The sequence below is a fragment of the Colias philodice genome, chromosome 15 (genome assembly GCF_061535455.1).
Source record: "Colias philodice isolate Cphi_HAF_F1 chromosome 15, ilColPhil1 Martin Lab GWU primary, whole genome shotgun sequence".
Lineage (NCBI taxonomy): Eukaryota > Metazoa > Arthropoda > Insecta > Lepidoptera > Pieridae > Colias > Colias philodice.
The window spans coordinates 7070688-7142776 of NC_143100.1; the positions used below are offsets into that span (position 1 = coordinate 7070688).

At 34.8% G+C, this 72089-nt stretch overlaps 1 protein-coding gene across 1 annotated transcript; it reads right to left on the bottom strand.

The window, feature by feature from the left end:
* Positions 1 to 10762: 10762 nt before the first annotated feature.
* On the bottom strand, positions 10763 to 44361 carry CARPB (Carbonic anhydrase-related protein B). Its single transcript, XM_089703894.1, has 11 exons — positions 44160 to 44361; positions 38968 to 39172; positions 31227 to 31277; positions 28274 to 28410; positions 27809 to 28000; positions 25733 to 25828; positions 23311 to 23377; positions 23035 to 23189; positions 19746 to 19877; positions 11870 to 11918; positions 10763 to 11547 (listed from the first exon to the last, which is right to left on the bottom strand). The coding sequence occupies exons 2-11, from the start codon at positions 39029 to 39031 to the stop codon at positions 11525 to 11527; spliced, it is 966 nt and encodes a 321-aa protein (XP_089560020.1). The 5' UTR covers positions 39032 to 39172; positions 44160 to 44361; the 3' UTR covers positions 10763 to 11524.
* Positions 44362 to 72089: the final 27728 nt, after the last annotated feature.

Here is a 72089-nt window from a genome sequence, read left to right on the forward strand (position 1 = left end):
TGTTGCTACAAATTCAATTGAAACATAGAATAAAAACAATTCGGAATCTATACATTACGTAGGTACTCAAATAATACATTGATAGTTTTAGTTTTATGTCAAAGTAAAATATAATAGATACTAAAATATGTAGAGCTTGGTATTACAGAAAAATGGGTACGAAATACGAATCTTAGATTTATTTTACCAATAGGTAGGTAGTACCAACTGCTTCTGCATTTAGTTTTGCAATATTTAACGCCACCCTTATTGTTATCATGCATAAAATAACAGAAAAAGGTTACCTTAATGATGTGGATTATTGAGGTGAAAAAATCGGGTGCAATTCGAAAAAAAAAGGTGCAGGAAATGATTTTTCAGCTGGGAAACTATTGGCAAAGGTCGCGCGTTGTCAACCGTACATATTTGTTCACACAAAGCAACGCATGCATGAAATCCTATTTTACGGCCCGTATCCTTTCAGAGCGCCTTTTGAATGGCCCGTCTAAGCTCAGGAGAATATCTTGCCCAATGCCTTCGAGCTGCCGTCACGTTTAAAGTCGACATGTGTAACATTATTATTTCTTTTCATGCGTTTAGTGCACGTCTCGATTTTACGGATAATTTTACTGCTATTGTAGTTTTCATTTTATGTGTTTTCTTTGTGTAGGAGTTCTTGAGGACTGTAGGAACAATACACACAGAGAGACATAGATTTTTTGCGAATATTATGTACCTAGACGAAGTTGCGGGCTAGAGCTTATTTCGCAAAAAACTTAGTTTGAATTAAAATAATACTTATATTTACGTATTATTTTTCACCAACAAGTAAATTTATTAACCGTGAGCTATATGGTAATAGTAATCATGATATGAAAATTTAAATACTGAAAACAGGGCTTGGGCGTCACACTGGCCTGTAAATGGCTGTAAGCTTTTCTTGTTTCAGTGAAAATACACCTTCATGGGCCTTTAATTTATAGTAACTTTGAAATTTTATTGTCATACTATATTTTATAGATACAAATAAGGGTTATAACGGTGCATTTTCTTAGAAATAAAATTTGACAAATGCAGACAATATTACTTGGCTAAATAAAAGTTTATTTCCGAAAAAATTAACATTGTAAGTTGACACTCATGTAATTATGGCTAAATTTTGAATAATTTATCTGAAGTATTGCACGCCTCATAAGCGAAGCGTTGAGGTAGGTACTACTGTCACTTCGCGCAAAACATCAGATTTTTCAAACTTAAAATGTCTTTATGTATCATACATTGCACTTGTAAGATAATACATACACACACATATTAAGAAAAAACACTATTTTTAACATTCATGATATTTTTGATTTCATTTTTGTTATTTAAACTAGTTAAAAAACAGTGCGGAGGATTTTCTTGTAACACGATAGCGACCGAAATACTTTACTAATCGAGTCTTTTTTTTTTCTCTTACGCTTGAGTATGCTCAGGAATAGAAGAACCCTTTAATTTTTCAGGGTCTGATTCGATGTGGTTTAATTGTTATTAAATAAACAAAAATAATAATTAATAAATAATTATTTAAAAAAATTATGAGGCGTGCACTTTTGGATTTTCCAAATTATATTGGAAATTATTTTCTTCTTAAGCGTTTAACAAGTCGGTTATTCTATTTAAGTTCAAAAAAATCCTTTCATATACCTATTAAAAATATCATTGAATACCAATTACCAACCGCCAATCACGTGAATAATATATAATTCGGCTTTAGTAATGGCAATTAATACGTGAAAATAACGAGTAACAGATTGAAACGCGGTTGAAACTCGGCGCTGGTCCCGGGGGCCCGGCGTTTATTGTTCGTCGAATTTTAATGAACCTTCCATGTCGCGATGAATACCGATCGAGGGCTGCGATTCACTAAACAACGCACGTACTATAACAATGTGTATATTTCTGCCTCTATCATTGATACCGTGAAGTGTCTATTTATGGATGGACACATGTGAATGGCGCTGTCGTGAATAAATATTACGGTTCATTAATTATCTTTATTAGGCACGACATTTGGATTACGATGTATACCTGCTTCATTAGTTTGCTGGTTTACAATTGAATAGAGATTATTAAACCTAAATGTATTAATTAATAGAATCAGAACATGACGTCATGAAATTTGACGAGGTAGAGTGCTGAATCAAATAACTTGAACTAAATCTATGATAAGCAATATACGTTTTCAATTAAAATATATTTTATATAATGAAATTAAAATATTACTCTTAAATCAGCTCAATAGACCATAAATCAAAGCTTTCTCTGAAATTCTTGAAGCAATATCCATATTATAGCCAGGCGTGTAACAGCGAAGGCTTGCATATTTAAATAAAGCGCTGAAGGAAAAACAGTGGCATACAATGAGGTGTAATTAAAAGTAATAAATCTCTCAGCAGGTAACAAAAACTGAAAGAGCTTAATAAACGTCTCATGTCTGTGGCGCGCCGTGGGAACTCGCACGCGGCACCTTCCCGAATCTTGCTTTACATGAGATTAGAATGGACACCGGGCACCGGCCATACCATCCCCATCCTTAATTATCTTTTAATTACATTCCTTTGTTTCCTTAAATTCAATTCAAATATTAGCAATTAATACAATTTTAAAATTCGCAACTTGGAAATATTTTTAAAGTGCAAATGGATTTGTATAAATATAGAGGTTTAATATGTTTATAACTTCGCACTCGTATAAATTCAATAGATAACTAGGAGCTAAATATGCAACCTAATGCTGGTCGTCTGTGAAGATGTAGCACCTTCCTCGGTACAAGCGTGACTCGATTCGTAACCAAAAATAGCATACATTTGTATGTTACGTAGCTGTAGGTGTAAGGTGTTTCATGAAAAGTAAAAATAACTTTTACAAGATTTTATGATAGAATTTTTGTATATTATATTATACTATTTCATGATATTTTTATTACATGCATCAATTATTACGATTACAGTGATCATATTTTTAAATTCGTAATTTTCAAAAAAAGTAATACGAAGCTCTTTGTTGAGGTATACGTACGTTCTCAACAACGAGCTTGTTGTTGTTTATAATAAATTTTTTCCAAATGAAAAAGAGGTTGTACTATGTAACAAAAGCGTGGTTACAGTTGATATTTATGGCCACGACGGATAAAATTATGTAGCGTCGTGTTAATATATCCGGGATAAACTCCGCACGTGTGCCGGTTCTCACGCCTCGAACCATCCAGAAGCTTTGCGCTATCGCCGATATTGTAGCGTGAATCTTGAATGCAATGCTATTAGCCTTTGTGAAATGCACTTTTCTGTACATTGAGAATGATGCTGCAACTTCAAATAGGTAGTCCAATTGGAGTATCCGTTCCAGCTATTACTTTATTTTCGAATTGACCGTTGCTCCGGTCGGTTCGAAATTAAACTGTGGGGAAGAAAACGATCCTTGTTGTGTTTTGCAATCTTGTTATGTTTAAAGAAAATTACTTCACTATCTATATAAAAAATATGAGACAAAATATGATATTTTTTTTTATTGTGAAAACGACTGGTGAAGATGTAATTTGTGTACGTATGTATTTCAGCTTCTTGATTTAAATAATATACGGTATATGTAAAAGCAGGGTAGCGTCACCCCCTTCTGTAATTCACTGCATAATTACAATTCAAAGTACAAGGCGAAAACGGAGTTTCAAAAATCACGTTACATGAACCCCAGTTGTATACGACAAGTATACATGTAAGAGGGGCTGAATAATTTACGAGTGCACTAACTTCGGCCACGACGGGCCTCTGCTACAGATGGCCGAAGTACATATATCAAACGGGCCCAAAGTTACAACTTCAATAAAACTTTAGCGAAACTTATTCAAACGCGTCGGCCGGTGAAAGCTGTTTTTAACTTCTTCCCTGAGGGATCACCCGCACAAATAAAGAGTTAGGTGAGGTAAAAGTCGATTCTGTTCGAGAATATTTTTTAAGTTAGCAACTCTTGGTGCCAACATCAGACCTCTTTTTGTTATTCATGTGAAATATTGCCCAGCGAAATTGTTTATTCACGAAGTGATCTGCTCTTTTTATGGATAGAAATGAGAAATGTTTGTTTTACATACTTACGAAGTTGTTATACTTTTCAAATAATTTATTATGTAGCCATTACACATACATATTTTATATGATAATTTAGATTTTAAGTATTTAAAAATAAAAGTAATAGATATGAACAAAATAAGTCCTTATTAACAAGCAAGGAGGTGTTAGGTAACACTAACACGATTGAGGAATGAAAGTACCTAATCTAAAATATAGGTACACTACCTACGTTACAAATATTGTCAGATCAGGGCAAAAAAATCTGTTCACCAGCGTGAAAAATCTGTACTGTTGAATCATAACAGCGAAATAAAATCGAAATCGTCAGCCCCTATGATTACACATTACAATTTAACATCTTTGAAGCTATATTGATCTAACTTTGACTATATAAATTCGATCAAAATATAATATATGTATATGTATCGGATTACATATTATATCAATAATAAAATCAATTATGATATTCCAGAGTTGTTATTTTAGAGTATGTAGTAGTAATACATACTCTAAGGTTGTTATTGTAGTACAATAGACCATTCAAATCTTATAAGAATATATTATGTATATTTTGAATATAAGAAAATAAGTATATTTTTTGATAATAATATAATGAAAGGCAACGAGCAGGCGCGTCACGGCATGTGTCACTTAACGACACAATTAAGGCCCGTGTTGCTAACCTCAAATAAGATTTACAAATTACAATCTTAATACTTACCGGCCACCCCAGCTCCGTTGGCTGGGGTAAAAACCTTAAAATAAAGCCTACTTCTTGGCAAAAACGTATTGGTAAAATAATTTGTAAAATCGGAAATTTAGTTTTTGAGTTTAAATCCATTACCAACATACAGTTCAATCTTATCTCTTAATATTATATTATGACTAATTAACTACAGAATATTTTCGGGGTTTCTAATGAAAATAAAAATCAAGACATTTAGGGCAAGTTAATATAATTTATCAACTGTGTGAAACGTATTGCTCTTCTCCTCTCAGATTTCAGCCTAAAGGCCTATAGCGTTATTGATTGATGATTGATAATAATATCTATGTATTAAGTACATTTGAACTTAAAATCAAAAACAATATTCAATATATTAACTGATAGATAATAATAATAATCAACCAGTAATAAGACCTCATATTGTTATATTCAATCTCTTTCATCATTCGTACAGAAAAAATATATTTATTTTCAGGTAAATAATGATCCCTTCAATGGTTTTTGATACTTGAGTGAAATATTAAGTACTTACAGCTCGTGAAGTGTAGGCATCTCTTTTTCTCAAATTTTGGCATTAATTAATGAAAAGGTAATACCAAGGGCGGATCCAGCTTTAGTGCCAGGGGGGGTCACATAGACGTGGTCAATTTTCAAAAGCTATATTTTGGTAATTTAATTGATACGTAGATTTAAAAAAAATGGTCAAGTGCGAGTCGGATTGGCGAACCAAGAGTTCCGTACAAACATTTTTATATGTTTTAATATTAAATTTATGCTTTTTGCGATTTTTCCTTTATCTGTGCTATAAGACGTAAGTTTCTATTAAATAAAGATTAAATATCAAGATTCTGTGTTCACGGGAAGTACCCTGTAGGTTTTGATTCCTGGCAACACTTGCGAATGTTGATATTAAGCATGAAATGTATGTTTTAACAATTTTTCCTCCATCTGTACTGACATTGCTTTTAACCAAATTTCAGAACTCTGTATTCACAGGAAGTAGTACAATACCTATAGATTTTGATTCCCTTGCGATACTGTCGAAATTTGCGATAATTTACGGCATAAATGGCTGTATCTTTTGATTGCGTTGGCTTATAAGTTTGATTTTTTCACAGCTATAAGGAACCGTAGATTTGAGTATTCGGTATGAATTTCAGATTGATACCTCCACGCGTTCCTGAGAAAAAGGGTCTTCACAGGCAGACAAACTTGAAAAATATATATATTTTTTGCAATTATTCCTGTATCTGTACTATAAGATGTTGCTTTGTACCGAATTTCATGATTCTGAGTTTACGGAAAGTACCCTGTAGGTTTTGAGTTTTGAATCCCTTGCGAATGTCGAAATTTGCGAAATTTTTCGGCATTTACGGCTGTATCTTCTGATTGGTTGACATAGAAGTTTGATTTTATTATAGCGTAAAGGTATTTTAGACTTGAGTTTTTGGTATGAATATCAAGTTAATACATGTCAGCGTTCATGAGTAACAGGGTTGTAAGTTAAATTTTTTTTTAATATTTTTTTATATTATAATCTAAGGAAAAATTCATGCTTTTCGCAATTAGTAAACAAAGTCGTTGTCTCTGTGCCTATGTCCCTATGTATGATTAAATCTTTAAAACTACGCAACGAATTTCGATGCAGTTTTTTTAAAGATGTGATTCAAGAGGAATAGTAGGTATATAATTTATAAGGTTTTAGGGAAAGCGGGCGAAGCCGCGGGTGGTAAGCTAGTCTGCGGTATAAGACGTTTGATTGTACTAAATTTCATGACTCTGTGTACTCGGGAACAGCTCGGGAAGAGCAATTACAGCTGCATCTTTTGATTGCGTTGGCTAAAACGTTTGAATTTTTCACAGCATCAAGGGACCGTAGACCGTAGGATTTTGACATTAGCAAGGGAATCAATACCTGCAGGGAGCACCCTGTCCCGTAAACATAGTCTTGAAATTGAGTAAAAAGTATCGTGTTATAGCACAGATGTAGTAATAACTGCGAAAACCCAAATTATTTAATTAAATGAAATAAAAAAATATTTTTAAATAATTTTAAACTTACAATCCCTTTACTCATGAACGTGTAAGTACATGTATTTAATTGATATTCACATCAGAGCTCAGGTCTATAATAACTTAAATCTGTTATTTAATTCAAATTCTATGTCAACGCAATCTGAAGAAAAAGCAATTAGAGCCGCATATTCTGTAATTCGCAACTACTTGCAAGGGAATCATCAATCAAAACCTACAAGGTACTTTCCGTGAACACAGTCTTGAAATTTGGTTAAAAAGCACTTACAAGCACAAATAAAGAAAAAAATCCTTTAAACAAAATTGTAAGATACAACATAATGAAAAAATATGTTTGCTCGGAGTCCTCGGTGCGCGAGTCCGACGCGCACTTGGCCGATTTTTTGTTGTAATTTGACTGTATTTTATAGTGTTCATTTGAAAAAAAATTTTGCTATTTTATGTCTTATCCACGAACTGGGATATTTCGATATTTGAGGTTTTGTGTGAAAAGTGTAACAGCAAAAGTTGTAGAAAAAAAATTAATTACATACAACTTTACCATTACACTTTATACCGCAGTTATGGTTTTTTTTAATCGAAAAACCTGTTATTTGTCCTTAAATTACGACCACAGGTCGACCCTAATAAACTTTTTCTATAATTTTTGTTATATTCTCTTCCGTTACCGTTTGTAATTGATTTCATTGTTCTATATTACTTTTATGTCTCAAAATTCAATAAAAACATCATATTGAACAGTATTAATTTGTTAATTTAAAAAAGTTAATATTAAATTAGTGGTCCACTTAGGTCGTGGACCTAGCCCAGGGGGGGGTCATGACCCCGTGACCCCCCCCTGGATCCGCGCTTGGGTAATACTGTATTGTAATGCTTGGATGGAATTTTAAGAAGTTAGAGAAAAATCACGTCGAAAATATTTCACCCGCGTGGCTCAGCTTTTGTCGGTCTTAGCGTGATGATATATTAACTATATCCCTTATATTCAGGCCTTATAGCCTTTCTCGATGGATGGGCAATCAAACACCGAAAAAAATTTTCAAATCGGACCAGTAGTTCCTGAGATTAGCGCGTTCAAACAAACAAACAAACTGTTCAGCTTTATAATATTATTAGTATAGATAATGTAGTAACCAGGAACAAAACCTCTACCTACATTTTCAACATACAAAATTAATAGGTAGGTACGTCTTGTAGTTTAGATCTTACTTTTACATAGTTTGAAGTATCTATTCTATTATTTGATTGTAAATTCTGTAGTACTTCATAATATACATAATTCATCAAAACACTTTTTTTATAATTTAATTAGCCATGTATGGAGTAGAAGTGCATACAACGTCACCTGTGTGACGCTAAATCTCTGACACTAGATGAATATAAAGCAAATAAACTCGACACTCAAGTACAGTGAAGCTCATACTCGTCTTCAAGTGAGCACTCAAGTCGCGCCCCACTTCACAAGTGTTTAGCAGACTTTGTAAACATCTTTGCTCATCGTATTCGTGTAGGTGAATTGGTTTGTCGAGTTGTAATATTTGATTTGCGATTTCTTATATTCATTTTAATATTGAATTATTATTTTTTATTATACCTGTGTACAGGTACAATGTTTATTGTATATGTAAGTAGAGTGAGTCGGGGTATGTCCCGACTCACTACGTAGTATGCTGCGTAATCTTTGAAAACTATAACAATATGTATATTGTATTACGTTTTCACAGATGTTTAGGAATAGTAATTTCATAACAAGTAACAAGTAAAGTAGGTAGTAATTATTTCTTGTTCGTTCTCATTTGATAAATCATTTCGTTCATTAAAGACGTATATATTCCTCTTATAAGCAACTACCTTCATCTTTATTTTTTAATAATTAATTCCTAGATAATTACCTACATCTTGCATCAATGACTTTTATTAGCTAAAAACTTACAGACTCGAATAGTTTGAATAGTACAACTAATTGTCGAGCTAAAATCAAATTTAAAATTCTATGTGAGTAATTAAAATATTAAAATCCATAAAAGTGATGCTCTATTAAACTTTCGATTAGCTTCATCCGTTCTGCAACAACTTTTAAACATAATAAACGTGGCTAGATAAAATAATTTTTAATGAACTCAATTTGTGTAAGTCTATTAAGGTAGATCGAACGGAAACTTTTCCAATAACGCGGGTTCAGTCGGGATCCGGCGCGGAAAATCGAGCGATTTATAGATCTTAATTAGAAGTTTATTACGTTAGTTTTTACTATAAACAGCTGTTTTAATCTCATTGTAGGAACTTTGTTAGGAGCTAAAGTTTTTTTAGATTGAATTTATTCACGTACTTAACGTTTACGAATTGCCGTGCGTGGATTTGTTACCTGATTTAAGTGTAAATTAATTCGTAAATTTGTATCTTATTTATTTGAAATAATTACGTAGATGATACAGAGATCTTTGTTAGTAGATGACTTATAAATTAATGTTAGTAAATTATCATTATCAACAGGGCATAAATACATTCAAAGCGAATTTTCGAAGCTGAAAAATTGCAGATATGTTAATCAATGTTATATTTTCAATTGTGTAGTTATCTTCATATAATTTTGTTTATAGGTACCTAATAGCAGAAACCTAGTCATTTATAACAAGAATACCTACGAGTATAAGATTTCTTAGTATTAAACACCTTTCTTAAATTAATTATCGTTGCTATAATCATGTTACCGTATTCTAGACAACGGCGATGAAGAGCGTTATTAATATTCATTATCTAGAGACTTAGTTACATGACTTGAAGAAAATAATAATATATATTTAAATTTAATTATGTTAAAGAAAACATCAGTTCGTACTCTTTGGAACAGCTCCATTTTTATTCCTAGTATCAGCGCCTAGATAACTACCGGACATTGAAAATTCCATGTTCCCGCGCTCGGAATGTACCTACCGGTAAAAGAATTGGCAGCATAGCATCTATCAGATAAACCTATTTTCAGCTATATACTATTAGCAAAACTTGTAACTTAATATTTCGTTATGATTAGAATAATATTAATAAGCTTTTGATATGTGATATTTTTTATATTAAGATTTCTAATTTATAGGTGTTTCTAAGAGTTATTGTTATTGGTAATTACAATGTTACTAGTATCTAACGCATTCTTTCACTCGTGAAATAGACCTCTTACCTTCTGCTTATCTCTATCTGGAATATGTCTGTGACGTTGTAGGCACTGTAAAGTTCCCTATTTCTTTTCCTTGCGATAAGTGATATTTTTTGAAACAGGAGCTTTCGATCTCTTATATTACCTACTGTTAGAAATTTGATGTTAGCAGTAAGTAGTTTATCATGGTTACCGTTATGATCTATAACGGTAACTGATGTGTCAGAAAGAACTTTATTCTTATTCAATTCTGCATTTTAAAATTGTGTAGCAATATTTTATCAGAAGAACTATATCAATAACGAGCAATTGAATGTGTTTCAAATGTAATCAAAAGTTCAAAAAACCACATGCAAAGCTCACCTCTGGTAATAAGTGACATTTTTTCCATTCACGCTAAGCACTAATATTCAAGTATCTAATCTAAAAGACATGATAGAACTCGATTAAATTAAGTTACTACGGCGAAAAGGGGAGCAATTTCGATTCTCATAGAATTCAAATGAGCTTTTTATTCAAACACAGAAGTGGAAGAACACTAAAACAGACTGTTCCGCTCCATTGCGACGAAAAAACGTAGAGGTGTATTCTTTAAGCTTGTGATCGCTGACTTTGTGATCTGGTAAAAGGTCGTTCAATGAAACCGAAGTGGGTTTCGTACTAATAATTCTTCCAACATTTACTTCTAAAGGGACTCTTTGTATTCAAAGCAAATGAGGAAAGGCGTCGGGAGTTATCATTTAATCAAATAAAACCCTTACAATATCAGACCTTTAGAAGCCGGAGTATTTAATATATTAACAATATTTTATAAATGACATAAATAAAATTTCATTAAAGCCGTAGATACCTTACAGCATGGCTCTATAAAGAAATACAATTTTCATAATTTACATACAATAACATGATATGATTTTCTAAATTCATTTTAATTCGCTCTAAAATAATTAAATTATAAAAGTTCTTATATTTTAAAAGTTTAACAAGATGTTAGCGAAATAATATTATATATATTTAAATAGGTATTATTATCAATACAAAGTTGGTTGTGAAAAGGATTACCTATTTTAGATTACCTACTTGCATAAAGGATACAAAACCGTTTATATAATGCAAGATACGTATATTTGAACTATTTAGTTACTTAACACGCGCAATCTGAATAATCTATCCGAAAATATGAATCCTATATTAAGAGGCCGTTACATCATTTTATTTAATATAACACTAATGGAATATTTATTATATATATTTTTTCTATTTTAATATCCTAATACATCTACATGCTATATCATAATTGAATTCCAGCGCTCTTATAAATAACATTTTAGTTAAGTTTTAGTATAATAAGTCTATAATACAATTTATTACAAATACAAGTCTATCATAAGCAGAATGTTTCAGTGAGACTGTACAAAAAGTATATATATACAAAGGCTTATGTTCGTAGTAGGTTTACAGAATATTATTCTTCTAAAAAATTTAAATACTTATTTCAATACAAATGCCTACCGGGTATTTTTCATTTCAATACTGTGTCCACGTTTTTGCTGAAACAAACAAATTATTTATTAATTTTTTGAAGAGATAAAAAATGTAAAGTGGGTTTATTATATTAATTAGGAACTGTTAAATTCATTATTCAATTCAAGATAATAAAATTACCTACTTGATATAATATAAGTTAAATTACGAGTTATGACCCTCTACCAAAGAAGTTGAACTTCATTTACTTGAAAAATAATTTGCAGTAGCAGTTTTTAATTATTATTACCAAAGATGTGTTAAGTATGATATTTTTATTAATACAACATAACCATTATAATCTAATAGGTAAGTTTGGTAGCCAGAAAATTATACTTTAATACATACCTTTATAATGCATATTTCTTTGCATACTTGGACAAGTTTTTCCAGGATACTATAACAAAACAATGAAAAAATTAATAATTGTGTGAGCAAAAGACAATCCTACTTAATAAAATTCATATCATATACACAATATAAGGAGAATGCTTAACTTTATTAGATACGTCTTAAAAAGTTGCTGATCTATCTACTTATATATAAATAAAACCGGCCAAGTGCGAGTCGGGCTCGCGCACAAAGGGTTCCGTAGCAGCAAATATAATAAATTACAGTTAAATCAACCTATCTCAAAAACTATAAGAGATACTTTGATCAAACCAAAAATCGTTGAAAGAGTTAATTAGCATGCATCACCTCTATTTTTTTTAGAATTTTATACCCCGTAGTTATAAAAATAGAGGGGGGGGGACATACTTTTTACGACTTTGAGAGCTGATATCTCAAAAACCGTTCACTTTAAGAAAAATGTTTTTTAGAAAACTTTATATCATTTTAAAAGACCTTTCCATTGATACCCCACACGGGTATGTACATCGAAAAAAAAAATTTCATCCCTCAGTTACATGTATGGGGGGCCCCACCCCCAATTCTTTTTTTTACTATTTAGTGTCATATTTTTGTAGCGGTTCATACAACACATATTCCCATCAAATTTCATCACTGTAGTACTTATAGTTTCCGAGTAAATCGGCTGTGACAGACGGACAGACGGACAGACGGACAGACGGACATGACGAAACTATAAGGGTTCCGTTTTTGCCATTTTGGCTACGGAACCCTAAAAAAATGAATCGCAAAATGTGTTGGTAAGCGCATAACTCGAGAACGGCTGAACCGATTTCGATAATTCTTTTTTTATTATATTCCTTGAAGTACGAGGATGGTTTTTACGTAGAGAAAACGTAAATATGTACCACGGGCGAAGCCGGGGCGGACCGCTAGTACATATAATAAATCTGTAGAAGGGTCAATTCTGTACATTGAAAATATTGAAAAAATAACTAGCAGGGGGTGTTACTGGGTCAATACCAAACCCAAATATGTGATTAAAAAAATTTTTGTCTGTCTGTCTGTCTGTCTGTCTGTCTGTCTGTCTGTATGTGAAGACATCACGTGAAAACTAACGGTTCGATTTCGATGAAAGTTGGTATAATTATACTTTATTATCCTGGGCGTAAAATAGGATACTTTTTATGCTGGAAAAATACGTAGAAAAAAATTAATTTTAATTTTTCAGTTTTATCCATAGACGTTGTTCTGTAGATCCGCGAACACACGTTGCTTAATAGCCAGCTGTATTTGGGTCCAATAGATATAAGATGTCATTGTCAGAGTTACTCAAAATGGAGAAATAAACCATCCACGCGAAGACCGACATCCGCGCGGACGGAGTCGCGGGCGGAAGCTAGTACTGAATAAATATCATTAAATGTGTAATTTTATTAGGTACTTACGTACTTACTTGAATAAGTATCATGTCTAGTCAGCTTTTTTATTATAATTGATATTGGTAACGCCAATATAATTAAAATAGTAAATGTAGAAATTAAACGTTTATTGTTTGTGGTGTGTTCCTTCATCCTTCCCTACATACGAGCACAACCAATCACCGCGTGGTCACTAACCACGTGACACGTCCAATAAGACGTGAACGCGACGTTCGTGTCGCTGCAGTCAGTCGAGTTCGCTCCGTTCCTTCGCGAGGTTCGGGACTCGGCCACCGCCGGAGAGCTTCCACGAGGCTCTCTAGATCATCAGGCATTGTGCCCTTGTAACACCACCGGGGTATCCCGTGCCCCGGCCCTTGGTCGCGCTCACCGCCGCGTGTGTGTTTGTGTGGAGTGTGGGACTGGACGCCGTTCTTGCCCGCCGCGAGCTGGAGGACCCTGACCGCGTGGCGGCGCGTGTGTTCTGGACGCTACTCCCTCCGACGAGGTACGTGCCGTGTGTATCCTGTCTATCCCTCTTTGCTAACACCACGTAGATCTAAAAACAGTCCACTTTCATATCGAGAAATATATTTACGTATATTTTTATATTGGCGCGACCATTGAGTGGTACCTTCGACCCGGATAGTAACCATTGAGTGGTACCTTCGACCCGGATAGTAACCATAGAGTGGTCACTTCGAGCAGGATAATACCTGATGATTCCACCGCCCTTATTAGGATACTCATTGTGTAGGCCCTAATAAGCGATTAGTAGTATCTTCAATGCGAAATACTATTTAATATACCGCATATAATATAACGACAATGCGTCTTCTACTATTCATATAAAATATATTTTAAACCCGCCCTTATTAGGATACTCATTGTAGGCCCTAATAAGCGATTTAATAGTACATTCATTGTGAAATAACTATAATATACCGCATAGATCGACATTGCGTCATCTATTATTTTTTGCTTAAAATATATTTTATTCCGCCCGTAACATTAAGTTACGCGTATATTATTATTAAAATAGTTAATTAAAACTATATTCATATCGTTTATCCGCAGTTATAACGCTAAAATCATTATAAATCGAACATATTTCATCATATTTATTTACCCGCTACCCGCGCTCGAAATTTATAACGTTATCTAGGTCATTCCGCGATCCGCTGTTATAATCCGACCATATTGAAAATTCATACTCGGTTCATATTACGCTTGCGTCGCTGACCTACTTTATTTAGTCGTATTACTTGTTATTGTAACTTGTATTGTAACATTCTCTGTTTGAATATATACTTTTGTTATTAAAAATGCCGCCTAAGAAAATGACTAAGTTACCTGATAGTGACGCTTCGGATGTTAATGATTCGGAAGATATAAATGATTCGCAGTTATCCATGTTATTAGCTAAACGCGAAGTTATATTCGAAATGGTGCAACAAATGTATGATTTGTCTTTAAACGTTCATAACAACGCCTCGCTTATGGAAAGTTTCCTTGACGAGTCCGCGCAGATAGAATCATTACGTGAAAGATTTGAAAAGTGTTTAGACGAATACAATACTCGCTTATTATTATTAACACCTACCGCGAAACCTGATTATAAAAGCCTCGTTGCATTCGAGTCTTTATATAGCAGAGTTATAAGAATTAAATCGCAATATTCGCAACCAAGTCCGTCACACGGAGATATTAATAATTTGCATAAAAATAGGCCTAAATTACCGCCTATCGAATTAGTACCATTTTCGGGTGATATTCGCTCATTTCCGCTGTTTCTTTCGAATTTTGAATCAGTTGTTCATAACAATCCCGGCCTTACAGATGCCGAGCGTTTATATTATTTACTAGGTAAATTAACGGGGAAGGCCACAACTGTTATAGCTGGTATAACCCCCTCCGCTGAAAATTATAATTTAATTTTACAAACTTTAAAAGATAAATATGATGATAAACGTATGTTGGTCTCCGCGTATTTAAATCAAATGTTTGATTTTAAACCTTTGCATTCTCCGTCCGCAACAAACTTTGATTTATTTACTGATAACTTTATTAGCGCAGTGCGCGCCTTACAGAATATAAAGTTAGATAATATTACAGATTTAATGATTGTTCATATCGCGTTGAAGAAGTTAGATTCAGATACTGTTCGCGCTTTCGAGACTAAGTTTGGTAGTGAAATGCCTACTTTTGATAACTTAGTTCAATTTATTCAAACTCGTGCGAAGGTATTAGAACGCATTCATCCTTCCACAAATTCGGGAATAAATAAACCGCCTCGAAAGTATAATAATTATAACCGCAGTTTAAATAATACTTCTTCCGCACCGCCTAAGACGTATCAGTCTTACGTAACAACCGCTGATTCCGCATATAGTTGTCTTTGTACAAATATTACGCATCAACATTTATATAAATGTTCGAGTTTTCAAAAAATGAGTCCGCAGGAACGTTTGAAATACGTAAAGGATAGAAACGCGTGTATAAATTGTCTCAGTATTAAACATCGAGTTTCTAGTTGTTCGTCTAATTTTAATTGCCGCATTTGTAAATTAAAACATCATACGATGTTACATTTGAAACGCGAATCTTCCATTCCCGCGCCTGCGTCTCACCCCCCGCCGCGCAGCACACCGCCGTTGCCTGCGCCGTCACCGCCGTCGGGCGAATGCCGCCCTGACGTAATTGCGCTATGTACCGCTAGCTATACAGCTGATACTGATAACGCATTTCAATGCAACGCGCCCGCGAATAAACAATGTACTATTTTATTATCAACCGCTGAAGTCGTATCTTATAATTGTAAAGGCGAACGGCTTATTATTCGCGCGCTTTTAGATTCCGCTTCGCAGAGTCACTTCATTACGAATGAATGTTGTGAACGTTTAGGTATTAAACCGCAGAAAACCGAACGTACTATTATTAAGGGGTTCGGTGGTTCAGAAAAAATTGTAAATAGTAATTCCGTAAATATAAAATTTTATTCACGCCTTGACAACAACATATCTTTTAATATTTCACCGCTAGTTGTTGATCATGTTACGGATTTACTACCTACCGCTGTTATAGACACTTCTGTCTTATCGCATATTTCGCATTTACCGCTCGCAGATGAGAGTTTTGGTACGCCAAATAAAATCGATTTATTAATCGGTGCTTCTCTGTTCCCTCATCTGCTTCTCCCCGACGTAGTTCATGCATCTCGTGACTCGTCGGCGCCCGCTGCATTGCGCACGGTGTTAGGCTATGTAATAATGGGTTCAGTACCCACCATACCTAACATACATAAACCGCCCTTGACGTGTTGTCACGTTCAAGAGACCGCCGCTATTGACTCATTAGTCAGGCGTTTCTGGGAGCTCGAGGAGCTTCCTACCGCACCGCCCGTTCAACATCCCGATGATGTTGAATGTGAAGAATATTATAAATTAACTACAACCCGCGACCCCGTGAGTGGCAGATATATCGTTTCGCTTCCATTTAAGGATGATTTCTACACTCTCGGTGACTCATTTAATATTGCCCGCAAAACGTTTCATGTGCCTCGAAAGAAAGCTTCAAGCTTCACCTAAATTAAGGTTGGCATATGATGACGTCATAAAAGATTATCTAACGAAAAATTATATTTCACCCGCGCCTCCGTATGATCCGCGTGACCCTACACCTATTTATATTATACCGCATCACGCTGTTCTGCGCGAGGATAAATCGTCGACTAAGCTGCGCATGGTTTTAGATGCTAGCATGCCAACTTCTGGAAGCCAGCGTTCGTTGAATGACCTTCTGCATGTTGGGCCGAATTTACAAGGCAATTTGTTTACAATAATTTTAGGTTTTCGTCTCCACGCGATTGCCATGACCGCCGATTGCCGCCAACAGTTTCTGCAGATATTCGTGCGTGAGTTTGATCGTCGTTTTCAATGTTTTTTATATCGTTTCAGCCCGCAGGATCCGCTGCTGCTTTATCAATTTAATCGAGTTTGCTTCGGCATCAAGTCTAGTCCTTATCATGCACTGCGCACGGTAAGACAGCTCGTAGAAGATGACGGCGCGAAATATCCGCTCGCGAGTGGCATTGCGTCTTCCTCGTTGTATATGGATGATATCGCCTTCTCTATTCCCACGGAATGTGAAGCAGTTTCCGCGTCGCAGCAGCTCAACGATTTGTTTAAGGGAGCTCAGTGGGATCTAGTTAAATGGAATAGTAATAGTAAGAATGTGTTAGATAATCTTCCCGCTTCGCACAAACTTTTACCCTCCGCGGTGGAGTTTGATAAGACCATGCAACATAAATTACTTGGTCTGCATTGGTCTACTGTTCATAATTATTTTTATTTTAAAATTACCGCTCCCGCCGATGTGATGTGCAATAAGCACTCCATTTTGTCAATTGCCGCCCGTCTGTGGGACATGATGGGCTTCGTTGCTCCCACAGTCGTGTATAACATCCCATCAAATAATTTCTACCATGTTTCTGGTATTGAAATTCCCGCTGACGTTCTTTCGCGTGGCATTATGCCACAAAATCTCGTCTCGCACCCTCTGTGGTTCCACGGAACCCAGTGGGCTCGTTCGGACCCATCTGAATGGCCTCTTAAGAGTCTCTATTCCCGAACGAAAATTATTAGCACACCCTGTGTGCCCGCCTATAAAGCATTGCGCTTTATACGATACCGCCCTTCGCGTCTCGTCGCGTCGTGTATTTTATATATTTATAGGTTCCTTATATTATTAACCCGCCGCGGTGTTATGATGACCGTAGAGGAACTTAATTTCGCTGAGAATAAAATTATTCCCGCCCTGCAAAATAAATATTTTGCAGAGGAGTATTATAATATGCTCTTTTATAAATTTCATTCGCAGGCTTTCAACCGCTTGAAGCCTTTTATTCGCAACAGACTTATCCTCATCGGACGTCTAAGCGATTCCGCCCTGGAATATGCACATAAGCTTCCAGTGATACTACCGCGCAATGATCACGCAATTATCATGATCATTGATTATTATCATATTAAACATATGAATATCATAACGCATTTGTTTCGTGTTATTTTAATTACCGCGCCTTTATTATCATTACCCGCGCCGCAAGTCAAATCTGATCACGTCAGTTTGCTTGATAGGCATTCGCTACTGGACAAGTTAGTTCAGTCGTTTTGGAAACGTTGGAGAATGGAATACTTACACGGTTTGCAGGTTAGGCAGAAATGGAATACGCCTTCCACACCTATTACTCCTGGAACGGTCATGGTTGTAATAAATGATAATGCACCGCCCCTAACCTGGCCTTTAGCCGTCGTAGAGAAAATACATCCTTCAAAGGACGACGTCGCGCGCGTTTGTACAGTTAGAACCGCCAAGGGAACTTACCTTCGCCCGGTCGTTCGTTTATGTCCGCTTCCAAGACAATAGTTATATCGCATTAGTATATTACCGCAGTTAGTTAAGTTTAATTTTAAGTTTTTGCACCGCTTTCGTTTATAATTTCTTAGTTATAATACCGCCGTGACTTTAGGAATTTTTTTACATCCCGCTCGCTTTACGCGATCCTAGAGTCATAGAATTTGTTAGTTGTAATACCGCCGTGACTTTAGGAATTTTTATACACCGCTCGCATTACGCGATCCTAGAGTCATAGAATTAGTTAGTTATATTTCCGCCGTGACTTTTAGGATTTTTTATTATCCCGCTTGCATTTTGCGCTCCTAGAGCCATAGAATTTGTTATTTATATTACCGCCGTGGCTCTTAGGACTTTTATTAACCCGCGCGCATTATGCGATCCTAGAGTCATAGTTTTTCGCTGTATCTTATGATTGGTTTTAAATGGTGACCCATTTAGGGCGGGTGGATATGGTAACGCCAATATAATTAAAATAGTAAATGTAGAAATTAAACGTTTATTGTTTGTGGTGTGTTCCTTCATCCTTCCCTACATACGAGCACAACCAATCACCGCGTGGTCACTAACCACGTGACACGTCCAATAAGACGTGAACGCGACGTTCGTGTCGCTGCAGTCAGTCGGGTTCGCTCCGTGCCTTCGCGAGGTTCGGGACTCGGCCACCGCCGGAGAGCTTCCACGAGGCTCTCTAGATCATCAGGCATTGTGCCCTTGTAACATCACCGGGGTATCCCGTGCCCCGGCCCTTGGTCGCGCTCACCGCCGCGTGTGTGTTTGTGTGGAGTGTGGGACTGGACGCCGTTCTTGCCCGCCGCGAGCTGGAGGACCCTGACCGCGTGGCGGCGCGTGCGTTCTGGACGCTACTCCCTCCGACGAGGTACGTGCCGTGTGTATCCTGTCTATCCCTCTTTGCTAACACCACGTAGATCTAAATACAGTCCACTTTCATATCGAGAATATATTTACGTATATTTTTATATTGGCGCGACCAGATATATAAATATTAAATATAATCACCATATTGAAACATTTACCTTGCTCAAGTCAAAGTCGATGTTAGTCCTCACAGCGCGGTGGTGCAGGGGTTGTGGAGGTCTGAAGTTGTTTCCCAGCGGGGCCTTCGGGTGACGAGCGTCGCCCTGCATGAGACGCCTTAGACCGTGCAACTGTACAAGTTCACTATGTTTAGTGCATTATAACAGTCAAAAGGAAATAACCACCTGAGTTTAACGATGGATAAAATAATATATATATTTTCACAAAAATTGAAAATACAACGCTATTGAATGAAAAGATTCAATTCAAACCAAAAATTTAACAGTAGAACTTAACCTAATGGTATCTAAATTTTATGTCTTCGAATGCAGAAGCTATACTTGATCAATAAAATAACATTAATTTAATGTTTTGTACTCTCACAATTCACGCCTTTCAATGTGTAACAAATTTTGTTTCCTACAGAAATACCGATTTGCGGTAAATTGAAAATTCTTCCATTTATGTTTTAGTAGAGTGTTAGTATAGCCGGCGAGATTAACGGGAGCGGGGCACGCGATCCGCCCTATCTCAGACCCATCGCTATTCACGCTGTATTAAACCGTTTGATTGTGATTATAGACACCACCTAAAAGCCAACAACTTTCAGATTGCCGTAAATGAGTAAAATCGTTACTTCGCTCACGGCCCGCTCGAAATTGTATTTCGAGTTAAGGCTCATTTTCACGATATTCAACTTTGTAACATTATTATCCGCTCCTGCAAACTCGCTACATAAAACTTTCGATAATAATTTCAAATTATTATTCACCTCCCAGATTGAAAGCGCAACGTACTGTTTACATGAAATTGAAAACATTCGTGAAAATGTAAGGGCTATCCTCGACACGACCTCAGGGTGTTGAAGTTCGAGATTGCAAGCAGTTTCTGCAGGCACTTAATTTCCCACCAACACAAACGGAAAACATAAACAATGATTTATAATAACAGCCATACAATGCGGCACTTTCAGTTTACTTTTAACACGTACATAATTCACGGCGGAGTCTTTGTCTGAAGGCGAGGGACGTGAGTTGTTTATTGTAGCGTGAGCACAAATGAAAATGTTATTAGGCTGGCGCTACACATGGGCTTCAAAGTTTGAGCAAACATTTGACCAAACTTTGAAGTGAAAACTTTGACGCAAACACGATTACAAATATGCCTGCTAGACTTGTTTTCAAATGTTTTACGGCACAGTTATTGCAAAGATGGCTGATAGATCGGAAGACGATTTTGTGGACGCCGACAATCTGTTTTATTTGAGTGCGTTCAATTTTTGGTTTCATTCTTTACATCAAAATGTAATTACATCAAAATGTAATTATTATATGTATATATCAAAATGTAATTATTATATATATAATAGATAAATTATTTTTTATTCGGACCCATGCGTCGTTTACAACGTTACGGTTTTTGTGGTCTTTGTTTTTTGGATCCCATATGGAGGGTTCCGCTTCAAGTAGCTGAAGAAATTCGATAACTACATCATTACTCCACTCCATTATGACACTCAAAATATACACACACAACTGCTCCGGTCAGCGGCGCGCGCGTTACTAAGCATTGCAACAAGTGTGGCAGGGCGCACAAACTTTGAAGCAACTTTGAAGTTTGATTACTTTGATGTTCGCAGAAAAACCGACTCGACTCGGCAAACTTCAAATATGTGTTCAAACTTTGAACAAATAGGCAAATGTCAGTGCCACACTTCGCGACTTTGTAGGTATTTGCGTATTTGATCACATGTCTAGCGCCTGCATTACGCTAGCCTCTGCCATGGCTCAATTCACAAACACGTTTCTCTGGAAGCGACCGCGAGGGTGCGTGCTATCTGTGACCTACGTCTCTATTCAAAGCACTACTTACAAACCTGTCCACATTGAGCTACAAAATCATATATGCATAAAATTGACTAATTGAAGTAACTAGGTTGGCACCAACTAACAAGGTATTCGTATGTTTATATGAGAATATAAAACAATACGCATGTATCATCTAGGTATATTAAACAAAAATATTATAAACACGATAATTAAAAAAGCTAACATCATAAACAGATTAAAAATAATTATAAAAATTAAATTTTTATACCGTAGTTCCAGTTTCCAAACTTGAAAACTTTTCGAAGCAACAACTTTCCGACTACTCAAAACTGTTTCATAATACTTAACTTCATGGAATATTTTATGTACTCAATGCATTTAAGTATTTCCTAGTACAGTTACTGTAATGATCACTATAGAATTCTGAAAATTTCATCTTTACACTATAGCCGTGGTAAATTGCTCATAGCGGTCATTGTTTCCAAGTATTATAGAAATGAAAATACAAAGGAATGTTAGACTATTTTGCTTCAGAATTTATATCTAATAACTCTGAAGTCGTATCATTAAGTTCTTGTTAACAACTCAAGAGATAATAACGGTTCCTTTTTTGATACATCTATTGAGTAACTAGTAGTATGTATTTAAGGGATATTAAATTTATAGATTCAGCGTGATAGGTTGCTAATTTCAAACAAAGACAAAAAACGTATCTATTAATTATAATTTTATAGCAGGAACCGTATAAAATTTAGCTCAGGTAAAAATGAATTTTTAACAAATTTCAAATCCGAATAACAGTACCTATATACAAACCAAATAAACACTATACCGAATTAAACTCACGGGAAATTCCGCAATTTTATAGTAGCATGTTACTGATTTATATGAGCAATGCACACGTTATTTTGCTATTCTTAATTTTAAATTAACTACTGAGTTCTTGTTTATGAATATTACCGCTACGGTGGGTACTCGTACGCGAATGTGCACATTGAAAAGCTTTTCAGTTTGATTTACAAGTGGCACCCGTTTGTGGGACTGAAATTTTCAGGTATTGTAGTTATGTGTGTTAAGGGCTGGAGCCTACGCCATGTTTGAAAGTATATTTTAATCAGTTGCTTGACTATACATTTTTTTATCACGCTACGCTGAATCGAAATATAATTGACTGAACTCTCAGGTTATCAGGTGTGGAATGTTTTAATGGTTTATTCTGTGAAGAGTTGTTAGTGTTGCTGATAATTTTTGAAACTTTTGGATTTATATGTATGTGAATATTTTTATGTATCAGTAGTTCTCAGAAAGCGGATATTCAATTATTTAAGAGGAACAATCAGCAAATTTACTGGGCGTGTACGGTGTACCTCAACAATGAGGAGAACAAACTCAACAATATTTTTGTTGAGCTATAGAAATATATTACGTCCAATTAACATATATGACTAAAATGACTCACCTGTTGTTTGGTGATATAAATAGGTTTATTGACGATGACCCACGTGACGGTCTCGTAGCAGGCGGGCGCGGTGGTGGAGCCGTCGTACGTCATATAGTAGTCCGTGTCTGGGAGTAGTCCTCGTACCGACAAACGGTTTACGGGCATCTCTGCACCTAAGATTTGCGTATATAGTAATAAAAAAGTAATAATAGATAATAACATTAACCAAAATTCAGAAAATGTCATTTGTAACCAAACACTTACTGAAGTATTTATTTGTTTCTTAGTTCTTACCTCCATATTTTATGTTTTCTAATTCTTCTGTTAAAATCCTTAGTTCTGGATTTGATAAATCGCCGAGCTGGAAAAAAATTTTTGATCAAAATTAAAAATACCTTATTATGATAACGGAAACATAATTTATTTTGCTTAGTAAACCTTCCATTGAAATATGATACGATACTTAAAACAACAACATTGTATAAATTTAATAATATCATTGTCGAAACCTCGATTCATATAAGTTTCGTAACTAAACAACTTTGCTATCTCGCAGCATACTAATTAATAGCAATTGTATGCATTAATATAACCCACAAAATGCACCCAACAGCAAATTAATTCTATAGGAATATGAAATTCTCCGCTATTTTGTTATAGAGGGAAACTTGCTTTCGCACGTCTCTTTATAGTGTAAGCTCACGGGCGAAATATGAACATTGAGCGTGGTGTAAACAAGGTCCCCTAGAGACAACACCGGACCCGCCTTCATTAGGGAGTCGTAAAACGATCGAATAGTTACTTCGGGAGAAAACCTGACTTATAAAGTAAACGTTAAAGCCTTTACTGATCTCGTTTCTTGGAACCGCTGTAAACATCCGAAGGAATGTTTGCGCATAATTGATGATTATTTGTCACGCTTTGTGTCGTATATTTATTGGCGTTGTTAATAATTCATGTTTTTATTACAGATAATATTATTATAAATTGTATTGGTACCTATATGATATACTAATAAATAAATAAACCATGTTTTAGGTACTTATAAACTCATAAGAACATATAATATTATCAATTCCTCGACATAGATTCTCTTGATATGTCTTAAAAAATATTTTAATTGCATGAATTATTAGGAAACTAATTGACTATTATTTTATTTATTAAGCTGATAATAAAGTATAAAAATTGTTGGTTCAAATGTATTGGAATAGGGAATGATTTTATAAACTCTACATTAATTAGGAATGTGGAAACGTCGGTTTCGTGTCTTTTCAAGAATCCCACCTTGCATTTTCAAATGACTAAAGCTAAATATAGTGCAAGTAAGAACAACACAGCAAAAACTTTACGAACCAAAAGTAAAGCTGCACCTTGTTTAGAATACAGATATTCTCTAACAAGTTAGTTCTCGAAACACGATTAACATTTCTAGAAATTCACGTTACATTTGTTAGTTGTGGAGAACTTGCACTTCTTGTTAATGCATTATAAATTATAATAGATACAATTAGAATTCGATGAATTTCTCAATATAAATTTGTTGTTTGTTTCAAACCTTAATAGTGGAGAAATACTCTATTATAATATGTTCTGTGTTAAGTGTCCATTGTCCAATTTGTCCTTTTTAACAAACACTGCCTTTCTTTAGGTTTACTTTTGTACAATTTTGAGAAGTTGAAAGTTGAGTAGAAATTATTATTAGAAACATTAGTCTTGATTGCATTTTTGATCTTAACAGAAAATGTATCGATACATTAAAAAAGAACAAGACAGGCTGAGATTATCAAATGGCAGATATAAAATCTAACAAAGCTAGATTATCTAAAACTAAAAAACAAATTAATGAAAACAGTAATTGATACAAAACGGCAATTACTTTGCAAGTTTAGTGTCGGCGAAAATAAAAACTTGCATTTCGTATTCAGACAGTTCTTAATTTTAACTAATAGCTTCGGCGGCTAATCCAATAGCGCACAGAAAATTCCAATTTCCTTAATTAACTACCCCCAGTTTGGGTGAAGCTATGAAAGGTGTGGCGCCGTGATAACACGCCGTCGATAACTCACATTACAGGAACCTATTTCATATATATTTCCAGATTATCTATGATTTATTGATTAACAACATAATACACAAACATAAACATTATATTCCTCCTCCACGTTATGAGATAGAATTCATCTCATAATAATAGTTTATTAAATGCACATTTAAATGTCAAATTTATTTATTTCAAGGGTAGTAGAGTAACACTTAAAATTGGTATGAAGTACATAATTAAATATTTTATCTAATAATTATTTTTTTATAAAAAAACTTATAAACAGCTTTTGAAATAGAAAAAAAAACTCACATCATCAAAATCGGTTCACCCAGTCAAAGTTCTGAGGTAGGTAAGGACTTATTAAAAATACAGTTGAATTGAGAACCTCCTTCTTTTTTAAGTTTATTGATAATTTAATAAGATGTTATATTCTAATAGGTAAAAAATTAAATACTTACCTATGTGACTATATTTTTAGATTTTAACTTATTCTACTACTAACTAAAGCATGATATTATTGGCAAACTGCCTTTAAATTAGGCATTCAACCAATCACGCAAAAATTGAATAAACACCTACACGTAGTGCAGATACTGGGGTCGAATGAAAGAGGTTCTCAAATTCGCAAACAAGCGTTGTTGTATAACACTAAGTAAATCACGTACGTACCTGTAATAGTAAAGAAATTGAAACAATCCCCTGGGCTTTATGTAAAGCCTCCGAAAAGTTTGAATACAGCTGTGAATTGAAACCAAATATTTGAATCTGTAACAAAAGGAAATCTTGAATGTCGAAAATCATATTTGTACGTTCCCAATTCGCATAATACAAAGCGAGTGCTTTGTTAAAAATGTTGAAATAAAGCTCGGGTCATTGGAATAAAATTTGATAATAAAGAGCAAGGTAAATTGCGCAGAGTTAAATCTACACGAGAATAAGCACATGATTTGGGATTTAACGTGACGGTGCAAGAATTTGTCACATAAATAAACAGTAGGCACGCTTCAGTTGGCCGAGAGTCGTTCGTCGGGATTACTTTGGGATCCGGCTCGGAGGGAGCGCGCGGCCCATGCGTGTAAAACATCTGTTACACTTTCTTTTGAACTTGCGAAAGAAATCCGCGACAACATTCTAATGTATTAGGTATGTTTATTTGCGGCTTAGCGACGAACAGATTTACGTGAAATGTTTGTCAACTTTATGGTTAATGTAATCATTTTGGGCTGCGTTGGCGGTATTACGCTTTATGCGTATGTGCGTTGAAGAACCTCCTAATTTTGTTATTTTTGTCACAATTGTATTTTATACGAGATATATTTTTGTTCTTATTTGTAGTTCTTTTAAAAGTCTATAATCATTTTCTTTGAGTAGGTACCCAATATAAATAGCAGCTTTTAGACTAATGCTTATGTGGGATGAATTGTTGGGCGACTGATTCAACTCATTTTCTCTTTTTATATAAAATTTATTGCAACAACGTCTGCTTATCGGGCAGAAAAAATCAATCAGAAATGAAAAATGGAATTTAAATAATTCAAGCTATTTGCTGTAACCGTACTGTTTCATACAGAAATCATACGCAAATTTATTTTTATCACGAAATATCTTATTATTACTTTTATTGCTGCGGGTAGTTCAGTATTTGATCAATATAAATAATGACTTTTTAATCCCAAATAACTCAGACAATCTTTACCTAGAAGTACATAAAATTGTTCAAAATATATCTACGTATAAGGCTACCACCCGCAAACTCTTAAACAAATTAATAAACACGCTGTCTACACTTGTCTAATTTCCTAAAGTGCATGCCGTTGAGTTACGCTTAATTAACGGAAGCGAAAGTATTAACAGTAACACGAGCTTAATTAGTGTTTAGAGAACACGTATTGCATCCTCAAGTTACGCCGAGTAAACACTCGGATTGATGCGCACTAATTGATTGCAGACTCATCTAGACGTGCTGACGTCTGTGTTTTGAATTTACTGATAAATAGGGCATATATATTTGCCTGTATATTATATTATGCTATATCCGCATTATACACAAACAAATCCTTCAAACGCGTCACTAAGATCGTATAATTAATAATACAAGGAATTAAATGGGTTGTGAACTAAACATATTTTTGGTATTGGAGGTAAATCTATTTATAACAAAGTAAGATTAACAGGGAAGTTCTCTTTGATGAAAATTTTCAAAGACTTTGGTCATGAAGTGAAGTCTACTGGATAGAAAACACAAATATGCGTGGTGTAGATATACATATAATGGTCTTTAAACATTGCTACACGTTTAAAACTTAAAATTGTAGGGAAAGAAAAATAGAAAATGCTCAATACTGAATTTATTATTATCGATAACGAGACAAATATAAATGTACTCATATAAAACGTGTAACAAAGCAAAGCACCTCAAGATTTTATTTTATTTCAATATAAATACGAGTTTTATAAATGAATTTATTAGGATCATTGTTACGTTTCTCGGTTAGACCATTTTAATAACACTTATTCAGTTTTCTTTGCCGAGTTCATGTTTTTCTTTATTATATAATGCCCGGACTTAAGAAATAAAATAAAACTACAAAATTATAACAGTCACGTATAGACCAAACAACAATATGATAAAATTGCAGATGCGAACTTCTTCTAGTGAACAATGAAATCGAATAAAAACGTATTATAAGAAAGTGGACCGTTACGGATAGTATCGTGGATAATAAGATGAAATAATTTGCTTACCTCAGCGGGGAAAGAATATCCGTTAATCGCATGTTCTGAGCCGAATTGATCGTGGAGGCCATAATGTATGTGTATCTCGTGAAACTGATACTTGTAGGAGAGCGGCCCGCCCGTTATATTGATGTGATGCCGAGTCTCATTTTCCACGGTGAATATTACCGAGTGACCCGTGTTGCTTATTAATCCATTTATCTGTCGAATACATTGTTATCTTCATCTATTTGGAATGCATAAAACAAATAGGTAAAACTTTCCTATATTCATTTGTTTTTTCTTTTCCTACATTCAGCAATTGAATTGCTTAAAATATCATTGTAGGTTGTTGTAGAATTCAATACTGTTTTTTTACAAACCACTTAAAATTATCTATACATTTATGTGGGTATAATAAACGTATTTAAGTACCCACATATACATTATACAAGCAATAAAAGCTCCCCCTCAATTATTTTTAATGTTTCATACCCTATGTTTATCTATGTGCAAAAATCGTAGGTTTGGATCGAAGAGCAACTTCTCTGGTTCGAGGTTGACTGGAGACTGTCGGCGACCCTTGTTGCATAGCGACCACTCTGGGTTGATTAGACCCCAGAAAGCTGGACCTAATGGAAAGTATTTTCGGGTTAACAATTTTATAAAATGACTATTGATATACCTTATCTTAAGAGAACAAACTTAACCTTCGTCTGAATAACAGAGGAAGTTGAATTTAGAACTATTATGAAATTCTACTTTAAATATAAAAAAAAATCATTAGTAGGTACCTAAGTAATGTATTAACATAATTCTGCTCTACAATTTACAATAGAACATCATTCCATAGTTAGTATGTACCTATGATGCTCATTGTTCATATAGTCATAAACACTAGAAACATTTGACACCGCATTATGTAGTGTATATTGATACTAATCAAAGCACTCAGCAACGTCTGAATCTGTTACACAATGTGTAATGTGTCCTGTATGCTATGATGTAGCGTTCAAATCGCGGCCGCCAGTACATGCCATTCCCTAATTACCTATTTATTAGGTCATCTCACAAGCACAATACCAATAAACAGTATTAGCAACTACATAACGCACACGATTTAAATTAATCCAGCTTTGAATATTCCTTCAAATTGAGCCATTAGATAGACTTTTGATTAGGACATTATAAATTCACATACCGACTGAATGTTCATTGTTCCGATTACGTCATAAATATCCACGAGCATTTTCGAATTATTTGTTGAAATTTCACGTGAAATGACATGGAATGTATGAAATGTGCATGAAATAATATTTTATGAATGCGCACGTGTTCATTATTATTGTCCACATACAAGCGCGATGTTCGCTTAATTATGATTCTTATAGAAAAAAAAATTGATTTATTTTACATACACTGCAATGGATATGGTATGAACATGTTATCAACTCGAATACATGTTCCCTCTTAATGAGAATGGAAGTCTAAAAGCGGTCGACGGTTTTTTCTACAAACTTTTATATATTATGTGACTTGAATGATTTACGAACTATTCATTAGAATGAAGAATGACTTTCTACTCTGAAAAAAGAGGTTTTTTTATAACTGAATAAAATCAGTCACTAGCTTTACCAAAAATCCACTAGGCATCTTTTCAATAAGTACCATGATATTATCATAAAACTAATTTAGTTTTAAAAATGTCAATTATTAAAATGCTCATTTGTTTATGCCGCATATTCTCTTTCAGAATATTCTTGTCTGGAGAAATAATAAAGGCATACACTAAGTTAAATTGGATTGTAAAATTAAATTTCATGCCGTAAAAAGTGTAAGTAGCGCCATCCAGAAACCGCTCACGTCTACGAGGTATTTCAATATGGGAGAAAACAGCAGAAAAGTGGCCAAAGTGCTTTGGATCGCGTTCACGGTTTTATTATTTATGACCTTGAAAATTGCATGAGTAAGCCGGCGCAGCGGTTGCGGTCACGCCTACTTTATAGCTATGCGTTAAGTGAACTTTCCTTGTATATACTTTTTGGCACACGGTTCATACGGGTCTTGTTGTGTGGATAAAAACTGCAATTACGTCAGCCGCAGGGTTCTAATTGCGCTATTCGTATTGCACTCCGCAAGTACCGTTTCTAAGCTTTTATCGGCTATAGTTATGGCCGGTTAGAATATCATCGGACGGTTTAAACGCTTTAATTAAAAAAATACGCTCCATTATGATTTTACTGCGGTTCCTGTAAGTGGCTATTTATTTATTTATAAATCCTTTAAAAACACGTGATAAAACTCAAAAAGAAGCGAGATCGAAGTTTGGGTAGTTAGCGTGATTACTAATGGGCTTGAATATTACAAGAGATCGGAGGGTGAGGGTCTCACGCAACATCACTTTACTAATACTGGATGTATCGAAAATGCTACTCTGATACATTTTTAACGAATGTCTACAGTACTTGATTAGCTAACCTTGTTGTAGTAAATATATAAATTTGTGTAGGTATTATAGTATTTTTCATTAGCTATTGTTTTTCCACATATAAAATTTTATAAATACATAAATTCTTATGTAATAGTAAAATTTATTTAAACATCACCATAAGCATAAACCACATTGTAAAGCTCGTACAGGAACGCATAAATCAAAATTTTATTACAGAAATATCATGTGCATATCATAAAATTGGAGAAAGACTGAAATTTCTGTTACGGAATGATATGATAACACACCTCACAATTTCGCGAGTAACGCAATATGAATGCAAGATAAATTGGCCGTATAAATTTCATGTCACGTAAACTGGCAAAAATGTTATCGGCACAGAAAAATTGATACGGGAAACGTTATATTTGCGGTGCGTTTGCGGTAGGTCAATGGATTGAGGTTTCACTTCATCCCCTCACATACGGATTTGCAGTTGACGTTACCGTGTGTTATGGTAGTCAGTCCAGTCAAGCCTTTATGTGTAATACGATAATAGAGCACGTATGTGAGCTGTTTAATCCCTATTGTAATGTTTATCAGCTTAATAAGTTGCTTATCTATAGATGCTGTCAGTATATGTATTTGTAATTCCAATATCCACATTTCGATTAAAAATATTCGATAAATATTTTGGCATGCTTGATTCAAGGAAATTTTAATACTGAAAAAAAAAATGGTGTGCGTTGGTATTAAATTATTGTATTTTATGTTGTGCTTCTCTAAAAAAATCTCTCAAATAGAATTTCCATTTTTGAAATATCTCTGAAAATTAAAAGCAAATTACACGCTTTATCAATAAACTGATACTGAATATAAAAAGGACGGCACTGACTGATAAATATTCATAGATTCATACAGATATTTATGCAGAAGCACAGATAACAAATGGAATACAAAAGCAGCATGCAATTTGAGCATTTGAGCGGAATAGTTATAATTTGGGTTTTGGCTCACCTGAGATGCCGTCGTAGGTCCACCATTCCTCCCAGCTGACGCCGTTCACGGCTGCAATCAAACCGACACTAATTAAGTCTGTGCAACTCCAATTGCTTACATTTATCATCTCATTTTTGATATTAATATGCATTTTATGAGTGTGTTTTCAGTTTTGAGTAAAGAAATTTAATAAATATTCTGTTATATGGAATTTAATCGAAAAATCTCCGGTTGAAAATAGCTTAAATACTTTCCTTTGTATCATCTGTTTTTGTCATTTTTTGTAAATATGCATATTTTATAGTTGTATTTAAAATTTGAATGCCTTCCTTCAACTTTATTAATGTAACAAAGGAGTTATCTAAAGCTTGTTGTTTTGAAAATAACGTTTGTTAAAATATATAGTCTCTGTCTGTCACATCAATCCATGCTTAGTTGGAAAATATGACATGCCAACGAAATATTACAATATTTATTATTTTAATAGTAAACAATTCTACAGATTCATATTGGGTTTCCTGGCTGTTGAATCAAGAGCGGATAAATCATTGTTTTATGAACGCTGATGAATTGCATTTGATTGAAGATAAAAGAACATTTTAATAACGCTAACTGACGAGGGAGGGTTGCAAAATCGACCGATTTTTTATCTTGTTCTGAAACGAAAAGCAATTTATGACCTGCGAAAAGTTATGTAGTTCGAATGGATATAATTCTGGATATGTTGTCGTTCATTTAAAGAATCTATATAACATATTTCAATCTATAATCAAAATTGTCTTTAAATATTTAAAACGTACCAAAAAAGTCTGAAAATATTACTTCCCTTTTTATAAAAAAATAAATAGAAGACTGTATGTTCGATCAATTTCAATGAAAATGTACATATCTTTTAAATAGAAGTTTTTGTAACAAAAAGCATTAACCAAACTCATATTATTAATTCATCTAAATTATGATTTCTATACAGAAGATGGCGAAATATTTGGCAGCAGTAGCAACTTATCGATTAAAGCCGTCTATGTCAATCGGGAAGATTTGACAACAAACAGATTTTTTTTTATTTCAGTATATTTGCAAGTTATTCAAATCACTCTTGTACTATCTAGTTTAAGGAACATCGCGATAAAACCATATGTAAAACCAGTGAACTAAAGTTTGACATGTGACGTCTACAAAACCGTAGGTACTCCTCCACTGTGGAGGCTTAACGGCTAAACCCTCGAATGCCCTGTGACACTGCAGTGGCAACAAAATATGCTTATGAATGAAAATAAATGATGATTAATATAAATTGCATGTTTATCAACGATACTACATAGTATCGTAGAACCATAGTATAAAGTTATACGGTATAACTGTAGCAAAATATAAGCCAATACTTTCCTGTCAACGTCAACGCATTTTAATTTATAACCAATCCTTTTTTAATTCTCGCTTGATCAATGTTCGTTTTTAATTGCAAGTTCATATTTCATTTTTGCAATTTGAAACGTTATTGGTTATTACAGAATAACGTATAATCGCTTTTTAACTGACTTTAGTAATTTTGTTAGCCTGTGTTTAATCAAATAGAAATTTAAAAGTAGCTTAGTTGTTATGGAAGAAATTAATTTGCAGAAAAGCAGTCACACATTTTATATGTTGAAGGCAATATAGTAAAACTTTTAATCATAAAATAAATAAATATATTACTATAAAAAAATATTTAAAATACATACTACAGAGTTTTGTAAATTAAGAAATAGAGCGAATTTAATTTTACTAAGAAAATTGTATAGATTGTATAAATGTATAGTGTTGAAAATGATGATTGAAATACATTCATCTCGTTTTAGATCAGTAAATAGTCTAAGAAGCCACTGAAACAGCAACATATTTCTTGATAACAATTGTCCCTATATTACTTTTATTCAATAAATTACTAACATTTACAAAAATACGCATTCTTCTCTTTGTCGCAAACAACAAAGATTTTTGAAAAGTATTGTAATACAAATTAAGGACTGTAAGAAAAGAGTTAACATTAATTTATGGTGAAATCGTTTTTGGTGTTGCAACATTCCTCCTTATCAATAACATTGATTTTGTGTAAAGAACACAACAAACTCTTTTAAAAATTTCCATATATGCTAACAATTTTATAACAAAACTTATTGAACAGTCATAATTATTTTAATTATAATATATGAAAGGCTGATAGTTGATTTTTTCCGCTCTAATTATTTTCACAATTATTAATTACATTTAAAGCTGTTAATAAACATGAAAATGTATTTCGTAAATCGCAAAGATCTTCTTTAAATTAATAGGTATGTTAAAAGTAATAAAATCACTCTACTTATATAATTTATACGTTTCAAAGAAAAGCAGAACATGAAAATTTTTCGTTGCAAAAGTGTAAATATTCAAAATTCATAAGCAGCATCACCTCACGATGAACGGATTTCGAGAGATTAAAATTTCTAATTTGAGCGTCGTGAAGTTCTCTTAATTAAGATTATAAGATTATTATACTTATGTTTCAGAGCAATTAATTCAAAAATACTTAAACAAAATTCGTCTGTCGTAATTATCTGTTATCTATCTTTTATTTTAACAAGATATTCTCACCTGACGGATGTTAGATTATTTTGATTTCAAATTAATGAATGTAATAACCTTGTTCGCCGAACGGTTAAATTAAATTAAGGCATATTGAGTTTCGGTATTTTAATATTAAGTTCGGTTTATTAAAGTGGAGATATTCGTATAAAAAATCGATAAGCCAACAAGTATATGTTTCGAAGCGTGCAGTTGAAATGTATACCGGTCTCGAAACTTACTCGATACACGCCTGATTTATGTTTTTAATTTAAATTTTTGCATTCGCCAGGCGAAGTTCGCCACGGACGCGCCGCCTGCATTGCAAATATATATCGTAGTTGACTCGAGAGATCGTTTCGAGTTGCGATTCGATACAACTTCACTGAACTATCGAGTTTTAATCTTTTAATGCTACTTGATAAGTTTCGACGTTATGGAAATACTGAGAAACATAATAATTGGCGATGTATGACTTTTTGAAAGCATTTTTTTATATTCGTTTGCTTTGGCAAATTACTACGGGAGAATGATTTACTTTTACAGTGATCCTTTCGTGGAAATAGTTTATATCATTTGTAATTAATTAATATGTATATTTTATCTTACATAATTATATTTTAAAGCGTTAAGTATCCGCTAGCATTATATTATGTTTAAAAAATAAAATTCTATAAAACTAAATAATATAGGTAGATATAAAATATAGGTTAAAAAATATATCAACTTCGTGGAAGTGTCAGAAGATTCTTATACCTTTCTCAACTGTCGTATAAAAACCATAAAACCATAATTGCTGGTTATTAAAGCAGTGAATTAAAGGTCTTATATAATAATAATTTTAAACTTCATTAGTGTTCGGGGATAACAGAAAGCTTACCGGCCTACATTTAGTGAATACAGGATGATACAGCTCAGTGCGGCTTAGAGCAACCTTACAGTCGGGAACGACACCTGCGGCAATTCATATAGTTTTATGGGATTCATTGAAGCGAGAATAGTTTTGCCAAAATGGGGAACCAAATTTGTACGGAGTTCAATTATTTAACGCTGATTTAGATTCGAAGTCATGTGACGAAGATATTGGGAATACACCGATGCTTCTTCTTTCCTCTTTCATCATTACTATAGCATTAATTCAGAGCATGAGTATAATGAAACTATTCACAGCCAATAATCCATACTAATATTATAAATGCGAAAGTAACTCTGTCTGTCTGTCTGTCTGTTACTCAATCACGCCTAAACTACTGAACCAATTTGCATGAAATTTGGTATGGAGATATTTTGATACCCGAGAAAGGACATAGGCTACCTTTTATTGCGAAATATGTACCACGGGCGAAGCCGGGGCGGGCCACTAGTTTAAATATATTTGGCCATGTGTTATAAACCCGAGCTAAATGTATTGTCTGTACCTTGCAATCTATGAATATGGATGAAGAACACAAATCAGACTTCTATTTAAACACATTTGTTTGTTATTAAAAGCAGATATAGGGTTACTTTAATTTCAATGATGTCTCGCTACAACGAAATTTAATATTGCATCTTTATACATCTTTGTAACAAACATAAGATTGAATTCTTATGCATTGTTGCATTTTGCAGACGCGATTGCTACGTGATGGAGGAAAAGCTCGCCGGGGAGACGCCAGTCAGCGTCTGTTTTGCAGTCTTAACTCTCGGCGAACGGAACTCTAGTACGACTTAAATGCTCACCGGAATATGAAATATGTTTGATGTGAAAATCTGATTCACAACCCTCTTCCACATTTCAAATAGTCATAAACAGCGCGGACACAAACACATTATAACGACAATAGCGAATGCAACAATATTTTATAGGTATTGATGTCCCAATCAAATGTTGAAAACGTGAGCAATTCGCAGCCGACGAACTCCACAAAGAGCTTCAACCGTGCATCGGAAATGAATCAGTTTGAGAAGGGTCCCAGTGAGGTAAATGATATATCTGTGGAATTTAACCGTTCGAATGCGAACTCTAATGCCTACGAGATACCGTTCATTACGAATATTTACCGTGAATTAAAACAGGATGCATTTGAGACGTATCGCACTCAACTATTTGCATTTTTAATTCATAGAGCAAGTTCGTTAATGCTCAAGATTCAAGAGTAATTTAATTAAACGTTACATCGCATGACTTTGAACGGTTTGTGATAAAGACAGATGTGAATGCACATTTCCAGTTTCGCCGTATGATTTTCCGATGCGGTGAGCTGCAGTTATAGAACGAATGGAAATGTCATCGATGTATGAAATAAATAAATAAAATTCACGTGGAAAATAGGCAATTTCACGGTGCATTGGTCGTTCTTTACGTGGCATGTGCAAGCCTGCGCCGATCGCGTCGCACTTGACGCCGGCGCGCCGGCCCAACAAAAGCTTCATTGGTGCGAACAAATTCAACTCGATTTCAGATAAATTTATCACATTGTAAGTGTGAATTACAAATCGTCGGTAAGTATGTAACTGTATACCTAGTTGTAAAAAAATAATGAATTTATATCAATCTAACAATTTTACAGTACAACATGAAAACAAGATTTGTGAAATGTAGAGAACAAAATAAATACCAACACTTTTAAAACTCTATATATTACAAAGTTCTTTTCCTGCAATTTGGAATATTACAAGTGAAATACACGTAAAATGGTCCGTTCCTTATTCTCAATATCAAAAGCACAGCAAAAATATGGGTTGTCGCTTATGAAACAGTATTCTCGCGACCGCATCGATGTAGTGAAGTTACGTATTCAAACCGTATCGTACCGGCGTGGCGCGTCTGAACTCCTACCTATGCAAATTCTACACTATTGCATTTGTGCTCCCCAAATATCTATAATAGCGATCATCCCTAATGGAATTTCCTTCTTATTGTACAAATAAAAGTCTCAGAGCTGAACAAAATGTTTATCTTGAACGTTTATTGGCGTCGTTGTAGTTAACACGAGTGTATAAGTATTTTTTGCTTCCTACTTTACTTTTTTCGTATAAATAATGAAAATGCGTTTCATTTTGCGGAAAACATGAACTTTGCAGTATCGTTATTACATTATATAATTCCAATTTATACAACGAAATGCTGTTAAACTTTTGTTGATACATGTTTCAATTTAACTTCTGTATTCATCGTTAGACGAAATGATAATGTTTTCGGACTACTTAGTATTTCACAAACTAATTTATTCGGGTGTGACATGACGACTGTGGTAAATTAGAAATTTTAGTGCAAGAACGATATTCAGTGAAGCAAAGTTAAATTAAAGTCGTGTACGGATTTGGCGGCGTCCGTTCCAGCTTAAGACCAGGCCCGCCACCTGCGCTCCAAAACAGTACTGAAAACACAATTTGCGGTGCGCCTTTTGTGACTTTTATGCAATTTATATTTCATATTTATGTACGACACTGCACGTCCATTCATTCATGGCTTTATTTTAATTTGCCAGATGTTCATCCCGTGTCTGTTTTCCTTTATGAATCGTATAAGCGCGGAATAAAAATTAATCCGATATTTCTATCTCGCTGATGTAAATACAGATGAATATTTAGTGATTTTAATTAAATTTCAACGTATTGAAAGCCATATTTTGTTAAAATATATTTTTCTTTGAAATGTCTACTCATTTATAATTTAATTTTCGAATAGCCGTTATACAGTAATAGATAATATAGGGCTTCTTCTGAGAAATGTCCCTTTTTAGGGTTCCGTAGCCAAAATGGCAAAAACGGAACCCTTATAGTTTCGTCATGTCCGTCTGTCCGTCTGTCCGTCTGTCCGTCTGTCACAGCCGATTTACTCGGAAACTATAAGTACTACAGTGATGAAATTTGATGGGAATATGTGTTGTATGAACCGCTACAAAAATATGACACTAAATAGTAAAAAAAAGAATTGGGGGTGGGGCCCCCCATACATGTAACTGAGGGATGAAATTTTTTTTTTCGATGTACATACCCGTGTGGGGTATCAATGGAAAGGTCTTTTAAAATGATATAAAGTTTTCTAAAAAACATTTTTCTTAAAGTGAACGGTTTTTGAGATATCAGCTCTCAAAGTCGTAAAAAGTATGTCCCCCCCCCTCTATTTTTATAACTACGGGGTATAAAATTCTAAAAAAAATAGAGGTGATGCATGCTAATTAACTCTTTCAACGATTTTTGGTTTGATCAAAGTATCTCTTATAGTTTTTGAGATAGGTTGATTTAACTGTAATTTATTATATTTGCTGCTACGGAACCCTTTGTGCGCGAGCCCGACTCGCACTTGGCCGGTTTTATTTTAAATTGATTTAAGGTTATATTATATCAGGTTATAGGCAATGAACAGAAACACAGAATATTACAATTAATTACGTACATCATAAGCAAAATAGTCAATATTATAAAACGAGAAGTGAAGTTTTCATTCATTTGACCATTTAAATCAGCAAATTAGAGACATTGATCTTTGAAAACTACCAATTTTAGGTTGCTCCCTTCAGTTATATATTACATTAAACAGTATAAATAAATAATTTGGGTTAAATCGTGTATAAAACAGATGACGGTAAAAATATACCTAACCGTATATACCTGGTAATATATTGTAAAGTCATGAAGAATTATCGGTGCCTATTTTCATTATTTTTGAAAGGATTTAGCCGCTTTAGCCCAAAAGTATGATTTCGGCTGTGTTAATAAAACAGTGGTAAACAAAAGAAAGAGCACAAACAAGGTGATAAAATACGTCTGAAGAACCAGCCTATATATAATCAGCTTAGTGATAAATTGGTAAACAGCACGCGAGCGACACAGCTGCTTCCGGCCTCCCTCTGGCTGTCTTCATACCTCGCCAGTTACCTTTGTCTGAAGGTGTAACTATTACGGACTGTCTTGAATTAAACTGAACTTAATTGTGATTAAAATGCGAGCTAATTTCTTGAGATATTCTTACGTTTATTACTACTATTTGCTGCTTTTTAAGTTTCAACTTCTCTACCAACAATCAATGTTCCCTAAACTTTTTCAACAGTCGGTTTAGTTCGGGAATAAAGTATCAAGAAATCTTTAAACATTATTTTAAATAATAATGTGTTCTACCGCTAAGTATAAAACCATTATTTACATTATATAAAAGACGTAAAGTAAGAGAATATGTACACAAACTTACCAGCAAATGCTAGTAATATCTGGAGAAATGCGGACGCTGTAGCGACTCCAACCAGGCCGGGCATTGTCTAAACAACGTCTCTCGGCCACGACATCTGAAATCCTTTATGATTCTATCGTCAAATACTCGTCCTCATTCATTGTGTTCTTTAAAACATTAATACTTAATGTTTAAATGCTCTCTTGGCTCGTTACGCTTCTCTTTCCTGGAACAAAGATATTTAATTTAGCTTTTCTTTATTCTGCCACTTATATCGACTAAATATTGGAATTAAATATCGAATTAGGTACTTGTTCAACTAGATTCTTTATGGACTACAGTAAAAAGAAAGACAGTTTCAAATATTAGAATTTTAATATAATATTTTATTAATACAGTAGCATAATTTATTTATATATTTTAATACAACAACCAGTTTACAATTTTCCGTTTTTTAACTCATTCAATTTACTCACTAGTAATGAAAAATTGATGTTTCAAACTATGTGCTATTTTGCTATTGTTCGAAATTGGTTATACGCACCTAGGTAATTTAAAACCAGTGTTTTGTTTTTGATTTTATGTTTCCGAGTAACAATAATGCCACAGAAAGAGCTCGTGTTATCAATGCTTTATTTGGAAAGAGTTCAACAAATGAATGCATCATGCATTTTCAACTGACTATCAAAAAAAGATGAGTTCAACTTCATGCTATCAAACTAGGACTGTATGAGCTAGATTGAATAAGTCATCCAGTTTGATAAGATGCAAAATTGGATTCATGTGATTTGATTATTTTAGGCATCCGGGAGTTGGCAAACAATTTTCGACGTATAATGTCTGCTAAGGAATGTCTGTTTTTATACACATGTTCGACGGAAACAAATGTATAGATAATCACTAGAAATAAAGATAAATTTCAGAAACTGCTTCAAAAGTCCATGTTTTAAACTATTTTACTTTAATCACTAACAATGAGATGAAAATACCTTTACTACCTGTAGACTTGTCAAATTATGATTGAAAGATTTCAATCACACAAGCTTCTCCTATTTTAATTTGGAAAGTTATCGTCATTGATTATGAAAACTATCTAATGGTCCGGGAGCCAGCAGCAGATTTTATGACCAAGTTCCTCTCAAGCGGTAATTAGTAAAATGCATCAAAGTATAGTATTATGAAGCCTCGTGAACGTCAGCTGGAGCTCGGTTGGGGGGAAGAGCGGTTGTAGCCTCCCGTATCAGCTGACGGTTTTTCCACCAAGATACAGCCAGCTGACATATATATTTATCCACAGTTACATATAAGCTATCATCAGGTAAATTTTTGTTTGAGAGGAAATAACGGAAAATAAATTTTTCTTTAAATTTAACTTTCATGTTCGAGACACCAGCTGACGTATAATACACCATGTTGTAACCAGCTGACTATTTTTTTTCGTTGAGATATTGGGTTAGCTACAATTTGACAAATTTTTAGCTGAGAGGAAATGAATGAATGAATGTATTTTTTTTCCTATGTGCGTGGGAGGCTACAACCGCTCACCCCCCCAACCGAGCGCCAGCTGACGTTCACGAGGCTTTATAATACTATACTCTCATGCGTCTGACGAATTATCTCTTGAGAGGAAATAGTTAACCAAATTTGCACCTGGCTCCCTAACCATAAGCAACTCTTAAATTTTCATGGTGGTATCAATAAATATTATAGGTGAAAAAGTGAGTCAACAAAAGACTAGAGGCCTCAACCAAATTAAACAACGATGAATCCGGAATGTCATAAATAGCACAAGGAATTTAATCTACCCAAAGAACAACAGTAAGATTATACTAATGTTGCCATATCTCAGCCGCAAGTCTTGATAATGGAAATTTGATAGGTCGCGGCGTGTGTAACACTTGAACGTCGAGCTCTAGGTACGCTTTATTGTATAAAATAAGCTCAAAGTAGTGCGGTATCACGCGAACGGGTCGTTAACCCTGCCTCATGGTGTACTAATGGGACTACAGAGTGTCAACGCGACGGTAGGGAAACCACATCACCGCACCCTGTCACCCAAGAATCTCTATAATCAAAGCGTAATAAAAGGAAGAAAAGGTTTAGGACTGTTGCGGTCTACGGGATGAATGGCGTGGATTTCATAATTCAATTGTTTTTATTATGTTTACAAGGTGGCATTGTTCTTAGTTCGATAGTAACCTTAAACTTGTATTGAAATTTATAAACATGGAACTGCTTGTATTGTCTATTATGATGAACATTTTGAATTTAAAAGATAGAAAGCGTAAATAATATTATAATATAGGAAACATTTCACTTTCATTTTCCAGTAATTGCATCCAAAAAGTGTAGTAAATGCCGGAGGTATAATAACAAAAAATGTCAATAACGTTATGTTAAAAGAGTTGAATAGATTGGGAGCAGTGCAGAGTGGAATGTCAGGAAAATTTTTTTGAAAAGGTCCCCTTTTTCAAAGCCACGTCGTCGTCGTATTGAATGCGTTTTAATGAAAAAACATGCGCCGATTCGCAACAGTCAAGGGAATTAAATCCTCAGCGCGGCGCTCGCGATTTCAAATGCATCGGAATTTTCATTTACCCGAATATTATTTTCATAGGGGATTCTGCAAAGCCTATATAAATTATGATAGCGTTTGATTAATTTTGTTGCAACCTACCAGATGTTACCGTGGTCCATTTTGGAATTTCATTTTAGAATGATTTTGGAAAAAACAATGGAAATTTAATAAAAGAATATTGTTATTATGGTGCTTGTCCATCCTCAGATGCACTTGTGGATTTTTTTTTGTTTCGTTGATTGGATGGATTTGTTAAATTCTACTAAATCTAAAAAATATTATAAATGTATAAGAAAAAAACAAAGAAAGTGTATTTATGGTTTGTCGTCGCAACCACAATATACAGAGTATATATCTGTCAACTGTGTCGCAACGGAGTATTTTAAAGGAAATTACATTTGAGTAGTTAAGAAATAGGATGGTAATGATACAAGCTACCTTTTACAGCAGTGAAACCTCTCATTCGTAGGAGAATTTTCTTTGACTACGCGGGCGGATCCGTAGGCGTTAAGCTTGTTAGAGGTATATTTACGTTGAATGCCGTTTCATTAAGATTAAATTTATTTGTAACGAATTTTCAGTTTCTGTGTCTCCATTATTTTGTGACGAGCTAAGTTCTCAATCTTAATTAAAGCAACAAATTTTAAAAATAAAACCAAAATTTAACTTATTATTAACCTGCGGATTTTATTTAAGTAAATTATCATACATTGACCTTTGAATGAAAAATATGAATTTGAAAATGAAAATATATAAATAGGAACTGCTCTCGCGCCGCAAGGTGGACGAAACGTGTGCGCAAACTCATCGAAAGTTAATGATAAAATTCATTACTAGCTTTCCACCCGCAGCTTCGCCCGCGCAGTCAAAGAAAAACCCGCATAGTTCCCGTTCCCGTGGGATTTCCGGGATAAAACCTATCCTATTTCCCGGGATAAAAAGTAGCCTATGTCCTTTCTCGGATATCAAAATATCTCTATACCAAATTTCATGCAAATTGGTTCAGTAGTTAAGGCGTGATTGAGTAACAGACAGACAGACAGAGTTACTTTCGCATTTATAATATTAGTATGGATTATCACTGCACATTGCAATTCAAGTCCTGTTACATGTTTGTAGCAAAATTAGCACCTATTGAATTTAACTCATAAATAATTTAACTAGCAATAACCTTACTATATACTCCTTAAGTATTATGTACTTCAAGATCCTATAGGTAATTTGTGCCTTGCTGTTTAAATAATGTCACATGGAACATGAATTTAGTTTCTTTTTTATTAAATTACATGAACCAAAGTACCCTTTAGGTAACTTGGTTAGAGATTTCAGTTAATACCATAATAAGCTTCATCCGATTTCACCCGTACTTTCAGTGTTGTTGAAAAAACTTTTGAACTAGAATGCCCTATGAACAACTAAAACAAACGTTATAAAAATATAGATTGAAGGACAAAAAATCTTAATAAATTGTTCACATATTTTGTGAGTAAGTACTAAGCCGAGATATTTTACGAGACCGCCTCGACTTTATATGAGATTGAAGAAACTTTTGAAAAGTTTGAATGTGATCATAATATTTATTTCGATCTCCCTAACTAAAAATACGATTATTCAACTAGTGTAATTGTTGGAGTACTCGTATTACATAATTTGTTTTCAATAATGTTTCCTAAAGTAGACTCATTTTAAAAGATTTTAAGTTCCAATTGGATATCGACCGAACAATTTTACGATTTGTCATTTTATATATTTAGTAGTGTAAAAAAAAATATATGTATTAATGTAGATAATTGGTTCAAATCTATATTTAGGGCCTAAATTGCCGTCGGCAAGTTTTATTATTTTTTTTAAATGCTACAAATTTTAAATGTTTTTCATTTTATTTACATAATGTATTCTACTACAATATTCTACCGACGACTAATCTTATGTTACAATTAGACCTAATTAATGTAAGTATTTTTATAAAATTGTACCTATAGGTAGTTAAACGATTTAGGTACATTAATTACCAATTTGAATGAATTACAAATATTATTAATATATATTATACATTTATGTACATACTACATTTTAAATAAATAAATTGTTTCCCATTTTATCTGGATATTTTTTTACATTGTAAACATTAATTGTAAACCTACATGAATTTTGTAATTTGAAGTTTTGATCTTACGATCAATAAATGATCGTCTTTAACGTGTAGTGAGAAGGTTTAAAACATTAATTTCAAATTTAAAATAATTTTAATCTCTTTCAAATAAAAAATATTATACAATTTCAATTTTTCAGTGAGTATTTTAGAACTGATTGTTTTATGCGTGGTATATTATTATTAGTCTGTGGTGGCAATAATATTTTTGTTTGAAATTAAAAAAATAATATAAATTACTTTTAGATTTATACTTTCTAGAACTAGAAATAAAACTATAGTCCTAAATAACTTAATTAAGTCGAATTTAAAATTCTGTTAGTCTGTACTTTTTCCATCTTTTAATTTTTGTTTATTATACTCAATTTGTTATATAGAACGGAAAAATATAGTTACCAAGAAATTTTCACTATGTGCATTTTTTAAATAAATATTTTTCTAGGGATATTAAATTTCAACATATTATTATGAGCGGATACTTACATATTATTTTATTAAAAACTCTTTAACAAAGTCATTCTCTTCTATATAACATACAAGTAACACGATTAAACAAACTGATCAATAAATAATACAATTTTTATTGTACGCTCGCAACTTCCAAAAGCTCGAACATTATCGTAAAGTTCCCGCCATTTTCATGATATGTCAAAACCCGTGTTGCTAGTTAGACGCGCGCGTAGCGACTGAACTGAAGGCATGTTTCATAGAAGCCCATAGTTAAAACGTCCTGACTGGTCTATCTTTCAACTTTTCCAAGCTCTGCTTGAAGGAAATAAAGCACACGAGTCTGTACAATCAAAAGCTGAAATAAACCTTATGCTGTGATACAATAAAGACTATTTCATCGTGACACATAAGTTTTCTTAAGTCGTTTAATTTTGGGCGACCGTAAAAGGCCAGCTGTTGCAGCTCTGAAAAGGACTAAGCTAACTGTACCGCCACTGAATTTCATACGCTTTTCCTTAGAGCTTTAGGTTGCAATTTAAGGATTATGTAAGTCGGATATAGTTTGCGAACCTGAGTTAAACTGAAAAAATTTCCCAGATAGAAAGAGATGAATATAGTTTTAAGTGACAAAGGGAACGGCCTACCAAATTTAATAGTGGGGATGATCTTAAAACGCGTTAAGATATGCTATAAGAAATCTCGATAGTCCAGGTGAAAATTCAATAACATACAGAAACGTTGTAAATGACGAGTTGAATGTTGTTCAACATCAATAAAATAAAATAGTCATGGATAAAACTGCATACTCATTCATAAAACATGTGAAGTCGACTCTCAAAGAATCTGAGTCAAAGCAAAATGTTGTTTATTTTGTTAGAGAAGAAAGCCTGTACACAACGGAGAGACGCCACATGTCAGAAAATGAATAAAAGAAGAGCTATGTTTCAGACTTTCAAAAGTTAAGCGCGTATTTCTAAAATGCATCGCAACATCATATTTCTTTCTACCTACGACTAATTGCACAAAATGTATAAGAAATCATTTTTAAATAATGCTAAGATATAGGTACCTATGCTAAAAGCTCGCATCATATTAAAATGATGATGTTGATGTTATTAATATTTTACAATTTATTATTTAGTAGTATGTTTAAATAATCATTTACTTTTAAAGGGAAAATCTTAATAATACTTACCTATTTGTGACATGAGTTTTAAAAATGTAATTTATGTAATATTTTGTTCATGAATATACATATATACTTTTTAGTGTTCTAGGTATTAATTTAAATGAATGCATAATAATATAAATTAATTGCTGTCATGGCAGGTAAAGGTAGTGTATCAAAAATAAATTTCCAAGATTTGTAGACCTTGAGACGACTTAGAGCCAATATAATGTCGTATCAGGAGTATTAGAAAACCTACATAATATAACGTACATTTATTTGTTAAATGATAATAGAATTACACAACCCACATTAGTTGAAATAATTTGCGCTATTTACGCAAAATATCAGGAAAATGTGGAAGGATATAATTACAGATTTAAGAATCTTACACAGAAACATTATTCAAGTGTGCTGAAAATTGCTCACATTTAAGTTTTGTTTTTTCCCATCCCCAAAAAAATGCAAACGTGAATTTGGGACGTCTATTTTTATTTATCTGCTTCGATGTGTAGTTCGGGTTTTTAACACAGGTTCAAACGGCAAAACATTTTTTTTTACATTTTTAAGACTTTTGCAATAAATCATCCAGCGTTAGTTAGCACTATATCAGACAAGACCTAACCATAAAGTCACATTAAGTACTTTAAGTATATAACAGGAGCAATTTATGACTCCAACGTTTGACCCTAAATTTGCGCAATATATTATGGTTTACTTTGTCGTTTATGAGGGCTGCTGTAGACATAACCGTGTGCGGAACATGTGTAACAGATTGCAGCAATAAGGGAGATTGTCTTTTTTATGAACGAGCGAGAACGTAAAGTATTTGGAGAGAACAAGCTGCTGCCACTTAGATCAAATCGCTCTTGAGACTCGAAGAAGATGACATTTTTGAATACTTGAATTTTTGAATATTAAACACATACGTTGAACTTCATACCAAGCTTCAGATTTTTATTTTTAATTAGGCTCAATTTCCGCGTTGATAACAACTTCATTCGTTTATTAAGAGCTAAATAACCAGAGAACTTTCGTCTTAGTCGACTCACAAATCCGGGAAACACGTTTGACATTATGACACTACTACACTTCGCACAGTTGTTATCCCACAAACAGCATCCTACCTTAGGAACCTGCGTGTCTAGCAACACTACTTTGAATTTCTAATTCGGCTCTAGTGCAAATGCAGACGCCCATACATTTTCGTGTCGCAGTAATCTGACCGAAAAGGTACAGCTTATGTAGACGAAACTAGACATGTTTACTAACATACAATTTTCTTGTATAACTAATGAGTTTAACACTGTTATTTATTATAGTGAATTTGGTTAGTATTATTTTTAAAATCAACTTTCGTTTTCTCAACGTTGTAATTATTTAAATTCATTCTTATTAAAATTACGCAACATTAAAATAACGAAATCATTTAACATCTCAAATATGTTCATGCTTCGTTAAAATGTATGTATCAGAAGTATTTTAATTTCCTGAAATCTTCCCAACCATTTCAAGAACCTAATTAAACGGTTTAACTTTCCAAGATTGTTTATCAGCTGACTGACAGCTATTAAAATGTTTGCAAACAAAGTGTCAACAATATGTTTTATGGGAAGTTTCCTCAATGGAATCAATGGTTGGTCTTGTGGGAAAATTTTGCGCGTACTGTTTGTAATACCTGACGTTTTTATCATGTAATCTATATGGAGAGGAACTTGTATAATAAAATCATGTCAATTTATTTACTAGAATTCCATCAATACCAAATATCTACCAAAGCCAAAACGTTTATACCTGAGCAAAATTATACCATCTCCTTAAAACAAAACTATGATAAATTAATACTTATTAAAAAAAAACAAGTCAATTACTTGATACATAATTACTTACGTTGAAAGTTGTTTAGTGAGTTTAAATTATTGTATGCACAGAATTTTGCTACAATGTAACTTCAAAATATTCAGTACATAACGATCAGATAAAAGTGTCACAGATATTGAAGCCATCGGAACTTAATTAAAGCGGACTGTGTTCCAAATGGATATTTAATATTCTATAAGAATGATTTTTAGGTTAATTTCTTCTAGAACAATCCTTTAATTACTCCTATAAAAGTTCACCCTTGAAACTTAAGGGAACATTCTTTTGTTAATTTGTATTATTTTACGAAATTGTTTGATGTTTTATTCATTTTATGATAGATATTTTTCTATAAGTATGTTGCTCCTTTATTTAAATCAGGGTTGCAAAAAAAACAGTAAATTATGAGTATTTATTATTATTTTGTTCAATGTTTTATGTTTAATTCAATGTTTTTTCTTTGTACTTTTACTGTGTTTTATTCATGTTTAAAACATTGATTAATATGTTTTAATCACCCATAGCCTTTATGTTTTCTGGACGCGATTACAGTCAGCGATGACCGCGATTGCAATCACTCATGTCCGTAGTAACTCGCCCAATGTTGTGTGAATCGGAACGCGATGTATGTACTTAGGAGCGAGCGCGCTTTTGTTGACAGTTTGACACTGACGTTAGTTTATTTCAGTTTTTAAAAATATGAATAAAAAAATACAATCTCCCAGAGTGGCAGGTACTTACGTAAAGCTGGCGATGAAAAATTAGCGAAATTAAAAAAAAACAACACCAGAATTTGTTGCTTATTTGTTGCTAATTAGTTGCTATAATGACGATTTTGTTGCTCAACCCGTTCGCTGAAAATCAGCAACAGTTCTAGCTTAACGTTAAGGTAGCGTGAAGAAATCGGAAAAAGGGATGGATCCTTGCAAAATGCAGGTGAATTTGTTGCTAATTTGTTGCTGCATAAAAACAGTGAAAATTTTGAATTTTTTTCATTGGCGCCAAAAATAACACAGGCCACGTCAACTTAACTGTCGATTTTCGGTAGTGAAACATAAAAAAAATTTTTTGCTCCTCACATCGTTCACTGGCACAGTGTACAGAGCCAGCAAAAAAATAGAAACCGGAAGTAGAGTTAATTTTGAAACCAGTTTGCTAGAAAATCGTCCACGCCAGCTTAACTGTCGATTTTCGGTAGTGAAACATAAAAAAATAATTTGTTGCTCCTCACATCGTTCACTGGCACAGTGTACAGAGCCAGCAACAAAATAGAAACCGGAAGTAGAGTTAATTTTGAAACCGGTTTGCTAGAAAATCGTCCACGCCAGCTTAACTGTCGATTTTCGGTAGTGAAACATAAAAAAAATTTGTTGCTGCTCACATCGTTCACTGGCACAGTGTACAGAGCCAGCAACAAAATAGGAACCGGAAGTAGAGTTAATTTTGAAACCGGTTTTCTAGAAAATCGTCCACGCCAGCTTAACTGTCGATTTTCGGTAATAAAACGTTCGTTGTTCGTTGTTCGGTGTTCGGTGTTCGGTGTTCGGTTTTCGGTGTTCGGTGTTCGGTGTTCGTTGTTCGTTGTTCGTTGTTCGTTGTTCGTTGTTCGTTGTTCGTTGTTCGTTGTTCGTTGTTCGTTGTTCGTTGTTCGTTGTTCGGTGTTCGTTGTTCGGTGTTCGTTGTTCGTTGTTCGTTGTTCGTTGTTCGTTGTTCGTTGTTCGTTGTTCGTTGTTCGTTGTTCGTTGTTCGTTGTTCGTTGTTCGTTGTTCGGTGTTCGGTGTTCGGTGTTCGGTGTTCGGTTTTCGGTGTTCGGTGTTCGGTGTTCGTTGTTCGGTGTTCGTTGTTCGGTGTTCGTTGTTCGTTGTTCGTTGTTCGTTGTTCGTTGTTCGTTGTTCGTTGTTCGTTGTTCGTTGTTCGTTGTTCGTTGTTCGTTGTTCGTTGTTCGTTGTTCGTTGTTCGTTGTTCGTTGTTCGTTGTTCGTTGTTCGTTGTTCGTTGTTCGTTGTTCGTTGTTCGTTATTCGGTGTTCGTTGTTCGTTGTTCGTTGTTCGTTGTTCGTTGTTCGTTGTTCGTTGTTCGTTGTTCGGTGTTCGTTGTTCGGTGTTCGTTGTTCGGTGTTCGTTGTTCGGTGTTCGTTGTTCGGTGTTCGTTGTTCGTTGTTCGTTGTTCGTTGTTCGTTGTTCGTTGTTCGTTGTTCGTTGTTCGTTGTTCGTTGTTCGTTGTTCGTTGTTCGTTGTTCGTTGTTCGTTGTTCGTTGTTCGTTGTTCGTTGTTCGGTGTTCGTTGTTCGTTGTTCGTTGTTCGTTGTTCGTTGTTCGTTGTTCGTTGTTCGTTGTTCGGTGTTCGTTGTTCGGTGTTCGTTGTTCGGTGTTCGTTGTTCGGTGTTCGTTGTTCGGTGTTCGTTGTTCGTTGTTCGTTGTTCGTTGTTCGTTGTTCGTTGTTCGTTGTTCGTTGTTCGTTGTTCGTTGTTCGTTGTTCGTTGTTCGTTGTTCGTTGTTCGTTGTTCGTTGTTCGGTGTTCGTTGTTCGTTGTTCGTTGTTCGTTGTTCGTTGTTCGTTGTTCGGTGTTCGTTGTTCGGTGTTCGTTGTTCGGTGTTCGTTGTTCGGTGTTCGTTGTTCGGTGTTCGTTGTTCGTTGTTCGTTGTTCGTTGTTCGTTGTTCGTTGTTCGTTGTTCGTTGTTCGTTGTTCGTTGTTCGTTGTTCGTTGTTCGTTGTTCGTTGTTCGTTGTTCGTTGTTCGTTGTTCGTTGTTCGTTGTTCGTTGTTCGTTGTTCGTTGTTCGTTATTCGGTGTTCGTTGTTCGTTGTTCGTTGTTCGTTGTTCGTTGTTCGTTGTTCGGTGTTCGTTGTTCGGTGTTCGTTGTTCGGTGTTCGTTGTTCGTTGTTCGTTGTTCGTTGTTCGTTGTTCGTTGTTCGTTGTTCGTTGTTCGTTGTTCGTTGTTCGTTGTTCGTTGTTCGTTGTTCGTTGTTCGTTGTTCGTTGTTCGTTGTTCGTTGTTCGTTGTTCGTTGTTCGGTGTTCGTTGTTCGGTGTTCGTTGTTCGTTGTTCGTTGTTCGTTGTTCGTTGTTCGTTGTTCGTTGTTCGTTGTTCGTTGTTCGTTGTTCGGTGTTCGGTGTTCGGTGTTCGGTGTTCGGTGTTCGGTGTTCGGTGTTCGGTGTTCGGTGTTCGTTGTTCGTTGTTCGGTGTTCGTTGTTCGTTATTCGTTGTTCGTTGTTCGTTGTTCGTTGTTCGTTGTTCGTTGTTCGTTGTTCGTTGTTCGTTGTTCGGTGTTCGGTGTTCGGTGTTCGGTGTTCGTTGTTCGTTGTTCGTTGTTCGGTGTTCGGTGTTCGGTGTTCGGTGTTCGGTGTTCGGTGTTCGGTGTTCGGTGTTCGGTGTTCGGTGTTCGGTGTTCGGTGTTCGGTGTTCGGTGTTCGGTGTTCGGTGTTCGGTGTTCGGTGTTCGGTGTTCAAAAATCATGGGGACAAGGGGAAAAAATCAAGAGTTGCAATCCCCCCTCGTTCGTTGTTCGTTGTTCGTTGTTCGGTGTTCGTTGTTCGTTGTTCGTTGTTCGTTGTTTGTTGTTCGTTGTTCGTTGTTCGTTGTTCGTTGTTCGGTGTTCGGTGTTCGGTGTTCGGTGTTCGGTGTTCGGTGTTCGTTGTTCGTTGTTCGTTGTTCGTTGTTCGTTGTTCGTTGTTCGTTGTTCGTTGTTCGTTGTTCGGTGTTCGTTGTTCGGTGTTCGTTGTTCGTTGTTCGTTGTTCGTTGTTCGTTGTTCGTTGTTCGGTGTTCGGTGTTCGGTGTTCGGTGTTCGGTGTTCGGTGTTCGGTGTTCGTTGTTCGGTGTTCGTTGTTCGGTGTTCATTGTTCGTTGATCGTTGTTCGTTGTTCGTTGTTCGTTGTTCGTTGTTCGTTGTTCGTTGTTCGTTGTTCGTTGTTCGTTGTCCGTTGTCCGTTGTTCGTTGTTCGTTGTTCGTTGTTCGTTGTTCGTTGTTCGTTGTTCGTTGTTCGTTGTTCGTTGTTCGTTGTTCGTTGTTCGTTGTTCGTTGTTCGTTGTTCGTTGTTCGTTGTTCGGTGTTCGGTGTTCGGTGTTCGGTGTTCGGTGTTCGGTGTTCGGTGTTCGGTGTTCGGTGTTCGTTGTTCGTTGTTCGTTGTTCGTTGTTCGTTGTTCGTTGTTCGTTGTTCGTTGTTCGGTGTTCGGTGTTCGGTGTTCGGTGTTCGGTGTTCGGTGTTCGGTGTTCGGTGTTCGGTGTTCGGTGTTCGGTGTTCGTTGTTCGTTGTTCGTTGTTCGGTGTTCGGTGTTCGGTGTTCGGTGTTCGGTGTTCGGTGTTCGGTGTTCGGTGTTCGGTGTTCGGTGTTCGGTGTTCGGTGTTCGGTGTTCGGTGTTCGGTGTTCGGTGTTCGGTGTTCGGTGTTCGGTGTTCGGTGTTCGGTGTTCGGTGTTCGGTGTTCGGTGTTCAAAAATCATGGGGACAAGGGGAAAAAATCAAGAGTTGCAATCCCCCCTCGTTCGTTGTTCGTTGTTCGTTGTTCGGTGTTCGTTGTTCGTTGTTCGTTGTTCGTTGTTTGTTGTTCGTTGTTCGTTGTTCGTTGTTCGTTGTTCGGTGTTCGGTGTTCGGTGTTCGGTGTTCGGTGTTCGGTGTTCGGTGTTCGGTGTTCGGTGTTCGGTGTTCGGTGTTCGGTGTTCAGTGTTCGGTGTTCGGTGTTCGGTGTTCGGTGTTCGGTGTTCGTTGTTCGTTGTTCGTTGTTCGGTGTTCGGTGTTCGGTGTTCGGTGTTCGGTGTTCGGTGTTCGGTGTTCGGTGTTCGGTGTTCGGTGTTCGGTGTTCGGTGTTCGGTGTTCGGTGTTCGGTGTTCGGTGTTCGTTGTTCGTTGTTCGTTGTTCGTTGTTCGTTGTTCGTTGTTCGTTGTTCGTTGTTCGTTGTTCGTTGTTCGTTGTTCGTTGTTCGTTGTTCGTTGTTCGTTGTTCGTTGTTCGTTGTTCGTTGTTCGTTGTTCGGTGTTCGGTGTTCGGTGTTCGGTGTTCGGTGTTCGGTGTTCGGTGTTCGGTGTTCGGTGTTCGGTGTTCGGTGTTCGTTGTTCGTTGTTCGTTGTTCGTTGTTCGGTGTTCGGTGTTCGGTGTTCGGTGTTCGTTGTTCGTTGTTCGTTGTTCGTTGTTCGTTGATCGTTGATCGTTGTTCGTTGTTCGTTGTTCGTTGTTCGTTGTTCGTTGTTCGTTGTTCGTTGTTCGTTGTTCGTTGTTCGTTGTTCGTTGTTCGTTGTTCGTTGTTCGTTGTTCGTTGTTCGTTGTTCGTTGTTCGTTGTTCGTTGTTCGTTGTTCGTTGTTCGTTGTTCGTTGTTCGTTGTTCGTTGTTCGTTGTTCGTTGTTCGTTGTTCGTTGTTCGTTGTTCGTTGTTCGTTGTTCGTTGTTCGTTGTTCGTTGTTCGTTGTTCGTTGTTCGTTGTTCGTTGTTCGTTGTTCGTTGTTCGGTGTTCGGTGTTCGGTGTTCGGTGTTCGGTGTTCGGTGTTCGGTGTTCGGTGTTCGGTGTTCGGTGTTCGGTGTTCGGTGTTCGGTGTTCGTGTTCGGTGTTCGGTGTTCGGTGTTCGGTGTTCGGTGTTCGGTGTTCGGTGTTCGGTGTTCGGTGTTCGGTGTTCGGTGTTCGGTGTTCGGTGTTCGGTGTTCGGTGTTCGGTGTTCGGTGTTCGGTGTTCGGTGTTCGGTGTTCGGTGTTCGGTGTTCGGTGTTCGGTGTTCGGTGTTCGGTCTTCGGTCTTCGGTCTTCGGTCTTCGGTCTTCGGTCTTCGGTGTTCGTTGTTCGTTGTTCGTTGTTCGTTGTTCGTTGTTCGTTGTTCGTTGTTCGTTGTTCGTTGTTCGTTGTTCGTTGTTCGTTGTTCGTTGTTCGGTGTTCGGTGTTCGGTGTTCGGTGTTCGGTGTTCGGTGTTCAAAAATCATGGGGACAAGGGGAAAAAATCAAGAGTTGCAATCCCCCCTCGTTCGTTGTTCGTTGTTCGTTGTTCGTTGTTCGTTGTTCGTTGTTCGTTGTTCGTTGTTCGGTGTTCGTTGTTCGTTGTTCGTTGTTCGTTGTTCGTTGTTCGTTGATCGTTGTTCGTTGTTCGTTGTTCTTTGTTCGTTGTTCGTTGTTCGTTGTTCGGTGTTCGGTGTTCGGTGTTCGGTGTTCGGTGTTCGGTGTTCGGTGTTCGGTGTTCGGTGTTCGGTGTTCGGTGTTCGGTGTTCGGTCTTCGGTCTTCGGTCTTCGGTCTTCGGTCTTCGGTGTTCGTTGTTCGTTGTTCGTTGTTCGTTGTTCGTTGTTCGTTGTTCGTTGTTCGTTGTTCGTTGTTCGTTGTTCGTTGTTCGTTGTTCGTTGTTCGTTGTTCGTTGTTCGGTGTTCGGTGTTCGGTGTTCGGTGTTCGGTGTTCGGTGTTCGGTGTTCAAAAATCATGGGGACAAGGGGAAAAAATCAAGAGTTGCAATCCCCCCTCGTTCGTTGTTCGTTGTTCGGTGTTCGGTGTTCGTTGTTCGTTGTTCGTTGTTCGTTGTTCGTTGTTCGTTGTTCGTTGTTCGTTGTTCGTTGTTCGTTGTTCGTTGTTCGTTGTTCGTTGTTCGTTGTTCGTTGTTCGGTGTTCGTTGTTCGTTGATCGTTGTTCGTTGTTCGGTGTTCGGTGTTCGTTGTTCGTTGTTCGTTGTTCGTTGTTCGTTGTTCGTTGTTCGTTGTTCGTTGATCGTTGTTCGTTGTTCGTTGTTCTTTGTTCGTTGTTCGTTGTTCGTTGTTCGGTGTTCGGTGTTCGGTGTTCGGTGTTCGGTGTTCGTTGTTCGTTGTTCGTTGTTCGTTGTTCGTTGTTCGTTGATCGTTGTTCGTTGATCGTTGTTCGTTGTTCGTTGTTCGTTGTTCGGTGTTCGGTGTTCGGTGTTCTTTGTTCGGTGTTCGGTGTTCGTTGTTCGTTGTTCGGTGTTCGGTGTTCGGTGTTCGGTGTTCGGTGTTCGGTGTTCGGTGTTCGGTGTTCGGTGTTCGGTGTTCGGTGTTCGGTGTTCGGTGTTCGGTGTTCGGTGTTCGGTGTTCGGTGTTCGGTGTTCGGTGTTCGTGTTCGGTGTTCGGTGTTCGGTGTTCGGTGTTCGGTGTTCGGTGTTCGTTGTTCGGTGTTCGGTGTTCGGTGTTCGGTGTTCGGTGTTCGGTGTTCGGTGTTCGGTGTTCGGTGTTCGGTGTTCGGTGTTCGGTGTTCGGTGTTCGGTGTTCGGTGTTCGGTGTTCGGTGTTCGGTGTTCGGTGTTCGGTCTTCGGTCTTCGGTCTTCGGTCTTCGGTGTTCGGTGTTCGGTGTTCGGTGTTCGTTGTTCGTTGTTCGTTGTTCGTTGTTCGTTGTTCGTTGTTCGTTGTTCGTTCGTTGTGCGGAGCAACAACGATGTGATCAGCAACAAATTTGTTTTTTATGTTTCACTACCGAAAATCGACAGTTATAGCTTAACTGTGTGTGTTAGTGTTCGGTGTTTGGTGTTTGGTGTTTGGTGTTTGTGTTTGTGTTTGTGTTTGTGTTTGTGTTTGTGTCAGGGTTGCAAAAAACAGTAAATTATGAGAAAAAACATGTTTTTTTTTTGTTTTTTTGGTTTTGTTCAATGTTTTATGTTTAATTCAATGTTTTTTCTTTGTACTTTTAATATGTTTTAATCACCCATAGGCTTTATGTTTTCTGGACGCGATTACAGTCAGCGATGACCGCGATTGCAATCACTCATGTCCGTAGTAACGCGCCCAATGTTGTGTGAATCGGAACGCGATGTATGTATTATGTACTTAGGAGCGAGCGCGCTTTTCTTGACAGTTTGACACTGACGTTAGCTTGTTTCAGTTTTTAAAAATATGAATAAAAAAAATACAATCTCCCAGAGTGGCCATATTTGGAGGAATCCTTATTAGTTGACTAAGTATTAAGTTAAATAATTATAATAATGTTAAAATTAAAGTTTCTTTATTTGAAATGTTTTATTTATCTTATTAGCTGAATGATAATATAATGTTATATAATAATATAATTAAGTTAATTAAATTAACATTTCGCAATAATAAAATATCGCAATAATAATAATTTCCCATTTGAAATTGTTTTATTTATCTATCCCACTTGTAAGTTTAAAACCTGTTTAAAACAATATATAAAACATTGATTTAAAACAGGTGGAAAAAAAAATGTTTTTTTACAATTTGTTTTAAACTTGTTTTAAACATGATGTTTTAAACATGATGTTTTAAACAACGATGTTTTTTTGTAACAACCCTGATTTAAATGCTAATTTAATTAAATTATACTATCGTGAATATTACTACAATTTTATCGAAATATATTGCTTACATATTCTGAAAGACTGAAAGCGTGTTATAAATTTAGTTTCATAAACTAAATGGTGAAGGAATTAAGCTGCACAATGCACATATTTGCTACCTCAGTTCAGAAATAGACATACTTTTCAAATTAATTTGAATGTATGCTTCTTATTGTTCATTATCTAAATACAGCAGTATATATTATTAATACAATATAACACAAAAAGACATCAAGCGACAAACAATTTACGAAAAGTATGAAAAAGCTATTTATTCATAAGTCGACTTTTTGAGAAATGATACAGACGATTTATATAGAATAACAAAAGCCGCCTTACAAAAGGAGCCGATCATTCAGAAGTCATAAGTATGCAGTCAATGGCCGACGTCAAAACGGTAACGTGCGATACTTCTGTTTAGAATAAATTTGCTATTTCTATCAAAATTGGTTCTGTATATTGTGAAAAGTTTATTGTTTATTTTTGAAAAAAAAAAGTATCTACATACTATTATTCATTTACTTACAACTGTTTCTGACTAACAATTTAAGTAAGTACCTACATATAAGAAAATGTTAAGAATTTGAACTCTACTGGAATATTTGATAAAGAACGACCCTACAATGGTCATTGTATAGTTGTAGTCTCGCAAATTGAACAAAATCTTGTACGCTAAAAATAAAGTAAGAACCATGTAACTCTGGCTGTTTGTTCCTTCCTTACTTTCTTCAATCATCGCAGAAAAAAATATTACGCAGAAGTTTTCATACAGTTGTAATATCAAGTATGTAACAAAGCAAAGTATTCCATTTTCTATCGAAAAAAATATTTCGTTAAAAATATATTAAGGAAATAAAATGTTGTGAACGTGTTCTTAATAACTTTTACGTCCTTACAAATTACCCATAACAATTCACAATACCAATAAGTTCCTAACAAAATATGAACAAGTCAGTTTATCTTCGTTCTCAGTTAAAGTGAGGTTCATGGCGTATTAACTTGAGTGGCGACCCTCGGCCTCGTACGCTTTGGACCTTTTTAATAAGGATCCTTATACTTGAGAGGCATTCTCAGCAATATTTTGGATAGATCATTAAAATTAATAAGCAAATACTCTAAAAACGATTACGGCAAACAATTTGGAGATTTTTTGTAGTTTTCTAAAATAAGATCGCGATCATGACAATAGCTATAGAAAACCGTACATCAAAGGGCTTCGTTACACTGCGACTAGATACTGCTCAGCCTTTTAAAAATAACTCGTTGGTGTTACATGAACGCTTGAACACGTGAAAAATAATGATGGAAAATTTATGTGACCCTAACAATTATTATTGTGATGGGCTTACAGTTCGTAGAATCAGATTTTCGTGTGATTTTTATTACTTCGTTTTTATATATTATATTATACAGCCTATCTTGCCAATTGAAATCTTCCATTTCATACAAATTATTATTTATATTATGTAAAATAACATACCAAAAGTGGCTCACAAAAGCAAAGGACTACACAATAAATCTAACGATGCACCGCTGTCAAGAATAAATAGTAAGTGAATTTTGAAAATTTTGCACAAGTCGACATCTCCGCTTGTCGGCTTCAACAAAACGTTTGAATATGTGACATTTATTCAAAGTGGCCGCATTTCTCGAAAACTCTTTTATTCTTCACAGGAAACGTTGCGATCGGTGGAGTTCCCTCTTAAACTGATATAAACATCGTGCAGAGGAACGTCGGAGCTCCCGGGAGGGCGGCGAGTCATTCGAACACACTTCCGCTGCATTCAGCGACAACAGCCGCTTTTAGTGTTCTGTGAAATAAAACAATGCACTTGTTTCCAATATTGTTACTGTTTCTAGCGAAGCAAATATTTATATTTTTGCATGAACGGTAAAAATGGAAGGTACGTAGAAATTATGTTTAGACTTTAGAGTATAATATAATATTCTATGATAAAGGTGCTGTTTTTTTAGTGTCCATTTATTTGTCACATACCTTGATAAATATCGTTTTAAATGTTGCGTATAAGATACACTCAAGTCAATTTATTATTCGCATATAAGAATATTTCAACCAACTAAATAGAATTTACCCACCTATTAAAAGTATTTCGTAAAAATAACGATGTTTGTGATAAGAACAATCCTTAGAAATTAAAGTCTGTAGCCAATAAGATATAATTTTCCATCTAAATACACACTGCAAGGCTTTTATAGCATTGTTGCGTGCTCACACATAATATATAACAATGTCTAGGCCAAAAGGTCTCTGTTCAACGTAAAACTTTGCCAACTAAAACACAACAAGTTAATTTATATGACGTGAAACATTAAATGCAAACCTATTTTATTCAGTAAAATTAATATTTGAATTAAATATTAACAGTTGAACTGCAATCTGCATACTACGAGAAAAAAATGGCATAATTCGACGGTAGCAATTTTTGTTAAAGATTATAATATATAACAAATTATGATAGTATTAGGGAAATAATAAGTTACTGCTACTGTAGAAATCAGACATAACAAGCTATAAATACGAAAATGTGAGTAATAGAAAACTTATTGAATATTTTATAATATGCCATTGCAGAGTATTCTTTCCTCAGATTGAAATTTATACAGAATTTTGCATGTATGTAGTAACAAATATTTCATGTGATTTTGAGTGTGAATGTATTTCTAATTGTTATTTATGCAGTGCTCAATTATAATAAGTTAAAAACAAAAAATTCCATGTGAATTTGTTGTACAAAATCTTTGCGACGTGATTATTTATTCAAGTGGCAGAAATTTACTCGCGCCGTCACCGTGATTCATGCGAAGTCGTCCCATGTCAAGTGTAGGGCAGGTGCAATATTACAGACATTTTTGTTATGAATACCCATTTTTCGCTTTAGTCCACTAGAATCTTGCGAGGCTTGTGAAATATAGCAGATCACATAAGTCTCATATGAAGGTTTTGTCATAGGACCTGTGAAATTTATATTACGGTTATAAAAACGTCTACATAAAGCGAAAGAAACATTAGTATAAAATTGAATTCATTTTTTGCAATAATAATATGGCAAAGTCCATATTCCATTCCATAGAACAACTTTACGCAAAATAATAAAATATAATAATCTATGTATTATTATATTTTAGTCTAAGTACTACTCCTGCTCATAAACGACTACCATCTAACAATTATACAACGTCTTTAGATTTTATTCCCTAAGATCGGTGTTCTCGACAATTTTCCAAAGATAAAATTATATTTCTAAGAACTATTTGGATTTATCGTAAATTTCCCGTTGGAAAATAACTGGTTGAAAAGTTAATTAAAGCCGTGGACGGGTCAGCTCCTGAGAGGTTTAAATTATTGCGCTGCTCGTTTTTCACATGGTCTAACTCGCAATGCCAATGAACTTTGTCCATAAATGTCTGATACTGATACCGAAAGAAATGTTAACTATGAAATTAAGAGAGAGATTTAATGATATAAAAATTAATATAATATAAAATTTGGTCGAATTAATTGATCGTAATCGTAGAGGCTGTAGACAACATGGGCTTATTTCAATCGACTCAACTCAATTAATATCAACCATTATAGGTATATTTTGTATATTTGTAATTGTATAATTAAATGAAATAAGTGCATAATATATTATCGAATCAAATTTATTAAAATAAACATGTAAATGCATTACAACACATTAGGGAAAGAATTCCACAGCGTAACAAAACGTAGTGTCCGAAATGGTCCAGGCGCGGCGCAGTTAATTTCACGGAGTATTTGCTAGCCGAACAAAATACCACTTACGGCTTACACCCATACGAAGCAATGTATTAAGGACGAACGTAATTTGTTTCAGCCTTCCAAGATGCTTGCTTCTTATGTATTTACTGCTCTAATAAAATTCGATTAGACTGCATTCTCCAATTTGCATTGTTACATTTATTGCTGTTTAAATCTCTTAGTTCTACTGTTTTTTATTCCTGAAAATAGATAACTGTAAGTGTTTTATTCAATGTTTTCTTTTGTGTCAAAGAACAATATTGAAAACGAACAATTGATTGTACAAAATATATTAAAGAATATAATAATATGTATTATTCTCTAGATATACATATTTTAATAATCCAAAGTATTGTCACCGAGACTTGCACAAGTAGAGGCCATAGAAAACTAATAGGATTTAATATTTTTAGATTTTTAAGACCACAGCGTGAGCATATTATGTAGAATTGAAAATTCAATAATAAGATTTGAACCTAACATAGAGAATTTTACAATATCTTACCATTTAAATAGAATATTTCTTTAATGCTAAAAATAAATTCATAGGAAATCGCTCGGTTATCGTCGGTTATCGTCTGCATTTTCAGCTCGCTCAAACCTTAAATCATAGCGGAGTAGCAGTAGGCTATTACTATCGCAGTTTGAATTTATGTGTTACCTATAGTTAGCGAACACCTTTGGAAATTATATTTGGACTGCAGTGCGGCTGAGCGTAAGGAAATAACGCCATTAGCTTTTCTCGTATTTCTTGTACGCAGACATTTACGTGCACCTTCGAGTTACTGCTTTTCTTTTACTAATCGAGCTCAGTTTATAAATTGCAAACCATAAATTTCCTAACAATAAAATATAGGTATATCAGAAAATCTTGGCTCTACGTGGTTAAAAATTGCTTGTAAATTAAACTAAATTGCTTTCTACATAATCACTTCAAAACACTTATTATATTTGCATAATACTTGTAAAATTTCTTGTGCTATAGTTAGGTTCTTAATTTAACTTTAAACTCTATACAGTCTACAAGGTTTTCAAAACTCTACAGTGTGTATTTTATTTCCGTATACCTAACTACAAAACCTGGTTGAATAGCAAAATAACATTCACATTTAAATTCGTCGTTTAAATAAAAGTCCCATACAAAGCAACAGGAGTAAAAACAAACTAGATAAATTGTCCCAGATTACCGTAACGTTTTACCTTAACTGACCTCTCTTGTACTTGAACGACCGAAATGTTTTATTTATCCTATACAGTATACAGCCAACATTTAAATTTGTTATCAAGCAAATAGTTTGAAAAGACACAGTATAGAAATATCAAATCGAGTCTTGCATAAAGATGAAGATAACGTTATTCATAAAATTTAAATAGGCCATTTATTTAATAATAATGTGTGGTTGTTGCTTCAGTTTATTTAAATAAGACAGCTATTACAGCACAGATAACTAAATAGTTACTTGATTACAGCTACAATAGCATATAGGTACCTACTGTAACAGGGTCAAATTATAGCTATTTCTTTTAATGGAACTTCAAATTATGATATCACGATATGCTTCAAGTCAATATCGGAAGCTGATGTGCTTAATATTAATCTGTACTTTAATTCTATTTCATTCCGATCAGATAGAAATAGCGATACATTTCAACACAAAAGAAACTATAGAAAAAAATAACTGCAGCCTGTATTTAGAAGATAATTACGATTTGTTCCTAATGTGAAACCCAAGGAGTATAGTAGGCCGCGGGCGGGAGAGGCTACGTCTTCCTGAGTTCCGGAGTTCAGATAAACCGCTTCCCTTTCCTGTCCCTTTACCTAGCATCGTGGAACGGACAAAAGACTAAGTATCCGTACACACCTGAAGGGGGTGAACTAGCCTCTACGTATAGATACTGACTGAATTTTTAACATTATAAATAGATTTACGATGGGCATGGTGGATGAAAAGAAAAGTGTTTGTTCTGAAAATTTTATCGTTGTTCTGGATGAATAAAGTTGTTTTATATATTATCAAATTACAACCAACCTTTATATTTTTTATCTTGATGAATTTGTACGTAAATAGTTTTGTAAAAGCTATTTGCATAAAGTCGATAAACAACTTTACAACTCGATAAACTCCCATCTATTTAAATAGAAAATAAATGAAATTATAATCACAGTTGAAGTGCCACATGATAAGCTTCATTAGAATCCACGCATTTAATATCAGTCGATAAAATGCTATCAATGGTTAGTGCGGCGTGAAATAAAGCCAATGGTTATAATAAATACGAGATATCAGCATACCTTTTAGCGAAAGCAAATTCCGAACACAAATTTCCAATTCACCGTCGGTTTACAGATCTGTTTGACATCCAGCAAACGAATGTAGGAAAAAATAAAATTTTGCTTGAAAACGGGACAGCGTGTCCACGCTCCCGCACGTAATTTAATCTTGTAGCACTTTGACTAAGCCTTACAAAAAATGTACAGTGAAGCAACACAAATAGTCAAATACAGACAAAGATTTATAAATTATCATTAATAATTACATTTTTTAAAGTTATTCTTTTTTACAATTATTAATGTTTGTATCGTCGTCGCGTCGTTGTTTCAGCCGTGGGACGTCCACACTAAATACTGAAATTATGACTTTTAGAGTATAAAATAGTCGTAGAAAATTAAGAAAAAAAAACAACTATGCGCATTCATATTCATCCGATTATTTCATCAGTTCAAAAATTAATTGTTTTAGCATGATTAGGACTTATACCTCTAATTATTAGTAATTACTAAACATATCTCTACGTGCACAGAAAATAGTTCCAAATTTTAATTACAATACAAAGGCGAGCTTAATTACTTCGCCAGCCAACCCTCTTCATTATTAGACCAATGAATTTAACCGTCGAACTCAAAGCAATAACTAAAACTAAATACGTTTGTAACAAGTTGTTTGTTGTGTTATCAGCGTCGTGCCAAACGTTCCCTCGCACATACACCGCAAACTTATGCCCGCTCTAATGAAAACTTTGTTTGAGGTGAACTCGACCCTAGGATTTAAATTTAAAAGGTACGTGCGATTCTGTGGCTGCGACTCCGATGCACTAAACAAAACAATAAATAGGACCAATGGCATCCTAATGAATGACTAATCGCAACTTTATCGAAATCAATTTATTGTATTCGAAGAAAAATAATACACGTAGAACTAAACTTATTACACCATAGTTATACAACTACACACGGCAATGACCAGACACCCTATACCTCAATGATTGCTTATAAATTATTCACATGTGTTTAAAACGGTCAAATTATAACAATTGAATGAAACAGCAAATACATAATCTATATTCGTAAGCCGTGTTAATGTGTGTACAAAGTAAATCAGTGGAAACAAATGTAGACCATCAGTCAAGGGCTTGGTAGGCCGCTGGGGCCGTCGTTAGTGGTTGAAACCTCTAGCAATAAATCTCGGCGGCGCCGCCTTGAGGACAGCGCCTATAAAACAATCTGCTGATCGGTTTTGTTCTAATTTATTTACCCAAAGTACATTTGGAATGTCATTGTCCATTCTGAATAATCGCCGGTCTATATTCTATCACTGATATTAATATTAATTCAATGGACAGCTGTACACCTAACACGTACAATATATTAATAATATATATGATACACGCATAACTATAAAATATGATTAAATGCATATTTGGTGCAGGTGTCAGGTGGACAACGCAGTTATAAAATCCTAAAAGCCCAGTTAAATGATTCAAATAGATAGATGGGTAGGCAACATTTTTTTAGCTAAAATACAGAACATTAATCATAACGAACGTAGGATATTGTTGTACCGCGTGCATATGCATTGATATAGTGCATATGCATTGAAGAGCGTCCATGCGAGGTATTGAAGCCCAACCGCAAACAAGTGTAGCGGACTTTTAATCTCCCGAGCACCGAACGAGCAGCCCGCACACAAACTAATCGCTGGTTTTATACACTAGCGATTTTTTTAATCGCTACCCAAGCATCCTAGACGTTCTCATAAGCTTCTATAGTACAGTATGGACTGTGGGGAAAAGTGTGCGATCGTTAGGGGAAAGCAGTATTACAGGACTGGACAATATAATAGTGACCTCGCAATATATTTTTTATTTTTAATTTACACGGCTAACGGTCCCTTTTTCTAGATTAAAAACTTTTTCTAAAAATTTCAATAATCTCAAAAATTACGTACCTAATTAATATTGATACACAAGATTCCATTTCTTTATTATAAGTGAATAATATGAATGTAGATGTAGATAAATAGAACAAGAAATAAGAAACCAATATTAAAAAAATCAATTTGTCTCTTCCACCAATAGCATTGCATTAACTGAATAGATTTAGAGCATACAATAATGAAACGTCAATAGTATTTCGATCTAAAACTCATATACATTCAATCAGACCGAGACAAAGATTTTCAGTGAGCTAACCAGACATTTCCTATTTCCCTCTCTGATTGCATCTGCGGTTGGTCTTCAGTCTTTACACTTTTTTATCCGCTCCTGTATATGCGACGGGAAAATGAATGCTTTTAAAGATATTGTTATTTGCATTCACATTATCTGTTGGTTTTATTTAAACAAGTAATTATTTAGAGCAGGTAATATGAAATGAACACTTATCATAAATGTGAACATCTGTCGTTCAATCCGTCTGATTGTCTGTTATTCTTTCACAGAAATATTAAAAATATTGTCAGTATAAGTTATGTATTTATTTATTTACAGATATCATCATAGTTTTTTTTTAATCTGCACGAGGTATTATTTCGATATTTACACGAACCAATTTAAATTTAATACAACAAATCTGCAAAAATTCAACAGAATACCATATGTTGAAAGAAGGATAACCGTTACAGTAAAAAAAGATGTACTTACCATTTATAAAAAAGTTAGGTACCCTTTCGGTCACCATAACAAGGGGTCTCTTTGTTATAGTGCTGTAAGTAATAAAATTAATAACTCAATGAAAAAAAAGCTCCTCACCGATATATGAATAAAGTCGGAAGCGGGAAACATTTTAATATATTTCAAATTTAAATGGATATGGCAGTCGCGGCCGTAAAGCCTGGCAATGGGACGTATGGCGCTCACTAATCATACTTTGCTTTCTGTTTTATTTCGTATTTCCATTACCGTATTTCAAAAGGTATTGACATATGAGACGTTTTTACGAGTTACACCAAGTTTACCGTACGGAATATTAACTTTGAACATTTCCTTTGTAGAACAAATAACCTCTGCCTACTTTTCATCGCTTGTTTTTCAAGTTTTCGTTCATTCATTTTAGCCTGAATAATTTTCTTTGGATACTTCATAGAACTAGAGAGTATTATGTACATAATTATTGCTCCATGGAATTGTATCAGTCTTTTGTTAAATGTACTTCGGTTTAATATTACCGACATGCAATACATACCTCCTTCGATTAACATTTAACATAAGTACCTAAACTACTATGCTAATACATACTATAATCTAATCATTTCATAGTTCAGAAACAAGGCTTTAAACCAGCCGGCAAATCGGATTCAATCCGTTTATTGCCAGTAATTTTCAAAGTGCTCATTAGAAGTAGTCATCTTTCCAGTATTACCCCTTGCAACATAAACTGTAAATTACTAAGCAATTAAAATGCTATACCCCGCAGACCTTCAAGGGAAACTCAACAAATTTTCAGTAATTTAGCCGACCGCAATTGCTTATGTCGATAACAACATTATAATTCCCTCAAACACTACACAAATTCTTCGAAATGATACTTTAATCACTTTATATTGCCTCCTACTTTGGGTTCCTCTATTTGGGTCTCAGTATCCACAATATTATTTGATTTACATTGCAAATTTAGAATTTCTAAATTTACGACCTTGGTTTAAGCTGTAGATCGTAAAACTTGTTTCAGAAACAACTAACGATGTTCCATTACTATACCTAATTCGATTTTAATATAATCATGCGTTAAACAAATACTCTATTTGATTTATCACTGCTAATAATTGTGATATTATGTCATAAAAATAATAAATATCCCTATAATTTCTTGTTCAATACGATTAACATTTACTTAATTTAATAACGATAAATACGTGAAAAACAATTGTATCAGCATCATAAGCACGTGGCCGGAAGGGTTGTTTTCCAAAAGGCAACCGACGTAAACAAGGTACAACTAATATAATAAATAATGTATGTAGCCCAAACACCGAAGTTATCCGTGCCATATCGAGAGGGATCGAGGTACATTTTCATGATCTTGCGGTTTGCGATACTAGCTTGTTAATATTAGTTTATAACCCTCTTACCGCATTGTGTACAAGATTTACAAATACCTCCTCAATTCTCCATTTAAGGTAAACTAAATATTTTGTATCGCTTCACGTGCAGACAATTTGCAAACGTTACAACAGTCTTCAGTGATGAATTGCTAGGGTTTCATGTTTCATATGCGATAGATACTTAATCTTATAATGCTGTATTTAACTTTGTGATAATGTTATTCTAATAATAATCAAGATACGCTTTTTGACTACACTATAATGATGATAAAATTGATACAACTCGATATTTTGTATTGCGAAATTCAGCATCGAAGAAAGAAGAGAATAAGCTACGATGATGAATATGCAACTGTTCATGTTATTTTTAAAAAGTAATAATCACTGAAGCGAACACATATGTTTCTGTACAAATATTTTGAATAGTTTCCTCGCGGAAGAAACTACGAAGAACGAGATTATTTTGTGTATTGTATTGTACCTCGCAAAACAATATCGTACGAAGGCACAGAATATATTTATTCAAATGGCTAAAGAAAATAGAAACTGCACCGTTGTTCGTAATAAAATCTTTCTTATTTGTATTTATTGTATTTACAGTAGTATTGTAGTCATAGAGATTTGGGTTAAAATATAACTCCATCAAGAATAGTCGACGGAGCGTTGGTAATTAGAGGTTGTTAAAAGTTTGCTGCGACTAAAAATGTTTCAATTTGTCGAGATCGTCAAACTAAAAAGCAAAGTAACGTTTGTAAGCCTGCAAAAAGTCGGCGAGGTTCAGTTGTGGTGACCTCTCATTAACAGTGACTGAGCGGTCGTTGTCACGTCGTGGGTTGAGTCCTGGCAATTTGTTCGCCCTTAACGAATTCGCTCAAGTAATGCTTTTCATAAATTAATTTCATTTTACATCGTTCCAGTGTAAATACTTCACCCTGTTTGTCAAGTTGTTATTATGATGGAAATCGTGTCTACAAATAGAACCCATACGGTTTTTAATGACTACTTATTGTTGTTATTATATTATTATGAGTTTTGATAGAAATGATACTGATATTTTATAAATTAAATAGAATTCAAAAAATACAATTGTTGTTATACAAAAGGGGTATGAACATTTATAATTACAACGTAGCACTTTATAGATTACTAAATTAATAAAAGATTTAAGTATTACATTTCGATAATAGCCAAGAAAAAAAATACAATGTGTTTAAGCAAAACCTTTTTCATTTAGCTCTATTTTTATTCAATCTTAAAGCGATTTCAATTGAGCAGGTAAACGATAGGAATCAAGGAGCTCGTGGAGACGCTTGTGACGTAGATCATTGTCTAAGCACAATTGAGGCACAATATTGCTGTAACAACATGGACGGATGTTTCCGCTTGATGCATTTTTGATGTTTTTCTGATGTGGGTCTATCGCGCCGTTCTATCTAAATGTGATGAATATTCAACGCGTTGGTTTTAGGTAGATACGTTCAAATTAACTCGATTTTATATTTATTGCCACTGTGGTTGCATTTGTCTATGATCTATGTCGAGTTGACGGGATAGTCTGATTTACTATACATTCTATATTTGATGTAGCTATGGTGTTTGGATTTATTTATCTATGTTTGTTTACATAATTAATTGAAGTTTCATTTCATATTAAAATAGTTAAATTATACAAATTGATTCTTGTACAAACCTGGGACGTACCTACATTATTAGAAGCGTTATTGGCCAATTTTATAGCATATTTCATTAACTGTAAAAATACGATAATTCGTGGTACTAATTAATTAGCGTTTTCCTATGTCCCTCTTTTTCAAACTTTAATAAATGTTATACCTAAATGTTACATCACGTACACTTTAAAAATTATTATGATTAAGTCAAGTCTTATCTATACTTTTTCCATTATTTTTAACATTTCACGAGGACAACAGTATCCGAAAGAGCCCATCAAATAAAAAGACCTTCTGTGCATAGATAAAGGACGTTCGACTGTCGTCAACTAAATTGAATTTTGTTGGGATAAATTTACCATCAAATGAATGTTTAACGTAGGTATACTTTCAATTTACGGAAGAGCTTTTTGAATTGATTAAAAAAAGGTTAACCTTTGTCAGTATCATTTTTTCTTATCTTTGCTTAATTACATGTACAATTTTATACAAATTAAACGTTATCGCGATAAAACATTCAATAGAATTATAGAGACGATAGTTTTTATTTTACTCGAATATTTAAACACACTGTTTCAAGAGTACCAAATAATTCCATCAAGGTCCAAAGGCCATTCGACAAACATTTATATGATAGTAATTAATCTAATATAAATGATTATGTTATCCTCAATATAGTGTGTGGAAATTTTCGATGGGCTCTGGAGGGAAAGTACTTGAAATACTCAAGATAGAAAAATTTGCGGAAAGGAAATATTCCAAAAATAAATAGAACTGCATTCAAAGATTTTCGAAAATTCACTTGCTTCGACTGACAGCCGTTAAATTCATCTGACAGCCGTCATATTCATCTGACAGCCGTCATATTCATCTGACAGCCGTCATATACATCTGACAACCGTCATATTCATCTGACAGCCATCATATTCGTCTGACAGCCATCATATTCATCTGACCGCGGTCAACTACATCTGATAGCTGTCATATGCCTGACAGCCGTCATATACATGAATTTCATCTGACAGCCGTCATATTCATCTGACAGCCGTCATATTCATCTGACAGCCGTCAAGTACATCTGACAGCCGTCATATTAATATGACAGCCCTCATATTAAACTGACAGCCGTGATATTAATCTGACATCCGTCATATACACCTGACAGCCGTCAACTACATCTGATAGCTGTCATATACCTGACAGCCGTCATATACATCTTACAGCCGTCATATTCATCTGACAGCCGTCATATACATCTGACAACCGTCATATTCATCTGACAGCCATCATATTCGTCTGACAGCCGTCATATTCATCTGACCGCGGTCAACTACATCTGATAGCTGTCATATGCCTAACAGCCGTCATATACATGAATTTCATCTGACAGCCGTCATATTCATCTGAAGCCGTCATATTCATCTGACAGCCGTCATATTCATCTGACAGCCGTCATATACATCTGACAGCCGTCAAGTACATCTGACAGTCGTCATATTAATATGACAGCCCTCATATTAAACTGACTGCCGTGATATTAATCTGACATCCGTCATATACACCTGACAGCCGTCAACTACATCTGATAGCTGTCATATACCTGACAGCCGTCATATACATCTTACAGCCGTCATATTCATCTGACCGCGGTCAACTACATCTGACAGCCGTCATATACATGAATTTCATCTGACAGCCGTCATATTCATCTGACAGCCGTCATATTCATCTGACAGCCGCCATATTCATCTGACAGCCGTCATATTCATCTGACAGCCGTCAAGTACATCTGACAGCCGTCAAGTACATCTGACCGCCGTCATATTAATCTGACAGCCGTCATATTGATCTGACAGCCGTCATATTAATCTGACAGCCGTCATATTCATCTGAAAGCCGTCATATACATCTGACAGCCGTCATATTTATCTCTGACAGCCGTCATATTCATCTGACCGAGGTCAACTACATCTGATAGCTGTCATATACCTAACAGCCGTCATATACATGAATTTCATCTGACAGCCGTCATATTCATCTGATAGCCATCATATACACCTGACAGCCGTCATATACATCTGACTGCGGTCAACTACATCTGATAGCTGTCATATACCTGACAGCCGTCAAGTACATCTGACAGCCGCCAAGTACATCTGACAGCCGTCATATTAATCTTACAGCCGTCATATTAATCTGACAGCCGTCATATTAATTTGAAAGCCGTGATATTAATCTGACATCCGTCATATACACCTGACAGCCGTCAACTATATCTGATAGCTGTCATATACCTGACAGCCGTCATATAGATCCGACAGCCGTCATATACACCTGACAGCCGTCATATTCATCAGACAGCCGTCATTTCCATCGAAAATTTCCACACTGTATTCATTTAATACTAAGTAGATACACACATAAATGTATAACTAACTTAAATGTATGACTTGTCTTAAAACGTTTTCTCCATAAAATGCGTTTAAAAAGTGTTAATATTAAAAATTCTTGTATATGACTAGATAAAACTTCACATTCGAAGATATATAATATATATAAATATCATTAAATATATAAACAGTGTATAATCTTGCTACGATTAAGCGCGAGCCGGAGATACTATAGCAATGAAATAACAAAATGCGAACAACGCAAACGTTGTGAACATAAATAAGCTTGTGTAAAGTGTGATTTATTTAATCTTCTTTCACAAACGCGGGACTGTTCTTTATTTTTCTAATTTATCTAAACAATCTGTGCAGGTGCAAAGAGGGACGACAAACGGTCGAAGAGGGTCGCATTCAAAACATGATGCATCAAGAGCTGAGTCAACCAGCCGCCGCCGCTCCCTATTTACACTATGAATCTGAAATTTCAATACCTTGGCCTGTCCTTCGATTTAAATTGCACTGTTTAATGGTACTCCGTAATTTCGCTTACCACAGATTAAACGAACTTTATGTACCTACTCTGTGACAAAATTAACTCTTTGGATTGGTACTAGGTTTAGAGTTATTGACGTCACTTGCTTTACACTTTCAAATATTATGTATAGTGTGTATGTTAATAAAGAATAAAAATAACTAAGTATTTTATTATTTACCAACTTATTTGTGAAACATTTATATAATGAATATAAAATTTGTTGGGTTATTGTAAAGTATTGTAAATGCAAGTATTTTCCGCAAGAAAATCAAATGAAATATAAATAAATAAGACTGTATATTATTATATAACAACAATAATGTTATCAATAGCCAGATAATATTCCTTGCAGCATTAGCAAGGACATTGATGCAGCATTATCGCCTTGTATATTTGTGGCCGTGTAATCAGAGACGTTGCAAATAAATGGGGGTAGTTAGCCGTGCACCGCAGAGGGCAGTATCCACGATTTATGAGTACCGTCCGACGTTGCTTGGCGTAACCCACGCCTTACCTGCGATATTGTTTTTATCCCAGACGTTATCGACAAAATGAAGCTGTGTTCGTAAGCTATGTATTTTAAAAATACTCTATATAAAGGTTAAAGAACCTTAATACAACGTGGGTATAACAGATCGAGACTCTTTATATAATAAGGTTTCATAAATTACATTTCCCGCAGCCGGAGGCCCCAAAAGAAACACAGATATACTTAGAAACTACATTTAATGACTAAAATGAGACTTTTACACCCATGTCTGCACGATGCAGACCGGAGTCAAAGAATGAATTTATACATTTTAATAATTATAAAGACGTAAGCTTGGATGCTAACTCAGGGAAATAGGACCCACATTCTATTCCCGTGCGAACGGCGTATTCATCAGTTTCGTATGAAGGCAGGGCCGTAACTCCTCCCGCCGAAGTTCAGCGACCATTTTTGAATTTTGTGAAAAAATGTTGCTGGAAGCTGGGGCTCATCTGCTCATCTGTGGTCCTCCGTCCTCTATAAAGTATGTGTCGATCTGCGTCACATCGTGTACCAAATGGCCAAAATTAAGACTGCACCAACCAGAATTATATATATAGGGATAGTTGTTTGATATATCACAGGATCATTTTCTATAGCGAGGGGTTTGCATTCAAACTTGCTATTGGATTTTGTGCAAATCTTCCAAATTAACTGAGTTGAGAATTTCGTATCTTGTATATTTATTTCTAATGTCCTTGATATCTGTACTGCTTATCTTCAGTCAGTGGCTGTTCCTTAATTTTGTCATTTACATTATAGGTCTTGAAATTCTCCGACTCGTAGATACATCCAGTAGGTATAGTTAATAAGAATGTACCTTGGAGTATCACGAAGTCCTCTTGTTGCATTTATAGTAAGATTTTAGATGAGCGTGGTAAAGGTAGTTAAGTATGTGTCGTTCATCTAATACTTGCGTCGTTTTTTTTTGAGAGTGAAATAACTGTCGTCTCGCAGCTGCAGGAACTATTTGAGGTTTGATTCTTAATCTGAATGAAGTCCTGAATACAGTCCGGCTTCGTCTGAATTTGATTGTTTTTCGATTCATAGAGATACCAGATATTATACTTCGGGCATTCAGCCTCTATGTACAAGAATGAGTTACTGTTAGTTGCTATATAGGGATAGGAAGGGATGAGGGCCTGCCTATTCTTATTTGGAAAAATAACTAAATGAAATAAATCAAGAATATACTAGTAGAAACTAATGGAAATTTAAAAATTATTACAATTTGCTTATTCGAAAAGTAGTATCCAGGCTCAAGTATATTATAATATTCCCTATATTTTAATTCTAATATTTAATTCTTATCATAAATGATAACCTTATTTCTTAATCATCTTCCTATGTTCTAACTGTTTCCATACGTACCTAACATTGAATGATGAACTTAACATATCTAATAAGGTTTATTTTATTTAAGAATTGAATTAATGTGAAATTAATTTTCTTTTG

Coding starts and splice junctions, on each gene's coding strand:
- CARPB (XM_089703894.1), bottom strand. CDS start 39,031: ATGCCCGGCCTGGTTGGAGTCGCTACAGCGTCCGCATTTCTCCAGATA. Junction 28,001..28,273: donor TGCACATAGATAAACATAGG/GTATGAAACATT, acceptor TGTATTCGACAG/ATAAATGGATTAATAAGCAA. Junction 25,829..27,808: donor GATATTCTTTCCCCGCTGAG/GTAAGCAAATTA, acceptor CTTTTGTTACAG/ATTCAAATATTTGGTTTCAA.